The sequence below is a fragment of the Lygodium microphyllum genome, chromosome 22, assembly GCF_053477565.2.
Source record: "Lygodium microphyllum isolate KBCC chromosome 22, Lygodium_microphyllum_v1.1.10, whole genome shotgun sequence".
Taxonomy (NCBI): Eukaryota; Viridiplantae; Streptophyta; class Polypodiopsida; order Schizaeales; family Lygodiaceae; genus Lygodium; species Lygodium microphyllum.
Window position 1 is genome coordinate 60,536,260 of NC_141156.1, and position 72,089 is coordinate 60,608,348.

The following is a 72,089-nucleotide window of genomic DNA, read 5'->3' on the forward strand; positions in this document are numbered from 1 at the left end:
TGTAAACTTTAGAATAGATTTATTAGATAGTAGTTAGAAATTATTGTGCTAGAATCATGGCACTCAAGTTTTAAAAAAATAAAGAAGCCAAAATTGATGCTTTTTCAATGTATTTTAAGCACAAAAAGACCATACATAATCCACAAGTATATGCATGGAGAATATGCTCACATACATGGGTTGAGATTGTACTCAGTCTTGTGTTATGCACTCTTTTCTATTTTACATCTTATGTGCAATTTGTGCTCTCTTTCCATTTCTAGTTAATGACCATTGTATCTTTTGCATTAACTGCATACTTTATTGCCTTCTATTTTACTAACTTCTAACTAAATAGCATATTTTAAGGTTTATTTAAAAATATTATTATACTTAAAATAAATAATATGCATAACTGTATCTCATACTTTGCACATTACAACACATTAGTTTCATGCTATCTATCTATAAAGCACAATGTGACCAATGTCACACGTAGCCTTAGGTATAACAAGTCACTATCATATAGCAAATAGATTTAATCCAAAAAAATTTAATAAATATAAAATCATCTTATTTTCATAGAAATTATCAAACACTATGTGAAAAAGTATTTTTTGGTCTTTTCATGAAATTAATTCTACATTTTTGAGTGGTTGGTACTATGACGAAGAACATTCTACCAAAGCAATGCTTTACTCATCAAATAGTTACCAGTAGCACACTTGATTGGTCTTTTTCCAAAAAACTTCTTCGTAAAAATAGTAGTCAAAACTGCTCCACCAAGATAAAATAGTTTTTCCAGAAAATTTTGGCGATCAAATTCAAAACTTTGAGAAAACTTACGAGACTAATTTACTAGTCCTTTTGGTTTATTGCACTTTGAATACATGTCATAGGATATGAGCAATGCAATCATCCTTGTCTTACACGATAGGATTTTGATGTTCTTGCTCTTAAAGAGCTTTCGTAACTTCAATCAAATTATATTGGAGAATATCAATTTTTTTTTGTAGAGATATCTTGGGAAGAGGAGATTCCATATTAACTTTGTCTATATCGAAAGGTCTTATCTTTGAAAATAAATCCTTGCATAGAAACAAATTTTCAAAGAGTATAGAATGTTATGTATAAACATGCTCTCTAAACAATATAAGGATTGCAAAAAAACTACAAATTTCCTACATGTGAATTAGGGCTTGTTGCTAATCTCATTTGGTTTAGAAGGGCTATTGCACAAGAAAAGTGGCTTGATAAGGTTTCTTTTAGTACTTTCAAAGTAAGTTTGCATGGTAGGGAAATTATTTAGTATTCCCAACTCCTCCCCCCTTCCTCTCCCCCCTCTCCATCTTTCATTTTAATAAAATGGTTGCTTCTTGAAAAAAAACCTAAGCTTTATTTAGTAAGCTTTACTAAAGCTTGAAGTTGTATCAAGTGCCCTTTCTAAACAGAAAAAGAAAAGAGCAAAATTAGTGCAATCTCGACTTTGTGGCTGATGAAGTTGGCGAATCTTGAGGTGGTGGTTGGTGGTTTTGGACTCAACAAAATGGCATCTCTAGATCACTACCCTCTAATCTTCCGCTTCTTCTCTCTAGCCCAAAACTCCTCTTCTTTCCAAAATCATTTCATGTTAGTTCTAATGGATGGAAAGATATCAATCCCTTTCACATTGAAATTGAAAAAGAGAATAAGATAACTAATAATGCCAAACCTTTGTAACTCGAACCACTGTGTAGAGCTTTTATCTTGCAGATAAAAGGTTGATGCATGATGATGAAGCTATTGTTATTTGCAAAGATAGATGAATGTCTCATCAATGATGTTGACATGTAGAACAATCACCTCGCTCTAATACCAATGCTGTAGTCCTTTATCATACAATAAACTTAATCACAATAAAATTAAAAAGACAAATAATTAAGAGAAAAAAGAGACAAAGAGTATAGGGCACAAGCACTGCATACAATCTCCCCCATGCATGGGTGAGTACCTCCCCCATATATACATTTATGGATTTTTCTTGGTTTTTTAAATTTAAAATACAATAAAAAGACATCCTTGTTGGATTTTTTACTTTCTTTAATTGAACATCATGTTTTTTACCTAATGATTTCTAGCTCCTATCTAATGAACCTATTCTAAGGTTTACAGAAAGAATAATCTAACTCTTTAGGCCTTGTGTGAAGGTTATAACCAAATAAACAATTTACATGTGGATGCATATAATAATTTCACACTAGAAATCACCCAAAATTTGCAATACTAAAACACTTAAAAATATTAATCCTTGTTCATTAAGATGTGCTCTATCCAAAATAATAATTCCACATGATGTAATCTAATAATCTACTCACCATAACACAAAACACATTAACTCCATGCGATCTATCTAATAAGCACAATGCAATCAATATTGTGTGCAATACCTCACATAACAAGTCATGAATCATATGGCAAATAAACAAATGAAAATCCATAAAAATAAGTAAATAAAATTAATCTTATTTTTGTAGCAATTATCATAACATTCCATGAGTATCATGTGGTACATCATTGCTATGATGTATTATTTATGTTCAATTCATGAATTGGCCAAAACAATGTTGGATTTTGACATATGGATACATCCCCTATGGTTTTAACAATGATTATGTATGGATTGCAACTAGTTTAAGTGACCAAAATTTTAGACATATAGAGGGCATGAATAGGGTTAACCAATAAGTGCACATGTTATTCAACTATAATGCAAACATACATTTCCAATAGTAAGGAATGCCTTCATGTCACACTATAATACAATCATATATTCGCAAGGATTTGAGAGAAAGGTCTATCTTGTGAGGACATAAATTTTTAACTTAATGGTCTCTAGATACTTAAGTTATGCACATGTGAGATACACATACAAGATTAAGTTATATGTATGTCACAATAACAAACAATTCTAACCTTTGCAATGGTGAACTTTGGTAGATTTCAAGGATTTATATTGTAGGCTAGGGTTTAGGAAAAGTTACAATACTTTTTAAGTTCAAATAAGTTAGGATTTAGATTTTAGGTTGGGCAACCTTCAATGTTATTTTAATGAGGGTAGGGCCAAAGTGCTAAGCAGCTCACTTTTGCATATGCAGGCCCCAATAAAAATAAAAGTTTACTAAATGTCAAGTTTGGATCAATTTTTGGCTACATGCAAGTGTATCTTCTATGTTGTGCTGCTTTTTCTCCCATTTTGGACTATTTGGGGTAGATTTGAGAATGTAAAACATTGTGAGTAGGAAGACCATTGTTGAAGCTTCAAGATAGCAAGATAACCTGATTTGGAGAATATTTTGTACTGCAAACAACAAAAACCCCTAAAAACGAGGTTATTGACAATTGATGGTGCAAAAATTAGGGTTTTAAACAACAACAAAACCCTAAAAACTAGTAAGTGGCATGATTTGGTCCCTCTAAATAGGAGGGAATTATTGTTACAACACTTTCTTGGCATCAGAGATGGAAAGTTTCTCTCTCCTTTGTTGTCCTTCTCCATCATTTCAACAAATTTGAAGATATTAAAGTCTGTTTTGCTAAACTCAAACCTAATTATTGCTCTAATTAGGGTTTATTAGCTATCTAGAGAAGTGTACCATTGAATCTCGACCATTCTCAATTTGATTCAATTGCTTGCAGGTGGACAGCATTTTTTATGTTGTCAAAACCCTAACTTACAAGAAAAATTAGGGTTTTTTGAGCACCTGTGTACCCATTAAAGAAAAGCTCAAATATCAAAGAAGCTTTTACAGCAAATTTCATAGAGATTGTACATCCACATTGAAGTTGACCTACATGCAAGCGTTCACAATTCCACATGTGCCTTAATTGTATTAGAATCACAGGGGCGAATTGGATCCTAATGCCACTAATCATCGGTGACAAACCAAAGTATTAGAATTTGTGTACTACAAATATCAGTGTACTACAAATTCATAGCAATACAAGTTAAATAAGTACCACAAGGGGTACCAATTTAGGGGCTAATTGGGTGTTGACTATCCAAGATTAATGTGGTAATTTATTTATTTCAGATTTGTGCATTTATTTGCTTCTTGTAATAAAGTGTTAAATCTAGTTATCTACCACCCTATCCAAGAAGAGAGGCTAGTTTACAACATCATCTCAGCTCCAATTGGTGCTTACAACACTCAAAATCTCTCTTCGGTGGACATCGCTCTCCGACTACTCCCTCAGTCCACTCCCATGATAGTCATCGGATGTTGGACAGCTCTACCATTGAACACTCTATATACTTCCATCCATTATTCATTCATTTTCATTCATTCACTTATCTTCTTTCTTGTGTTTTGTGTTTCTAAGTTTGTGTCTTTCTGTGTATTTCAGTTGAGGTCGTACTCTTCATGTTTTCTTTTGCAAACTCTACCATATCTCCACAATGCCTATGTTGATCTCTTCAAGATGCACTTAAATAGGGGCTCATTTAACAATCCCCCACTGTTCCAATTCAATGTGTCTTTCTTAAAATTTGAAGTTCTTGTGAAGCAGCTGAAGGCAAGGTGGACATTGGCTAGTGCAGGTCATAGCAGTCTACTAATGAGATGGAAGAAGAACATTAATGACATTACTGAGATTGTGAAACATGCAAAGCTTCTGCTGGGAGGGGAGAGTTGACTGTCAAATGCCAAGATGCTTTCTTCTTCTAGCTCTTAATGAGCATCCTCATGATCTAGTTTTACTACCAGCTACTCAGAGGAACTAAGCATTTCCTTGAGGATCAAGTATACCAAAAAGCTGAAGTTGTGAAGGTGCAGCTAAAAGGTAAGCGGTTCTTGCTAGGAGATGCCCCTACACAGCAGGTAGCTTGTTTCTGCTATAGAAATTAAGATATGCAGATTATGGATGATGTCGAAATCCTCAAGGCCTCCTCATATCACATATATATCTAGGTAACAAGCCAGTGCAAGCTGAGGATTATCAAGAGAAAATGAAAGACTTGCTAGAGGTTGTGTACTCAATGATAAGTAAGGAGCAAACCTTACTCCAAAAAGGCCTTTCTCCAAATAGTTGCAATTTTTTGTTTTCAAAGTGAAAAAGGATAAAGGACTAGGCATTGATGGCAAGTGTCCAGTTCCCCCAAGATCTAAATCATGGGTTGGTGAAGCTGTTCCAAAGTCACTCAATAGATTAAAAATGGCTAATTGAGGCCATTAAAAATGCTCAGTGTTGCCTTAAAGTAATCACTAAAGCAATGGCCAAGAGAATCAGATTCATCTTGGGAAGAATTGTACACTTGCAACAGCATGGCTTTATTCGAGGAAGATATATGATGCAGGAGGCTTAGCCAAAAATGGGTAAGAGCAGCAAGTTTTGAAGATACCATCTCAATCAGAAGCTCATGCTCTTTGGAGACTAAGGATCCCTGAATTAGGAATCCTTGACTCCAAAAAGAGAGTTGGCTCCAATCACAAAGGCAGATATAATGGCTGCATCTACCATTAGCATAATTTGTAGTGCTATAAACAATATTGTTTATACTAATTTATTTGTCCTGCATTTTTGTAAAAACCTTCACTATATGCTGCCTCTCCTCAGAGCTCACCAACCGTTCTGCATAAGCATGTCACCTAATGCTGAAAGCCATAGGCCAGATAAGTGTTTCTTCTCATCAGATAGTTACTCTTGCAAATTTCACGTCAATCACCTTAATGTACTAATGGGTTATATTTTGATAGAATGCTGTTGTCATTTTAATCTCAGATATGACATTTCTGTCAGTGTAACCTAACTACTGGTCTCACGGGCCTTAACAGCCTTTGAAGAAGCTTCATTGATAAATACAACTTTGCTTCATCAAAGTCTGTCTCAAACCTCAGGCCTTTTAAAGAAATCTAACCTCTGTCATACACGCATGCGTGCACACTCATGAACACAAGATCTAGCACACTATGAAGGACACATTTGGCTGAATTTATGAGTACACAATCTTCTCTATCTGTGGGGGCTTGTATATATTTGAAGTCTGATTACATAGGCTGAAATCACAAGGGCTCAAGTATGTGGCACTTGGAAAAGGAAGAAAGTGTATAGAATCTATTACCTGGGCCTCTTGAACCAGGATATACACCTGAATATTTTGAATTATTTTTTGGGACTATCATGGAGATGCTGACGCAGGCGGCTTGTTCTCCTGCTCGAATCGGCCCAACCTTGGCTTGTGATGTTAGTGGCTGCTTTGAAGGAGCTGCCATGTTCTTCCTCTTCCTGTGAAAATGGCACCTGAGATGCCAAAGGCAAATGCTGTGGTAGACCACCTCTGTTTCTTATGTCACTTTCCATCCTTTTGGAGGTTCTCCTTTCTACCTCTGAAATATGCTGCTGTGGCCTACCAACACCCCTGCTTTTCATAACATCCTCAGCCCTCCTCCCTACATCTGCTTTCTCTTGCTGCTGTGCTTTGCTGCCTGCCCTGTTTCCCCCCGGCATCCTTGCTGCAATTAGTCCTCTTGAGCTCCTCCTACCCTTAAAATTGCCCATGTGGTTTCTGGCTGGATTCTCTGCCTCAATTTTACTCAGGGTTTTCTCACGAGTAGTTTTGGAGTTTGTACCTGACTCATCATCCGTCAGTTTCTCCATCCTCCTCAAAAGCTTGCTCTTGGAAGCTTTTAGCTCATCCAAGACCTCATTGTCAGATTGCATCTCGGCAGGTTCATCCTCCTCTATAGACTTGTCCTTTACTTGCAATTGGGCCAACTCAACACTAGATGTTCTTTCAACAGAAGTAATAGGGGTGCCTCCATTAGGACTGTAATGCTTCTGATGCTTCCCTCTCATCCGGTGGAATGGATTCCCTGCTACCCTGCATTCTGAAGGATTAACACCAAGCCTCTTATCACTATTAGGTTTGTTCTGCAAAGGCATTTTAGGTGCAAAGCTCAGAAGTATTGCAGCAGCCATACTGTCACTATCTGATGCATTATCAGCAATCTCTCTCTCACTATCCACATGCATATCATTAAATGTTTCCTGCTCTGCAGGAGGCAACGGATTCAACTTCATTTCAGCAGGTTGTGTGTCTTCACACGGTATTGGACTTGAACCTTTTCTACCACTTTTATACAACCCACTACCTTCTAAAATATTCAAAGTATCAGCTGCTTCTGACATAGTGTCCCTCAGCATGTGTGCAGATGTTTGTGTTTCGACACCAGTCAAGCCATGTTCATCAAATTTCAGAACAAATCCCGATGAAAAATTCTTAGCTTGGGCATCCTTTCCAGAGCTTGCAGAAGCTTGTTCTACACCCAACTGGCTAGCCCCAATAGAATCTGTCTCAGATTTTGCTCGGTCAAGTTGCAGATTCTTCTTTGCATCATCAGACATCTTTTGTACTTGTTTATCTTCAGACCGAGTGCATGCACCAGATCTGCTCACATTCATTGGTAGGTCACTCTCGACTGCAATAGTCATATTGTTTTCACTCCTTTCCGTATATCCCTGTCCTGACACAGCATCAGAAGTGTCTATTTTCTTTGCTGGTTCATTTTCAACCTGCACATCTACTGCAGAAGGCCAGCATTTTGAGTCACCATTAGTCACACACATTGACACGCATGCATTAGAAGGGCTCCCCAAATCTTTGAACATTTGACTTGATGTCTCCCTTTGCAATAGCTCACATTTCTCAGGGAGATTGTGCTGAGTATCTAACTCTATATATTTTTGTAGGGCCAGATTGTTCTCTTGATTTGCCAGATCAAGCCCATTCATGCCTTCTTTAACGTGTAAAACCTCTAGATGAATTTTTTTTGATGCACCATCTTTTTTTTCCAACCAATAAGCATCTTGGATGTGCTCCTGATTTTGGTCAATTGTGGTGTCAACCTGATGTATAGGAGGATGACATTTAAATTTGATGGGCAGTGGAGATGCATTATGAACCTGAGAATTTATGTCCAGCACACTTTCTTTTGCCTCAACATCATGCTTACTATCACTGCTGAGAAGAGCCATTTGAGCAGACTGTTGATTTGCAAAGAGGCAGTCTCGATCTTCCAAGGATGGCCTATCCTCCAGTAGCCCACTAGAGGTTGAAGTCACTTGCACATCAGTAGAAAGTGCTCTTTTCTGTGGAGGGATGCTTGGAGATTCTCCAAGATGCAAGGTCTGTTCCTTTATATCAATTAACTTGCTACTTTCATCCTGTCCTGTGCTCCCTGTGAAAGATGATGTTTTCCCTTGATGGAGTTTTTCATCAGGGTCTCTTTCTGGTTTCAACTCAAGACCATTCCCATCATTTTTCAAAATAAGCTTCGGGGGCTTCTTGAAAGGTGGTTTCTGAGGAACAAAAGGATTGGCGGAATAAACATGTCCAATGCCTAGCATGTTCCAAGAGCCAGACAGTTCAACCTGGCCACTATGCAACCCTTCTGTTTGAAAACCTAATCTTGTTGCATCCATAGCTTTAACCCCATAGATACCCTGCGGCATATGAAAAGTACCATGCATAGTACCACTTGATTGCAACCAGGTAGCCTGGTTTGGTGGGGGAAAATTTACAGATTGAGGGATCTGCTGCTGCTGGTAGTATGAAAGTTGTGTAGATGAATTCTCCGGATACCACAAATGTTTTCCTGAATCTTGGCACTGTTGTAGAACACTACTTTGTGGAAACCAAAGGTGTCTATCTGTATCTTGGTTCTGCCCTTTTCCAACTTTTGTACTAATCAATGGAATAGCATGACCCCCAGAAACTTTATTGTCCGACCCTGCTGGCAAAGGAGTGTTACAAAAATGGCTTGCATGTGCATACATTGTAGCTGGGAACCAGTTCGTGTTTCCAAGACTTTCTGATACATGAAAGGGCTTCTCTGGTTGAGTTGTTGCAGCAGCTAAATCCAGAGATTTCTCTCCCAATGTATCTTTCATCCAATCATTGATCATATTTGACGTGTTCCTAGATGACTGGCCATTGTTTGGAACACAATTGGAAATAAACCCTTGATGAAGTTGTTGGGGGTCATTAACAGGTGACTTGGACAAAATCGGTTGCACAATAGTATTGCGTCTTTGTTGGACTGATGCTTCAGCTGCTAGTACACTGAAACTAGTTTCTGCATTCTGCAAACAATACTTGTTAGTGCAGCTTTGCACATTCCTTTTGTTTCTAGGTTGCATCATTTTCAACCACTTGCTCATCACACTTATTGAGAAGCTAGAATACCACAAGGCTCCAATCTAAAGATCTTGTACATTAATGGATTCCAGCCTACATGAAAAGAGTAATTTCACAAGTATTTGCGAGGATGCATGGGCTATTTTCTAACACATAGGACTAGACACACAAATTAAATCACCTGGCCTGTTTGTACAAACAGAAAACACGCATCCAAAAGAGACATCTAGTAATCAAGACAGTGCTGCTGCAGCACATAGGTTGGATTAAAAAGGATACAAAGAAATAGAAATGGAGCACTATTCCATACTATGTGCCTAAAGTAAGCAGCAATACAACACAATGAGCAAACCCAAGGGGAAATATATTAACAGAACAAATTGAGTTGAACATTGGACTGGTGCACAGACTTGATGTTATTTTTTCGAGAAAGGCTAGAAAGTTTGAAAGGTGCCTCAAGGGTCTACCCAAGGTTTGAACTCACGCACCCATGTACACACTCAAACCACTTAAGCTACAACCCTGTTGACAAGACTTAATGTTATGCTCAGAAAAGGCATTGAATCCTAGGAGATGGGCAATCATGATAAACACACACGTCCCCTGTTCACTCCCTCTTCATTACACGTTCAAGTAAGAAGCAGTAAATAGTAAAACCTAGCAGGAGTTTGTAAGACAAAAACATAATACCTTTCATCACATTTGATCAAAAATAGAAGAACTGAAAGCAAACAATGTGGACAATAAAGATACAGAAGCAGGCAGTAAGGTGGGAAAGCCCATCCCTCTCACAGGAACAAGACAACTATCTCCCCATCAGTGTCTCAATCAAGATGCTGGTCAGCTTTCTATCAAAATTTGCAACAATGCAAAAAACCACAGAATCCAACTCCAGGTAGCAGAGAATCCAAAATTCAGCCCCTGGACAGCTTGTAAAAGATTTCAATCATGGCAAGCTTGCCTATCAAAGATGATGCCCAAAACAGCCTCAACTTGTAAGAATGAATTGAGGGAACAGACACATCTGACAGAAATCTATGCTCCAGGAAACTTTTCAAGCAAAGGAATCAAGAAATTTCCAGGATGATGGTAATGGCAGCTGATGATCATGAGACATTAGAAAGCTTCATCCTGGTTATGAAAAGGCTGACAAGGATGAAATCTATAAAACAAGACAATGGTTCCAGCCCGAAGATGGATAATGGTTGCCTTTTGCTGTCCTTAAACAGAAGTGCAAGCCCCTGCTTTATTTTCCAGCATTTGAGTTTGCATTTGGCTTTTCATCCATTTCATTTTTGTTATTAGGATTTCCAGCATTTTGCAACAGCTTTTCTGAAAGAACCAGGATCAAACAATGTCAAATTTCAAAAGTTCACATTTCTGGAATCATGGGTAAAATTTGCCACATAGTATACTTCAAGATAAAAAGTGATATATATAGAGAGAGAGGGAGATGAACCTCTACAAAAGGCCAATGTGGCCTACAAGATGACCCTAAGTACATCCATGTCTATTTCATCACATCAGTAAAGTGAGTATAACAATAAAATAAGTGGCCTATGAGATAATGCTGAAAATAAGTGTACAATGAGACAATGCTAAGAGTATATGCATGTCTAATGTCATCTTACCAGTAGAATGAAAGAAAAGTCCTCACTCTAGTTACTTAAATAAGAAACCTCAAAACACACAAAATGTTTCATTTCATTCACAGAATGGAGTCATGAAACGAAATTTTTCTATGTCAAACAGAAATTGTTTCTAAAGGGTTTCTTAAAGAATGGTTTTTTTCACACGCTCCTTGTGCGCACCATCACCTTCTCCTCCTTGTGCATCTCCTCCTCCTCCATCTATTCCTGCTCCACGTCTCCCTCCTCCACACAATGTCTTTCTCTTCTTCTCCTCCTCCACACTCTCCTCCTCCTCCACCACCTACTCCTCTACCTTGGTCCTCCACCTCCTTTAGTGACAAATGCCTTCCCACAAGGATTCCACTCTTGAACATCAATTTTCACTTTTATTTTGCATTATATATTATACATGTGTTGTGGCCCTGTACATTGTGATTTGTGAATTGTGAATGCTAATTTCCAAATGAGTAAGTGAAATGAATATTTTTGTATTAAGTTTTTAACTTTTGACTCAAGAACCAAGTGGAATGAAAATTTTCACGTTATGGATAATATTGTTCAAAACTTTGAGGTAGCCAACCATACTAAACACGAAACAAACCCCCCCAAAATACAAATAGGATGAAACGTTTCTGGTGACTATGGTGGAGACTCTAGAAAGCTGAAATCTCTATACTGTAGAATGTCTCGAGGCTGTAGCTGATCTCAAGATCTATCCATGATGCCAGCTTGAAAGAGGTGGTACACAAATGATGGCTAAACCTTGAAAGAGGTGGTAGATAGATATAGCCAACCGTACTAAACATGAAACAAAACCTCAAAATACGAAACAGGATGAAACATTTCTGGTGACTATGGTGGAGACTCTAGAAAGCTGCCATCTCTATATTGTAGAATGTCTCTAGGCTGTAGCTGATCTCAATATCTATCCATGATGCCAGCTTGAAAGAGATGGTAGATAGATATATGTAAGTCTAAGCCATCACAAGTGCTAGATTGTATTTAAGCCCACATTAGTAGTAGATGTATCTAAGCCTTAATGTTGGCAGACTAATATGTTAGCCACGAATGGTAGAAGATTATCTTAGCTTGGAAAGGTGGAAAACATGAAAAGTACACAGATGATGAATAGACGATATCTTTTAGCACATGCATTTAAGTTGTCTAATATTAAGCACTAAGTAAACTGCATATCGTTGTTGCTAATTTAGTTGAAACTTTATTTTGGTAAGTGTTTAAATATCACATTGTATTTATTGCTTGATTTTACATATTGGGAAAATCTGTCCAATTTTATATCGTCACAAGTAATGTCAAGTTTTCCAGCTTTTTTGTGATATCTTCGAACCCTTGGCAAATGCAGAAATTGAAATAAAGCAAATGGCCGATGGTTTCCCCATATTTCTAGCTTACAAATTTTAGCAATTATTACTTGTAGAGATCCAGTAAACATGTGGATTGTTACGATTTTACATTTCTTTATTTTGAAGAATATGAAAACGTAAAATCATGATCTGAAAAAGAAGTAATTCTCTAGTATATATTACAAGATTGTACATCATCACACAATTTTTCAAGGCTAGAGAATGCTCAAACTGCCTCAACCCATGCACTAGATTTGTTTTCTACCGTGGAATTGGAGTTTTACCCACCCCCCGCCCCCCCCCCCCCCCCCCCCCCAAAACCTTTTGTACACAGCAATTCGCACCCAATATGAATTTCCATCATAGTCGTGGATCAAAAGATAGCAAAACAATCACAAAGATTGGGGTTTATCTTACATCCTATTGGCACGTTTGGTGTGTTATGCTTTAGTTGTTTGTTAGAGATATGCTTTGACAAGTGGTACTTTTGCACTCCACAATGTGCCCCTCTTGGTTGGCAACCTTGATGGTAGAGTATACCAATCTTTGATTGTTGCACATGTGGACCACTATCTTGTTGTAGCGAAGTAGATAGTGGGAAGGCACCTTGCAAAAGAGGGGAATCTAGATTGTTTGTGATATCATGTTAGCAGGTTATAGAAAAGAAGAATATATCTTGTAAGGGGTCTGACCATTATAAGTCAATGTGGTGTTCTAGTATATGGACTGTTGTGGGATGATTATCTCTTTTCCTTTGTGTTGTAAAGGTTGTCAAATAATTGTTTCTTCTCCCTTTTTCTTTGTAAAGGTTGTTGAATGAATGAATAATTAGATGTACAAGAGGCCATTTGGCTGGCATGCAAAGCAAGCCACATGGTCACTAGCTCAAAAACAAAACTTGTTGAAGCACCTAAGCGCTAAAGTGACCTGCATCATCATGCACAAACAGTTATTTGTGTCATGCAAATAACATCTAGTGATGGAGCAACCATATTACCCATGACAACCCCCACTTATATCATAGAAGCCATGTGTCACAATAATAAGCCTCCATTGCAACCAATAGACCATGACTTCTAGGGCCATAGTCAAAGATAAGAGCATTTTCAGTATGCTAGATGTGCCAAAGCCCAATTGTAAACAAGACATGAAACAAATGAGTTAGTCTAAGGTAACCTTCCCAAGACCCATGCTTGACTAGTAGTTATGTGAAATGTCACTAAAGTCCAATCCAACCCTAGGCATGAAATCCCATGTTTTTCTAGCAGCTAGATAGGAAAAAAAACATAAAATGTAATTTACACATATGTGGTGCAAAATATTGCACCTAGCACCATGTCACCTAGAGGGAGGTCTCCAATAAGATTAAAAACCCTCCAAACAAAAAGCTTACCTTGATATAGGATCATTGACCTCCATAACCACTACATTCTGCCACAGATGCTCAAGCTAAAGGAGGGCTTGATTCTATCTTGAAGTTTCTAGAAGTTACTTGAAGAAGGTTTTCAAGATTCTAGAGGATTGCTTGTGTCATCACTTGCACCATCGCTTATGTAAGCACTTATGTCAGCAGTGTTTATGCCATCACTAATGACTTACACTAGTGCTATCCTAGAAGCTTCCCTCTTAACCACCTTAGGCATACATGTGAATGGGGGTTCCTCACTTTCAAAAAGCACTTGTAATGCTCATAATAGTTTGGCAAGACTACCATCCCTCAATCTTGCCTAGCCTGAATGGGGTTTATGATGGAACCACCTTGCAAAGCATTCAACAAACAAACCCAAGAGCTCCATGAGAGCAATGAGCAATTACAGGTAGAGCAACATCAAGCTCTAGGTCTAGTCCTGCAAGACTGGCAACGATGGGCTTGCATTAGGGACAAGGCTCAACTATCAGTAATCTCTCACAACACCATTGAAAGGAGCCAAAGGTCAGTCTAAGTAAGAAATTTGATAGCACTAGATCGAAGTTCAAGGGTTTCTTGCAATAGGTGTGATCGTTCATCTCTGTATGCAGCCAGACCATTATCCAAATGCAGCTTTCCAAGTCATGCTTATTGGCATTCTCCTTTTAGATACAACCCTTTCCCAGTTTGCTGCTTTGCTTGAAAAGGAGTCCCCACTACTTTGAGGCCTTTGTACAAGAAATCTACCTTCGAGGAAATTGATAGAGCAAGGGTAGCTAAGACTAAGCTTAGAAACTTACAATGAGGATCAGGACCAGCTTCAACATATACATCTGAATTTCAATAGCTTACTTGTGATCTAACTTGGCATGAGGATTACTTTATTAGCCAATTTCACTGGGGACTGAAAGATGGTGGAAGATCTTATGCTAACAATCCCAAAGGTGCATACATTGTGAGTTTATTGCCCAAACAATTGGATGTGATAATTGACTATCGGGAGGTGAGAAGAAAAGCATAGTGGGACATCTTTGAGTTCTAGTACAATGAAGACATTTGATAATATATCAGCTCAAGAAGATCTAGTATTCAAGGTTGAGCCTATACACATTGATTTGACCTTATTCAAGCCTCTCTCAACACAAGAAAAACAAAGGAGACACATCAATGGGTTATGCATGTATTGTGGAGAGTTTGGCATATTGCTCAATGTTGCCCTAACAAAAGAAAGATGAGGGTACAAGGCAGTACAACTTAATCATCTTCAAGAAACATCAACTCTAGCCCCAATAGAGACCATGCAACTAGGCAGAACTCAAGAAAACCTCAATAGAGATCTCTTCTTGCCTACTGATCCTACACCACACTTTATGATACCAACAAAGATTAGCATCTTGGATTGTCATGTGAATATGGAAGCACTACTTGGTATCTCCATCTGATTTCTTAGTACCCTAAACATTAATAAGTGTAGTGCTTCTCTAAAGTCTAGCTCAACCTTGATCCTGCATAGCTGGCATATATGATGTCCTTTATGCCTTTTCTTGCAAAAAAATATGTGACTAATTATATTATTTAGAAGAAAAATATAATGAAGTACAAATGCTCAACAATTTAGCTCGAGCTGTCAACAAATCAACATCCACTCATATACAGCCCCTCAGGGCAGTCCAGGGGGGATGTGGGATAGAAGCCATGGTGTAGGAGTATACCACCACTTGAGAGTGGCCATCTTGTGAAGTGAAGATCATGCCATGGCCACCCCAAGTGTGAAGAAATTGCTGCCAAAACTCCCATTGGTTTCAAGAGTCTCATTGCAGCTACTCCCAATGGCCACAGAACGAGTGGATTATGGATGACCAAAGCTCTACCAAGGTGGCATATGCCAAGAGGCTCTCACTGCTGAAAATCATCTAGTAGCATGCTTTCCAAATGAGCCACCTTGTAAGGCTCCCGATGAGCTCCCATACTTTTGATCATGATGTAGTAGGCTTCAGTACCTAGTGACTAGCAAAAAGCCTCTCGGCCTACCACAACTCATGAACCAGCTTTGATGATGATCTACCCTACACCTCTGCCTCATATAGTGACTGGTGGCCTTGGCTGACTGACTGTTAGTCAAGAACCCCCCATGAGATACACCCTGGGCTAGGCACCACTACTCAACGGAGAAAATGGTAAGTGGCAAGCACCTCTCCATACCAACTGCGCTACCTCCTATGACCATAGACAATGCTTCAGAGTCTCTAGGTGCTGAAATAGGTAGCATTGGCAAACTCCATCCTCCTGCATCTAGGCCAACCAACTATCAATTTCCAAAAGCCCATGAACCACAAGCCATAGGAAGTAGGATACTCTCCTCAGCCACCAACTATCCCATAGGTGTCACTAGAAGGCTTTGTAAAGCATTCAAAATGCTATGCTCTACCCAATGCCCACTACATGATGGGACCCAATCCATGTCAACTTGCATTGAGATGTGTCCTATCCATATGGGCTATGTAAGCAAAGAAGCTCACTCACTTCTGGGCGATTGCTGAAGCAGGCTAAAGTCAATCTTTTGGAACACGACCCACCTCATCCAAAGGCCCCACTGCTAGACGTTTGACTATGCTACATGTGGATCCGATTGCCATGACTTCCCTTGGAGGCTTGTGACTATGATTGTCCTCTAAGGGATGTGGAGGAAGGCAAGATCCTACCCACCTCTATACAGAGCTAACAGGTGACTCTCTTGCACGAAAAAAGAAAGTGTCTTTTAATGGTGGTTTGGGAATCATGGTGTGTGTGTGTTGGGGGGTTTGTTGTGGTGGTGGTGGTCGTCGTGGTGCGTGGGCCTTTGACTCTGCCCACAACCTGTACTAAGGTTTCCATAGGTGACAATTGTGTTGTCCACCATGTCCTGGATGCATAGAAGGGGCTGGCCAATCCTGGGGAATCACTGCATCAATCTTTTGCCTCCTCGCCTCTGCTCCTTTCCAACAACTCAGCACACGCTAAAGTACTTCCCAAGTCCACACCCCTATAGATGTCTCTCCACACCTTGACGGAGCAGGCAAAGCCAACCTCCCAACCAGCCCACTAGATGCTACTTCACTCCCTGAGCTGCATCCTCTATCACAATCTCAAACCTCTAGATTCCAGATGACATGTTATCTATCAATCTCCTCCTAGCAGATTGGGGCCCTCTACTTTAAGGCCTTCTGCAAACCTTGCCAAACTCATACCACACTGCAAAGAAAGGATAATCTAGGTCAAGTGGTTGATGTTTTGGTGAACATCCACCTCATAGACGGTTCCTACTCCCCACCAAGTGGGGTCTACATTCCTGGAAACCTCCTGGAGGGGAAGTTTCCACATTTGGCCACCTAGAGTGAGCCGATTGACCACTATAGCTTGCCCAGTAAGCCCTTATTCTAGAACTTTGAATCAATGAGCCCCAAGCCCCCCTTTGAATGGTGTCAGATGCTGGTCTACCAAGCCACCTTAGTGCAAGAGTCCATGGACCTGTGCAACCCAGACCATAGGAAATTCTGGACTAAGAGGCATAATTGAGCAACACATAATAGCAAGAAGCACCAAGAAGAAGCTATATACTAGGTTGTCGCTAGTAGGACCTGGTTGACCACTAGAGCCATGCCTACAAGGGAAAGGCAGGCGATGCCCTAATGGAAAGTAAAGCAAATTTGTAGAAAAACCATTTATAAAACCTTAAAAGTGGGAAGCAAATAAGCTATGATAAATTGGCCAGGCTGATCAGGTAGATGCTTGCAACAGTCAGAGTCAGACCATTTAAATATCAATGCACATTATTATACTCGTTTTCCTTCCTGACAGTACATAGAACAACCGCTTTGAGGAAGACAGTTCTGCAGATAATCAGTGATAAACAGAACATTAAAAAACAATTACAAACAAGAAGCCAAACAGACATAGAAAAAGGAACAAAGTGAAAGTGTGAGGATAACTTAACAAGAGCAAAGTCCCAGTATTTTACACAATGCTTAACTGTACACTAGTTTTGCCTCATAAGGTAAAGAGACTTTAACATGTTGTAGAAAAGCTATTTGACAAACTTGAGAATCCTCCTGCTCAAATTTGAAATCAAGCTGTTGATGCGTGATTACAAGCAGGTCATGTTAAATCAGGACTTCATCATTGAACTAAAATTTAAATATGTACCTGATAAAGCAAAGAAGACCTTGCGGCATCACCTTGAGGTGCCTTGGTGACTGAGTAATCTTGAGGCAGTGAAAGTGTCATTGTCTTTGTTCCTGTACTCACAATGTTAATGTTCTGCAACATAATGTTATTTTCGCCCATTATCTCTGTTGGGGCAGAATCAACTTCTTTCACAGAGAAGTTTGGCAACTCAAAACTAGGGCTTGTGGGAGAAGCAATAAGATAGTCTTCCCTTGACTTTGTTACCAGCAGCGACACCTTGCGTGACTCTTTATGTGGCAAGATAGACACTCTATCGCCTTTCCCATTTACAGTTGATTCCATTGCAGTGCCATTCAATCTCTCTAAGCTCTCCATGTCATCATCCGTGTCATCTTCAGGAAGCTGTTCAAGATCTATGTTCCTTCTCTTCATTGGGCTCCTTGGATTTTCTTCAGGATGTTTTTTCCTGACTTTATTGCATTTATCTTCACTAGACTCTACATGCATCTTCTCACACAATGAGTTCACATGTACAGTTGAAGCCTTGTTATTCTGCCATATATTTCTCCTTTTCCTTTGCTGTTCTGTCACTTCAGCCACATCAGATTCAAGCTGAGATGGTCTTACAAGTAATTCAGAAGCATTACTTCTTGCCTTCTGCATCAGCAGTTTCTGCACTTCGTACAGCTTGTGAAGATCATGAACCTAGCACACAAATACAAATGAAAGATTTCAAGTGTCCTGCACATTTACTATTTTCACCTAACAATTGGCCTGAGTTCAAAGAGAGTAAACATGATCAGGGCTATGTCATGACCCATAAGAATATCAAGGCTCCCTCTCCTCTACCCACATTTCTTCCTCCCTCTCTCCATCACATATACTCATCCATATCATCTAGTTTTTCACACTTACTCATGTTGTAGTGTGCTATTTTGCCTGTTAGTGTGTCACCTATGACATATCTAGCTGTCTGCAATTAGTCATAGAGGATAGCCAATAGTGGGCTGGCCAGTGAAATAGTGAATTCCAAAGATTAGTAGCCGGCTAGCCTGCCACTGGTACAATAAGCACTGATTTAATACATCATCTGTCTTCTTGGAAAGAAGGGTTCATCTGATTATTGGAAATCTTTAAAAAAAACACAAGCAGATGCAAACCATCACTGAGTCAGGGTACAATGACACTTAGGGTCTCTCTTTAAACTAGAAGGGAACATGTTGATAGCCCCACCAGAGTAGGAATCTGTCCCAAGAGGACTGCTTCCATCCCCAAAACTCTGGAAACTCACACAGAAAATCTGTCAAGTGATGAGACAGGCAACAATTGCCCACTTGCTCTCTGAGCTGCTCCTTGAGCCCCTAGTAGTCTGGAATACCAAGTTCTACCTCTGTTAACACCTTGGATTGTCAATGAGGGCCTAAGCTTTAAAGAAGTGAACAAACTGAACCCCAAGAGATGCAACTGCAACCCAAACTTGGGGAAAACCAACATAAATATGCTCCTGAAATCACCTGGTCTACCTTACAACTCTGTAAACAGTGTTAAAGGACTTGTCTCCATCGATTCATCATGACAGTAGTACTCATAAAAATTCACCGGTACGCTAATAGTAGGTGAGTGATAGAGCAACAAGCAGCACTCCGCATATTTGGGCAAGTAAACTACATGTGATCTTGAGAGCTCCTGCCATTCCCAATCACTATCAAAGAAACTCCAAGGACCCCAGTGCTCCACCCCTCTCTGTACCAGAAAGATGTTCCATACAGTGTATGAGATATGAAGACCAGTTGATGCTGCAACATACACAACTAAAGAGAAGTCCAATGAGTAAACACTCAAGAGCCATAATTTCTAAATTTTTTGAAGGCTGGTCATATACGCAATGACAAAATTGCCCCACTAGAGTGGAGTGCCACGTTCTTGACAACATTCCATCGCTTGGGAATGCTACAAGCTTGGAGTGTGGTAGGGAAAGGGACAAGAACATTCCATGGTTTGTTCCCTGTCCCATTCCATTAGGGAACAACATTCTTGTTAGCATAGTACATACCATGGGTTGTATAGGTAAGTTACTTGGTTGCATTTCATTTTGAGTGGGTGTGCGCACTTTCAGCCTAGCCAACCAGCATTTATGGTTGCATTAATGACTGGCTGACCTGATGATTATTTTTCTTCTTTGTAGCCTACTTATAAGCCATCTCTTGTGAAGACATAGCCTAACACAGACACAAATAACACCATATGACAATGCACAGACTGATAGAAGAACACAATTAGGGTTGGGGTAACTTGAGACAAAGAACACAATGAATAAATGAAGTGATATGACTACTGAATATACAATGCTCATGCAACAAACACACTATGTAGTAAATGAATACTATACCTCAAACTCCTGTATCTCAAGGATCAGGGCAAGGATAATGAGCTAGAGAGTGTGTCGTACTCCGAACAGATCTCGAGTCGCAACAAGGCAACCTCCCGACGTCGAACACCAGCAAATGCAACCAAGGAACGCTAGATCTAATGTAGACAACAATGCAAGAGAGAGAAAGACTAAAAACGCAGGTGAGGAGAGAGAAATACTAAAAATGCTGGCTGCAGCAAACGCAAGCTGCAAGAGAGAGAAAGACTAAAAACGCAGGAAAAACCAGCAGCAGCACAATCAGCATACTGAAATCAGCTCCGAATAATGTGTGGTAGGTTGGAAAGAGGCACCAGACTGTTGTAGATAGCAATGGCAAGCTTGGACCGTGATGTCCTCCGCGTTCGGGGTGTGGACAACAAGCTAAAATACCTGAAATTTACAAAACGAAATTAAGGCTGAATGAAGAGCAGCATACCTATTTATAAAAAGTTTGGGCCCTCCCAAGTGGGTTTGTGCTTGTGGGATATAAATACTCTCTAGGAAGGCATTTCTTTTTAAATGAACACAGTTTCTTTCTTAATTAAGAGTGTTTTGGGACTGTTTAAGTGGAGCTAATGCATGTGCTTTCTGTAGGGGAGATTTTCTCTTCCAGCAAGTGGGGCTTCCATCATGGCTCTATGTTCTTGGTATTTTTGTCTCTTTCTCCATAATGGTTCTTTGTGGGGTTGGTGGTTTTATGGTGACTTGGACATTGAACACTTTTGTACAGAGACCTATGTCGTCCTGCATTCACTTGGCAACTCATGAGAGTACATGCAAGTCATATGCTTCAATTATAATGGACAAGTGTAGCTCAAAGAGACATCACTTATCTGAATCCCCTGGTATTGATTTCGATGCATATCACCTGCGCTGATTATCATTTCTTTTGTGTGTGTTGGCTTTGCTTTTTAGGTATTATCTATACATAGTCACAAAACTCATTGTTTATTTATATACACATTTATAAATCCATGTCACTTCATGAGGATAAAAATCAATTGTAGAACTCAGGATTGTACTAAAGTGTGGCACACGCATCTAGTACTCATGGCAACCTACTCAATAACAGCAAATATTTTGCAACATCGAGTAGCATAGTACCTTGTCCGAGTCTACTGGCAACATGTAGCTCCTCCTTAGTGAGAATTTTATCAACCAGAGAGTTCTCTTGGCTAGTTCCGGCTAAGTCCATACTTTGAATGGCAATCAGTACTCGAAAGGAAGTTGGCGCCACATAGGTTGGGTCTCTTTGAGACTGCCATTTGGCAAATCGCTTCTCTAAGACTCTCATAATCTGGGCTCCAAATTTGGCCATTGTAATGCGGTTTTCAAACCAACATTTTTCAAATTGACTTTGACCCTCTGATTATCGCTTTAGTTGCTCTATCTCTAAGAGATTTGGTTAGTAAAGCGCATCGTTGAATGTCACAGTTAAGCATAGTTCGTCGGCCTCCTCGTCACAAACGAGTTGCATGCTTTCATGTAAGAGCTTGTCATAGTGCTCTTTAAGATATTCTTGCTCTTCCCAAGATAGCGGATATGGCAAGAATTCCTCAAGTTGCTCCCTAGGGAGTGTACCCATGTCTGGAAGGACGTAGAAGTGCAAATAATTTGAGTTTAGCATTCAACTCAGTCAAGCACTCTACGACACTTCTATGTTCAATGAGGGCTTGCTCGGTTGCTATCTCATGCAAGGTTCTGGGAGTTTCCCTAGGCTTTATCATAGCTGAGGGTTCAAGCCTAGATGAGCAAGATTGGTCAATGCTAGGATTGCTTATGTCCTCAGGGTTTTCATGTTTCTCCTCCTAAGGCTTTGCTGCTATTATGTCATGGTTTCCCTCGGATGTGACTGGTATAGTTTTGTCAACCTGTTGTGACAGTGTTGTATCCACTCTTGATTCGTCGATGTAAGTTTTATTGTCGGCGAATTGAGCGTTGCAAGCAACTGTTGATGGTAATGGTTACTTTGATATATCAAAACACACAGATGTGTCTAAGGTTTCACCGTTGTTAGGAGAGATGGCAATGGATTCATTCGTGGGTGGACTCAATGCTTTATCCCTCAGCTCTTCAGCACTCTTGGTCTCAATCTTCTTGGCATCTACAACTACTTGCAGCTACCGTTGTTTTCGTTGTTTTCTCCTCTTTTTCTTAGGCAATCGAGGTGTATCCCTTGAACACTCGAGACCTTGAACTAGATCAGCCGTTGATGTACTTGGTTGGGCCTCAGCATTCTCTTTCTCTAGTGTGTCCTCATAGGACATAGCTATGGCCTGTTAAACAACCTCGCTAGGTTGTGAGGGTACAACTATCTCTCTTTTTGGAGAGTCTAGCTCTTCAACGAATTCCCCTCCCTTTAGCTCCCCATCCGATTGCATTGGCAGTTACTCCTGGTCGGGCATTTGCTCTAGACTCTTGTCCTTACCCATTGAAACATGCCTCCATTGCTTCTTATCAGAGCGGGTGTTGTGTTTAGAGCTTTTTTTCTCTTGCTCTCTGCAGGTTTGGGTAACTCTGGTGTAGAACCAAGAGATGGTTTAGGATTTTGGTTATGTAGGCTTAGACGGAACCAGCTGAAGAAGTCAAGGTTGTATAGACGGGAAGCATAGAGATCTAGGATTGTAGGGTCTTGAGTGAGGCAAAAGACATATGCAGCACTAACATCAAGAACCATGCTCCCTACTCCTAGCCTACTAGCCACGTGAAGATCTTCTTCTAGAAGTAGTTTATCGTGCAAGGGATGTTTTTGGACAGTGGCAGAAAACTCTACTTCATGGACCGCTGCCAACACTCATAATGAGGTTGGGGCGACGTACGTGGGATCATGTATTGATGTCCAAAGGGCTTTCCTTTGCTCAATAAGTGTCATTAGTCGGTGGCCAATTTTGACTGTCAAACTTTGATTGGAGTACCATTTTTGCACAAAGTCACCTTGTCCTTTCCCTTTTCATTTGATTGCTTCGAGCTCTTCCTTGTTTGTCACACATTGAGCAATATAGAGTGAGGGTATCAAGTACAATTCTCTAGTTGTGGCTTTTGGGATGTCCTTTATAACTTCTTCAATGACAACTACATAGCAGGAGCAAACATGTTGTTGCTCATCCCAAGTTAGGGTTCGGCTATGAGCTGAGTGCTCTAGTGTTGACTTTCCAATATCCACATAAACGTACGCATGTATGATGGCTATCAACTTGTGATCAAGCTCCATCATGCACTTCATCTCTGGTTCATTGGTCAAATGCGTCATCTCCTTGGCCAAATCTTCAAGAGATTTCTCCTCAAGCCTAGGCTTTAGGTGCTTCAGAAGTGCTGGAGGTGTCAAGGATGTTGGTTGCGACATCTCTTTTGCAAGTAAATTGCTAAGGACATGTTCCGCAAGGGGCATCATCACGGCCAAAGGCTGTGATTGCTGTGATTCCTGATTGGAAGTAGTAGCGGCTAGTTCAGTGGACTTGCTACTGTTGGTAGACTGCAATGTCAAGTCCTTAGGCAAATCGGAAGTGATCGTGTCTTTTGTTGCCCTTTGAGCATTCAATTGTGCAGATCGAGTATCAATTGAACTAGTCATAGTGAATTGCACAGGCATATCCTTAGGCTGAGAGCTAAGGATGGTATCATGACCCACATCTTGGACATTTGGAAGATCAAATAAAGATAGAGATTGGGATTGAGCGGCTACACTTGACGACTGTTGTTGTGCTTCCTGTGTCTATCTAGGGAAAGAGGGTGTAGGAGATTTGAGACTCCTGGGTGGACTTGGCACTAGCTGGAAGATTTGCTCATTGCTGTTTGATGATTCTACCATTTGCTTTGTTAAGCAATTAGCCTTATCATGAGCAACGTTACGCCTGTAGTGCTCATTATCTTCTTGGGAAGTCAAAGGCTCCTTGGGCACTAGTGGTCTTTGTGCACGCTCAACGGTTACATCCGATATCCACTTGTTAAGTACGCTAGACTGAGGATCTACCTTTCGAACAATCATATTTGGTTTCTTGATTTCAATCATAAGGGGCTCAGTCACCCCAACCTTGTTAAGTGAAGACTTGGATTTTCGTTTAGATTTCCTCCTGTGCTTCTTTGCTTTTGATATAATCTAGCCTTCAACTAACAGAGGTGGTTTAGCAGGGGGTTTTGGCACCCAAATCCATCGGTTATCTATGTAATACCCTTGAGCACGTAGCAACGCTTTGGATATCCGTCGCGGCGTTGTGCTAGCTCTCCATCGATACCTTCGTTTATAAGGCTTAGGCTTCTTTTGTGGTCTTCTATGATATTTGTAAGTCCAAATTCTATCATTGGTATTGTCTTCTGACCTTCTTGTTTCAAACATGGCCTCGCTCGCTGGTTCTCTTTGTTCAAGATGCGCTTGTATCAACTCTTTCAACAAGTCCTTGCTCTTGTTACTAGGCTTGCCTAGTATGTCAAAATACTCCTTGTCTTTCCCTCGAGGTTTAATGAGATCACCCTTGCTAAATGTTGTGATTATCCTCACACCTGGTAGTGTCAATTGTAGCCTTTGTGCTACATAATCGGCCTCACACTTCGTCGCCCTTTTGAAGGGTCTTCCTAGGAGGGTTTCCTTTCCACAATTAGCACTATTTGGGAAAACCTGGAATAGGATAGGCAAGCTTTCAATCTCAATAGTTACAAGGATTTTGCACTTCCCTATAAGTGCTTGTGGGTGTCCCCCGTAAGGACTAAGAGTTGCATTAGTCGGTGTGAGCTCTAGTTGGCCTAGTAGGGTCCATGCTTCACAGGTTAAGATATTAAAATCAGCTCCTTCATTGATGAGAGCATCAACACATTGCTCTCCTTTTGCGGTGAGTTTGACCCCAAGATAAGCAGACGGTACTATGTCTTCATCTTCCGGATCTTGGCTTATAAATTTAAGCCTTCTGATACATGCCTTTGAGTCCCCAACTACACAACCAGATATGGATTCTCCACTGATGTCTTAGGTCGTCTATGCAGTGCCGTTCAAGGTACATCTATTGTCAAGACTGTCATCTCTAGTCATCCTCGCAATTATAGCTTGATGTTGCATTCCGCTTTGACTAGATGCAGTCCGAATGCAACCTATACATGTTTTTTGTGGTGTGGGCCTTTTGCCCTTGTTGGCTAAATTGGCCCATTGAGGTTCTAGGGTCTCTATTTATCCTTGTTCGGGTATGGGCTTTCGGTTTGTTGTTTTGCAAGTGAGAGTCTATGCTTGTGCAAAGTCATTACTATAATAGGATCTAATTTGGAGGACCTATCACGGCACGCATTTTCTCTCCAACCTACTTGGGGGAGGTGCGAAGGGGGCAGAGTCCCCTCTACGGGATCCAGGGGAGGCAATCCCCCCGGCCTACAAGGCCATTACACTAAACACCATGCGTGGTTTAAAGAACCATTTATAGCTAAGTTTTGAACTACTTGCTCTAGATTTCAGCCCAGTGATAGATCTATGATGTGCTTTCAGCTCTATACAGTCTTTGGGTCGGATTTAGGGGTTAGATATGTCAAATTTATATTCTGTTCACTTGTCCGATTTTGGCAGTTTTCTGTTTGGTTCTCAAGGGTCTGATTCTCAGAAGTCGGATTATTAGAATTGGACGTCCGATTTTGGGTTGGTCCGATCGAATGGTCCGAGTCCGAGTGGTCTGATTTTGGTTGGTCCGATTATGGGTTGGTCCAATTTTTGAGTATCTGACTTTTGTACGTCCGATTTTGGAAAACAAACGTCCTATTTGACAGGTGTCCGATTTTGGAGTGTTCGATTCTGGATGGTCCAATTTTTGTGTGTTTAATTTTTGTGCGTTCGATTCTGAGAGTCCGATTTTGGAAATCGTACGCCCAATTATAAAGTGTCCGATTTTCGAAATTGGACACGGTGTGTCCGATCGGATAGGATGGTTTGATGTGAGTCCGAAAATCGAACCGTCCGATTCTGGGAATCAAATCGTTCGAGTTGGTTTCTAGGAATCGGACTCTGGTAACAATGTCCGATTCTTACGGACGAGTTTTCAACGATGACGAAAATCACTCATTTCTAACGATTTTGGTTATGAGGGGTCGCACAAACTTTCAGAATGTAAAACAAGACCCTAATGAAGGATTGTGTAAACCTGGAATAGGGTACAAACTCCAAAACACAAATTGGCAAACAAATCAAATCCTCTTGCCTTGTTATGACAGCAGAAATTCTAATGTTTGTTTTTCCTTTTTTTTCTTTGTTTTTTTCTACCCTAATGCATCCAAATCACAAAGCAAACACCTATACTACTCCAACTTACCTTTCCAAATCCAAAAAACCAAAAACTTACTTGCTAAGGAGATCGAATACCTCTTCAACCTCCCTCACTTCCTACCTATCTACCTTAAGTACTGGTTCGGGAAAAACCCTACTTCTATGCTCGATTCGAAGTGCGCAAGCACCCAAGGCTTAAACCCGTTGGTTCCGGCAACGAAACAAAAATGTAGAGGCGAGCTGAAACTTAGCCGCCAAGATTCACGAACCGCTTATTGTTCAAGCGTTCCAAGCCGAGCACTAATGGCTACCTCTCACATAGCCAACGTGCTCCTCTCTATGAGTGTAGTGAGCTTACCTCCATGCCCGACTGAGTTGCCTCCTCTCTCGAGCACTCCGGTAGCTCTACGATCCAAGTGCAAGCTTCAAGCAAGCTTGATCCTCAAGCTCCACGCTCCAAGCTCCATTGCTGCGAGCAAGACAAGAGAAGAGAAGAGAAGAAAAGAAGAGAGGAGAAGATGGAGAGCTTCTCCACCAAAGTCCCTCACCCTCACACACTCACTCCCTCACACTCTCACACTCCCTCTCTCAAGCACAAGCTCAAGCAAGCAAAAAAAAGAAAATAAAAAGAAGAAGAGGAGAAGAGCTACTTTTGGCCACAAACAAGAATGAGCTTCTCATTCACTTTTCAACTTTATATACAAACCCTAAATCCCTTTTGGGCGGTCATCCCCTTATACCCTTTTTTACATGGTTGGCCGTGGCCTAGGCCATTTTTTCCATTGTCCTCCTATCTTCCTAGCTTCTTTCCTACCACCCATCTACCTTTACAATTCGCACGAGCGGGTGAGAGCCCGACACTCTTAAAATAAATCATGATGCACCTTGCACTCTTTTACAAAAGTATTAACTTGCGCTTTTTCTTGTGCATCTTTCTCCTTGATTTAGGACTTTTCTGCATTTCTTGTGTTTTCATATTTTTCTTAGTGCGCCTTCGTCTTCCATTTCACTTTTACCTTGGCCTTGTCTTCTACTTTAGAATAGATACAACTGGACCAAAGCAGACTCATATTGCACTTGGTTCAAAGAGAATGGGAAACAAGAGAGATGCATCGCTCGACCTCTCTGCCCGTAGAGCATAGTCTCATTCCGATCCCCTAAAACGGTATGAATCAGGATTCTAACCAACATTGTTTAAGGTCATCATCCGACTTTTCCTAACATTTCTCGTTAACATTTCCTTTTAGGAAAGCTCTCGGCTAACCGAGACCACCCTTCCGTAGAATAGATCCATTGGTCACATCCACCACGCTTCCCTCGGGGGTTGTTTTAGTTATCTAATTACCTACCACATTATCTTTGACACATAAAAGCAGCTTCCTTAATTAACCCGTTAATCATAGGTTCCTTTACGTAACTTAGGGCACAAACACGAAGACAAAATAACAAGATCAAACACTTCCTTAACTTATCTTCAGATTAATGTTTGTCTCCCGCCCATACAGGAGAATTAAGTGTCCCTTTCAGCCTCTGCAGAAATAATCCTTCCATATCCCGGAATACATCAAGTATCATGCCCGAAGGCTATCCAAGCAATTTACAGGATTGCTACTCCAAGTTCCGCCCGTAGACTAGTACACGGGCCTCGAGATCCCATCTCAAGTCACATCGGCCTCTTGTGCGGGATCCGGAGGCAAGGAATTTACGGCCAGAGCCTCCCCTAGCATCCAAGCGTCCTCCCGCTCCAAGTAGCACCCACGGAGAGACCTCTCGTGGCAGGTTAGGTCCATATACCCAGCACGGCTAACAACCCCCTTGGATAGGGCCAGGCAGACAGTCGGAGATAACTGATCCTGCCTCTCCCTCCAGGCTTTTAACCTGAAACATTAAGTGTTTTGCCTTGAATTAGTTCCTTGAGCAAAGAAGTTCAAACAATGTACCTAAGTGTACTATCACGATCATCTCAAAGGTCATTTGTACGAACAACTGCTAAGGTGTGGTTTCTTTTTCCCGAATGCTCCCAACATTCAATCCTGGATCGTTCACGACTTTTTTGGCGAGATTCCAATAATCTCAAACAAGATCATGCAAGCAAATGTTCTTGGTAGGTTAACTTATTATAACTTGCTCTTTCCCTTGGGTTTTACCTTATGGCATCTTAACCCTAACTCAAAGCATTAACTGGTCAACCAAGGCAACGGACAAGCCTTATTCGCAACCCAACTAAGAGTCTTTTATTCTTCCAGTTCTTTACATCATCTCCCTCTAACCAAGTTTAGTTAATACACTTGGCAACGCAAGACTTTTCATCTAGTCCTTCAGGATACAATCTAGATGCATGCGTCCCTTCCATCTCTCTTAGTGCGGTACTATGCAGAATTTTCTGATCAAACTCATCTTACTCGCACTTGGGATTCTTAATGCATTAATACAGTCCGCAATCTTTAATTCTTTTCACATTTAGTCAATGAGTAATTAACCCTAATGTGCAGGTACTTGTATGGCCTAAGTTTCCTTGCATCAGTGCAAATGCATCCTGTGAATAGAAACTATCATTTCATGTGTTTAGTTTAATCACAGATGCAAATCGTGATTTTTATTGGTTAATTTAAGCATTGCTCTACACGAAGGTCTATCATTTTATGTAAAAATTTATGAAAACCATATCATTTCATATGCGTCAATCCATGCAGAATCCATTCTATTTGTCTACTTGACTCCCATGCAATCATCCCGTATTTGCAATATTTCGTACAACAATATTTCATGTACTAGGCTAGTCAATATTTCATGCACTTGACTTTTCATAATCATGCACTTTTAAGTATGGAAGAAAACTATGAACAATAAGCAATAAGAATAGTGGGAGGGTTAGAGGACACCATTTTCGAGGGGATTTCTTGATGGCCGCGAACGAGTCTTCGTGTTTGGCCTTCTAATTTCTCTTCGAGTTCTCTTCTTTCTCACCTTCTTCTTCTTCTTCTCCTCTCTCTCCCTCTTCCTCTCCTTCTTCTTCTTCTTCTTCTCCTTCTTCTTCTCTTCTTCTCCATCTCTCTCTTCTCTCCCTCTCTATCTCTTCTCTCCTTCTTTCTGTCCCTTCCTCTTCTTCTTCTTCTTCTTCTTCTTCTTCTCTCTCTCCCTCTTCTTCTCCTTCTTTCTTCTTCTCTCTCTCACTCTTCTTCTTCTCCTCCGGAGGGGGGGGGAGATGTTACAGCTGAAATGCTCAAGGAATCCTTTGCTGCTCCATAGACTATGTAAATCTCATATGTCAAGCTATTATGATGCTGATGATCTTCCGTCTCTAGTAGCCTACCACTTTGTCTACAAGGAGTTTGAAGTAGATATAAACACCAAATGTGCGGAAAACCAGATAGCCATACTGCCAAGATGATAATTCCAATAGCCATACTGCCGAGATGTTGATTCTCATGACCTGAGATTTACCCTAACTAAACATTATGCAAAGGTTTACCCTAAAGTAGACACTGTGGAACCAATTATCAAGTGATAAATCTCTCCAGACTCAAAGCATCTTAAATACCTCCACCAAGGTATAGGTGAACCTCCCAAGATAAAAAGCGATGGGGGATTCTAATCCAATGTCTCTCACTCTCCGACAAGTGGTTCCAACACCTAAGACAATTTGGTGGAACGTCTTTCAAATCAGTTATGAGAGCAGGATGCAGAAACAGCCAAGACCATTGTGCACCAGACTACCAGCCATTTCTTGTGACAAGGCCATTTCTAATGAAAATTTTCAGGCTGATCACCAGAAGAGGAAGACTTAGACTGATCAAGCTTCCACTTTGTTCCCTTTGATTGTAATAGGATTATATTGAAAGGGGTTTACAGGTATGTTGTTTCCTCACCTTTCTATTTCCTAGACTCTGAGTCATTACTATTGCAAGAGAATTGGTCATTGGCTAAAATAATAGCAGATGGCTACCTTAGGCATGATCATGGAAAGGTCGCCCTAGCTATATGCTAGACAGAAGTAAAAAGATGTTACCTAACTATCAGCAGCTTTAGACAGCACATGAGGCATTGGAACTCCCATGCCTAGGCCCTAAGGTCACCCCAGCTATTCACTAGCCACAAGCAAACACATGTATCCTGGCTATCAGCAGCTTTAGACAGCACATGAGGCAGGATTGGAACTCATGAGTTGCAACCTACTTTATCTGGATGTCTCTTATAGGGATGTGTGATTGCATGCATGCAGAGTTGCTGATAAATTGCAAGAAATATAATTTTAAACCATAAGCACTGACTAGTCAAAGATGGTAACATTTGTGATTATATCTTCACTTACTACGCAGCTTTTGAAAATCAACAATTGAGGTTTCTTTAAAAATTAAGACACCTAGCACTTAGCCTAAGAAACAACTCTAAAACAGTCATTGAGAAATATTTGACCCATTCAACGAGCACTCATAACAAACCTGCTCTTTGAAAATTCTCTCATGTTGCAGCATTATGTTCCGTACAGTCGCTCTATTTAAGACTGTAAAATGATTCTTCAACATTTCACTATTAATCAGCATTTGTTTTTGTTCAATTGTCTGAGGATTGAAGTTGTGCATATTCTGAGCTCTTGAGCCAGCCATGGGTAGTCAGTGCTAACAAAATGCCCTATGACACAAGAGAGAAGTGTCATAATATAAAAGTGTAAAAGGCATCACACAACCTTGTTCGGTTTAACTTTAAGAAAACCTTCAGAGAGAGAACTTAATTAAAAACAAAGCACTTGATGATGCAGTATGTGAGGGCGTTGTTATACTCTCTCTCTCTCTCTCTCTCTCTCTCTCTCTCTCTCTCTCTCTCCCCTTGGGCAGCTTTTTGGGCCTGAGAAGCTGTGCTGAGAAAGTAAATTAAAGACCTTAATTACTATGAAATTATCGTGAAAATTAGCCAAATTTAACTCCACGAAAACAGCCCCAAAAAGGATTATTTAAAAGAAAATTTTATTTTAGTGGTGGTAGAACAAATGCCCAGTAATCTCTTGTAAAAGGACATGCCTTGAGCATTCTCACTTCATCCTGATCATTCCAACTTAAGTGCCAACTTGCTTCAGTCATCACCGTCATCAATCTGCTCCAAACAGCCTTGAGCTGCTGCGACATCATCAATTCCAGCCTCTGGAGACTCTCAGCCTGTGTTTCCAGCCGGCATGGTGTCTCAGCCTGCCATAGCCAGCCTCAAGAACCCACAACTGCAGCGTCTTCATCATCCGCCACCTGCTGCCCACTTGCAACAGATTCTCAGCCCTCCATGAAGCACCAAAGGCTGCATGTGCTGCTGCCAGCCTGCGACATCAGCTACCACATCATCCTAGCCTCCATGTTGGCAGTCCCTGCTGCTGACTGGAGCCCTGGAGACCTACGTTCATTCAGACTACTGTAGTGGACTGTGTTCTGGTCCCATCTCAGCTACCAATGCAACATCATCATCATCGGTGTACTGCTGCTGCTGCCTACAAGATCCACAGAGGTACAACACAATCTCAAAGCTGTTCTTAGTGTCTCCAACACCTCTTGGAGACACAGAGGCTTCGGGCCCCATTGTATCATTCTCATTGCTATGCACCCTCTTCTTCATTGAGCATTCATCAAATTGTGTTTATTGTGTGTCATACGTTTTGTGTTTCTCTGTATTTGCCCGAGCATTTCCTTACAGTCATGTATTGTGATGCCCTTGGATTTTGCTCTCTATCCTGAACTGGTGTGTGAATGTGCAAATTTCCCCAATGGCACGTCTGAGGCTATGTGACAGGTGTGTCTCCAGGTAGGCTGGGCATGTGATAAAGCCTCCTCCAAGAGGTGCACAAAGTGCATCTGGCATTGAATCATCTTTGTAAATGCCTAGTGTGCAGGAACCACCTAGGTGCACTCACAATGTCAATCCTAATTTCTCAGTTCAATGCAAGACAGCTAGCCTTCAACTGGTAGCAACCAACATTACAGTACATGAGTGCCAACTTCTGTCAAGTGAGGGTATCTCTGCTATGATATAAAGGAAAATGACAGCCTAGAAGAGAGCCTTATGACCACTGGTATGGCACATAGTTTACTTTTGATGATCTTGTGGGGGCTGACAGCTGACTCTGGATCATACATGCTATTATCACAAGGTCTATCCATGAACTGCCAACAAACACAGAAATCTCTCTCTAGTCCATCATACCTTGCTAGTGGCACTCCCCTCATATGGCACAGGTTGGGTCACTGAATCTCTGCTCCATAGAAAGTGTCAATGTCACCAAAATATCAAAAAGCCATAGCTGGGAGTGTGGCTCCTGCAATTGGTAGATGGGTGCATTGTCCCTCGAATGCCCTAGATGCTACAAATCTCATGCCAACCTGGCCTCTTCTACCTCTCGCATAGAGCACCGTGGTGCTTTCAAGGTCACATCCAAAATGCTTACCTTCCAACAGACTGTATGCTGTCTCTAACAAAGGTGAACTGCTGCTCTGATCTGATTATCCATGCATATGCAATATTGAATACCAGGACCTTGATCTTTTCCAGACTCACCGCTGTAAACCGTAAGGAGAGTCTCAGATGCACAATATCATCAGTATATAACAATATGGATATCAAGAGTTCAACAAGGCTTGCCCCAAGGACCCCAATTCTATGTAATCTGCACTCTTGTCAATGTGAAGGCCAAATAGTGTAGGTGATGGTGGGCACCCCTCTTTCATCCCAATAGTGCTGGTCATACTGTCTAATAGCTCTTTTGGTGGATATCAAGAGTTCAACAAGGCTTGCCCCAAGGACCCCAAATCTATGTAATCTGCACTCTAGTCGATGTGAAGGCCAAATAGTGTAGGTGATGGTGGGCACCCCTCTTTCATCCAATAGTGTTGGTCATACTGTCTAATAGCTCTTTTGGTGCATGGACCCTTCCTGTCATTGATTCATACAAAGCATATAGCCCATATTGTTAGAGATCATAGCCTGTTTTGGAGGGCAGCTGCACAGTCGGACTGTGCAGTCGGACTGCCACGTGGCAGTCCGACTGGTTGCAGCCCAGTCGGCTGCATTTAATGCAGCCGACTTACTTCCAGGCTGCGCCCTATTTCTGGCGCCCCAGTTCGTGGCAGATTTCGACTATTTATAGTCGACACTTTCAGCAGTCTACACATTCTTCTCTGACGCAGATTACAGACCGGTGACGCGCAGTCTCTGTCTCTGTTCACAGATTTCAGACAGCAGACAGTGCAGACTGCAGCAGACTTCGAGGTGGACAGCAGGTTGCATCGTCGAGGTGGAGACACGCAGTCCAGCGCACTGCATCATTGTATATCTTTGTATTCAGCATTCTTTATACAGCAGATCTTCATCGTCCACTGTCTCTCTCTCTCCCTTCTCTCTCTGCGTTCTCTCTCTCTCAGTCCTACGCTTCCGCACCGCTGCACTCTGACATGGTATCAGAGCAGTTTATAAGGGCTGGTTGAGCGCAGAATCAACCTAAAGAGGAGTTTCCATCGCGACACAAATTTGCGTTTTTTGCGTTTAAGGGCAGACAGGAGGGCTGCGCCTTGGAACAAGACTAAAACGAGTGTGGGCGCACAGGAAAGGAGTACAGGTGGTGGATTTGCTGCTGTTTACTGCTGTGTGACGCGGAGGAAGTTTGAGTTTTCAGCCTACAATTGCAGGTTTTGTTTTTTTTCATTGCCTCCGGCGGGTGAAGAAGCTCCAGGACGCGGAAGAGCCTTAGCAGGCTGAGTTTTCCCAGTCAAAGGGGACTGCTTTTGCGTTTGAGAAGGCATTGCAGTTGAAGATGTCTACAAAGATGGACTTGGAGTTCCAGGCGATTATGGACCGGAAGGTGCCTGTCTTACCGGCTCTTCCTACAGATCAGAAGCTCGACGGCGACAACTACCGCATTTGGCGCGTCATGATGTTGGCCATCCTTGAGTCCTATGATTTGGCGGAGTTGGTACAGGAGGAGATTGACCGGCCCTCGGTAAGAGATGAGTCCAAACTCTCTTCCGATGCTCGTGCGGAGTTGGCCAGGGCCCAGTCTCATTGGGACAAACTGAATGCCAGGATTCGATCCTTTCTCTTTCTATCATGCACTACAGCCGTGATCGTTCACATCGAGCACTTGACGGTGGCTCATGAGATATGGCTGGAGCTTGATCAAATGTGCAATCGGATGACCCTAATGAAGAGGGTTTCTTTGGAGGTACAGATGCGGACCTTGTCCGTAAATAAGTCTTCTTCGCTACGGGAACACATTAACAAGCTAAGGCAGCTACAGATGCAGGTTCAGAATGCGGAGAAGCCGATTTCCTCCGAAGACATGGCGATCACACTATTGTCCCAGTTGCCGCCACGATTCGGTACATTTTACTCTGCCCTTATTGCTTCGGGGTGAGAGTCTACTCTTCGGTGGGAAGAGTTGGTTCCTATGGTCTTGGACCAAGAGGAACAGTTAAAGGGACAGAATGCTTCCAAGTCGGAGGCGCTGACAGGTCAAGCCTCTCAGAAGAAGGGGAAGGACCAAAAGAAGAAGAAGGGGGATAACAAGTCCAAGAAGGACAAGGAGAAGGACAAGGACAAAGACTCCACATGCCATATTTGTGGAAAGACTGGCCATTGGAAGAAGGATTGCCCTGACAAAGACACGAAGGACACCAAGAAAAAGGACACTAAGGATTCTGGAGCGGTGGCTGCACCCTCATCAGCTGCATTTCTTCATCTAGCTATCATTGAGGACGCTTCACCGAATGCTTCTGATACTGCGATGACGGCTCCCCAGGCTCGAGAGTGGATTGTTGATAGTGGTGCCTCACGGCACATGACTCCTTCCTCAGATGGTGTTGCCCAGCTACGACTCTCGCGTGGGCAGATTCTCATTGGAGACAGCTCTTCAGTTTCTATTGCAGGTCGGGATAAGATGCAGCTTATTCCGGATGGACGAGGTGGTACCCATACCTCAGAGGTTTTGCATGTACTAGGATTAGGGTACCATCTCCTTTCAGTTCATAAGATTTGCTCCCTTGGTCTTTTGGTGGAGTTTGACAGTTCTACGGTGTGAGTCCTTGATCGTGTATCGAGGAAGGTTCTCTCATCTCGATATGAGGAGAACAGCATTTACAAACTGAAGTCTTCCACTGCCCTCTCTACTCTTCTTCTTACCTCACAGTCACAGTCTGAGTTATGGCATGCTCGGTTTGGTCACCTGAACTATGACTATCTTCGGAGGGCGTCACGTGGACAGCTTGTTCGCGGGTTGCCAGATATAGTGGTGAGCCAGCAGCCATGTGTCTCCTGCATTCGGGGGAAGCAGCATAGAGATGCCATTCCCCACACAGCTTCGTGGTGGTCTACTTCACCGATGGAGCTAGTATCTACGGATCTTTGTGGCCCTATGAGGAATGAGTCCCTGCGTGGGAGCTCATACTTCATGCTGATCGTGGATGACTATAGCAGGATGACTTGGGCCTACTTTTTGGCACTAAAGTCAGAAGCTTTCTCGCACTTCAAGGATTGGCTTCTCTTTGAGGAGAACCGATCAGGCCGGAAGTTGAAGACCTTGCGATCCGACAAGGGAGGTGAATTTGTGTCTAATGAGTTTGCTCGGTTTTGTGCAGATAGAGGAATTCACCAGGAGTTTGCCAATACCAATACTCCTCAAGAAAATGGTATTCTTGAACGGAAGAACCGCAGTGTGATCGAGATGGCGCGCACCATGATGGAGCACCGACAAACCCCTCAGGTTCTGTGGGCCGAGGCTGTGGCTACTGCAATCCACATCCTTAATCGATCCCCTACTTCGGCCGTGGAAGGGATGACTCCATTTGAGGCTTTGGGGCGAAGCCAGATGTTTCTTACTTTCGAGTCTTTGGGTGTGATGCCTATGTTCACATTCCCAAGGCTCACCAGGGATTGCAACAGACCCGACAAAGATTGAGAAGATTGCCGCTTTGATAGCACCAACAAACATCAAGCAATTGAGATGATTTCTTGGCCATGTGGGCTACTACAGAAGATTTATTGCACATTTTGCAACCAAGGCAGCCCCTCTGCACAAGCTCCTAAGGAAAGATGTAGATTTTCTTTGGATTGATGACTGTGAAGAAGCCTTTAATACCCTAAAACAGTGCCTTATCCAAGCACCTATTTTACAACCTCCTGACTGGACGAAGGAGTTCCATGTGCACACAGATGCATCAGTTGAAGGGCTAGGTGCTATTCTATGTCAAAAGGGCCCCTCTAAATTAGATCAACCAATATATTATGCAAGTAGAAATTATGTAAATGCCTATACATATATGCTAGAGGTACTAAGCAAAGTGAGCCATCAATCTCAATGAAGAATCTGTAGATTGTGAATATTGTTGAGCAAAATGGAGATAATTTTTGGCTTTGGTTCTTCAGATGGGAAAGTCTACAGGTTGAAGAAGGCCTTGTATGGCCTCAAGCAGGCCCCGCGTGCATGGAACGAGAAGATTGATTCGTTCCTCCAGTCTCAGTTGGGATATCGGCGGTCCCAGGCCGATCCGCAGCTGTATATTCACACTTCCGAGGATGGTTGTGTGTTGTTTGTCTTATATGTTGATGATTTGATTATCACAGGTGATGATGCACAGCAGGTCCAGGAGACAAAGTCAGCTTTACATCGGACGTTCGAGATGACGGATCTGGGTCTACTCCATTTCTTTTTGGGCCATGAGATTTATCAGTCTCAGAGGGGGATCTTTATCTCTCAACAGAGATATGTACAGGAGCTCTTGGTGTCTTTTGAGATGGAAGATTGTCGGGCCCTCTCTACTCCTATGGATCCGAACTAGAAGGCCACTTCCCATTCAGCTTCTCCTTTGGCGGATGCGTCCCGCTATCGACACTTGATTGGGTCTTTGATTTGGCTTCTCAACACCAAGGTTGATCTATGTTTTGCTGTTGGGCTCTTGGCAGGGTTCATGAGTGAACCTAAGACGGTGCATTGGCAGGCTGCTCAGCGGATACTTTGGTATCTAAGGGGGACGTGTCTGATTTGGGGATTCATTACCCCGCAGGGACAGATGGGTCAGATCTTGTACTTGCAGGTTGGAGCGACTCGGATTGGGCCGGTGACATGGATCACAGGCGCTCTACTACAGGTTACTGCTTTACTTTGGGTGCAGGAGTTATTTCATGGAGTAGCAAGAAGCAGCCCACGGTAGCCCTTTCGTCTACTGAGGCGGAGTATCGGGCCGCGTCTTCCACCACATGCGAGGTTGTGTGGCTTCGGAGATTGTTGGAGGAGCTTGGGTGCCCCCAGACTCGTCCTACATTACTGCGATGTGACAATGAAAGTTGCATTGCCTCGGCACGGAACCCTGTTTTTCATGCCCGGACGAAGCACATTGAGATTCAGTACCACTTCATCCGAGAAAAGCTTCTGGATGAGACCATCACTGTGGAGTATTGCAAGACGGAGGGCAATCTTGCGGATTTGTTTACGAAGGCGCTTCCTCAGGCTCTACTTCGGCAACATTCCAGATCCCTCAAGCTTTTGCCCTGTCCAGACTCTGAGAGGGGGTGTTAGAGATCATAGCCTGTTTTGGAGGGCAGCTGCACAGTCGGACTGTGCAGTCGGACTGCCACGTGGCAGTCCGACTGGTTGCAGCCCAGTCGGCAGCCGACTTACTTCCAGGCTGCACCCTATTTCTGGTGCCCCAGTTCGTGGCAGATTTCGACTATTTATAGTCGACACTTTCAGCAGTCTACACATTCTTCTCTGACGCAGATTACAGACCAGTGACGCGCAGTCTCTATCTCTGTTCACAGATTTCAGACAGCAGACAGTGCAGACTGCAGCAGACTTCGAGGTGGACAGCAGGTTGCATCGTCGAGGTGGAGACACACAGTCCAGCGCACTGCATCATTGTATATCTTTGTATTCAGCATTCTTTATACAGCAGATCTTCATCGTCCACTGTCTCTTTCTCTCCCTTCTCTCTCGGCGTTCTCTCTCTCTCAGTCCTACGCTTCCGCACCGCTGCACTCTGACACATATATCATCTAGCACCCCAATGTCAAGCCTTACAGTCTCCTCAGAAGTCTGGCCCATGGTACAATGTTGCAGACTTTGCAGAAATCTGCAAAAGAATAGTAAGTTCTCTCCCCATGTGCTTGTCCCTCCTCCATGGTCACTCCAAGAGTAAGTATATGGTATAGTGTGGTAAACCCTTTCTGGAAACCAGACTGTCTTGCAGCTCTCTACTATTATCTCTCTGCCCAACAACTCAACTCATGCTCAATAACAGAACCATAGATTTAGGCCAAACAATGGTCAACCAGTGATTGCTGAGAATCATGGGCACTCTGCTCTTTGTGGCCTGGTAGAATTTGTGCAAGGGGAAGGAGGTAGTCCACAAAGATCTGTCAACGATGTCCAAAACAACAAGTAGAAGCCATTCCACCAATGGCATAGCCTATGGTTGAACCATGAAGCTGTGCCATGTGGTTTCACGTCAGTGAGTCACTGCAATCATCAATGAGAATACCTGTAATTCATATATCCATGGCAATTTTCCTTTCCAAACAAACCCCTAATGCAATCATTTCACATCTTGGCCATATCACATAGCATGCCAGCCATTCTAGGACCATAGATCCTTTCTTATTTCAAGTCTCGACACCTCTGCCCTATAATAAATGGTCTCTTAAACACGACCTTGCAGTTTCCTCCGATTTGGATGTTTGTATGTAGAAACTTGAAGCATAGAGTTATCTGAACACTATACAACTTGACATATTCAAAAGCCCGTTCCTTAAACTGTGATTGGTTGATGAAAGCACTATTTCTCAGCAAGCTGTATTTGAAGTTTCGCTACCACGGAATCCCACTACTGCAAAGGACAATTACAAAATTGCACTTAATGTTTCCCTTTCAGCAGACAAAAGCAGAGAGTAAATCCAAGCACAGGATCCAAGAGGATGTCTGGGTCTTTCTGGGTGTTTTTATACACACAGTCTTTTTCCTTCGGTCGGTTCTTCTCACCCATTGCTATTGAAACGCTAGAGATGGCCAAACTACTTCAGTGAGGCACCTACATTTTGCGACTTGGGCTACAAGAACTCAGCCCAAAAGTTTGGGGGGGTTCACTATGTTGAAAGCTTCCGACTATCAACTTAGTTGAAGAAATGGTTGGATTAAACTGGCACTGGGCTCCTGGAGCATGATATCTATGTCCTGCACTCATACTCATCAAGATATCTCGCCCTGTATGCCATCTGCCAACAATGCAACAGCTTCTCAATCCACATTCTACCTTTCTACAATCTACCTTGCTTCTTTTGCTCATTGTCTTTCCATATTTCCTTGCTTGGTTTATCGTGGATATATGAAATTGATTGATATTAAGATTTAAAACTGCTGAGAAAGCAAATGAGTTGAGTCAGACACAATGGGTTCACACTAAAAGAATGCTTCTGAAAATTAAAAAGACACCAAAAATCAAGTGTGTTGTTTGTATAGAGCATATTATTGAATTGCAAGTGATGAATTATGATTTTTTGAGCCGGATAAACATTGTGTGCAATGTTTTGACAGCAGCAGTTCATGGAACATTAACATGAACCTTTATGCACGTCTATTATTCCTTGATCTGTATGCACCTGCAGAGTGTGCAAAAGTATCTGATGCTTGAACTGCAACTAAATTGTTATATTGGGCACCTTTTACTTTCAAGTACCTCCGGACCATTGCTCAGTTTCATCATGAGCATCTCACAGACAGTTGTATATTTGATGAATTTATCTTGAAGTTTATTTTTGCAAGTCCTCCTTTTTTCACAAATCATACTACCTATGCTTTACAAGGAAGGAATGGATGGAGCAACCTCATGTAAAAAGAGTTGCTAGACTGATGAGTGCAAATTCAACACCGAGCAACTCTGGATTTTTAAGTGTGTCTTTCTGCACAGAAAGGCCCAAGCCTTCACTTTTGCTAAGGTCAAATAATAATTTCTGATTTGCTAAGATCGGATAATAATTGCTGATTTGACTAACCAATGGATGTTGGTTATAAAACTCAGGGTGATGCATAAACCGGAAGCAACTAACTAAAGGCGTGATCTTCTCCTTTCAAGAAACATGTAACTTGAAATTGTGAAAGCAAAGATGTACTAAAAGAAGATGTTAAAATAAGCATTCAGTAACCTGACATTACTACAGCAAGTTTTTTCGCTTCTATAGAAGGAGTGTGTGAGTGCAGCATGCATCAAGTCGGTGGAGAGTGCATTGGAGAACATACCCCAAGTGAATAGATCAACGCTGATGGCAGCCGTACAGAATGAGTACCAGGATCTTCGAATGATAAACATGACAGATCTTCTGTTTTTCTTCAGTATACCTGGTGATACTACCAGGGAGGCAGGAAATTTGCTCAAAGTCTGCTGAAATTTCCTCAGCTTTCCTTGCTGTTATGATTTACCTGCCTTCATTGCTACTGTAACTTCCCTGTCGTGCTTTGCTGTCATAATCTTCTCCTATTAGCCCAGAATACCTGATTGACCCACAAAAGGTCTTGAGAAACTCATCAGGTGGTTTGTCTATCAGCCCAGAATACCTGATTGACCCACAAAAGGTCTTGAGAAACTCATCAGGTGGTTTGTCTACTCAGTGAGCACACAACAAAGGAGACACATTCTGAACAACAAAGGAGACATCTTCTGCACAAATGGTGCCAAAAACAGAATTTGGTTCTCTCAATTCCCCTTCTTGTAACCCTATCCTGGATTGTGTGAAACCCAAGTTCTCCTGAGTTGCCTTGTCTGCATCTTTATTGATGAACCTCAAGCAAGCCTGCTTTGCTCGAGTGGAAACAGGTAAGAAGCCAATCCGGCCTGATTGAGCTAGGTATGCCCATAGCAAGGCGACATGATTTTACTAGCTCGGTTGATTAAGGGCTGTGAGAATAGATGTGGCCATGGAAAGGTGGCATGGGAGGGAAGGGAGGCGGGCATGGCAGGAGAAAATTTCCGTTTGGTTTGATAAAGATGTCAGGAAAGAACATCACACACACCCACACACAAAACACAGACACATTCAGACACAGACAGACAGACAGAGAGAGAGGATAAGGCCAAGACAGGTGAAAAAGCTAAGGGGAAGAGCATCATCATGGCTTTGCAAAGATCTGCGTGAGATGGGTTGCTAGCCTTACTGTAGATTCGTAGAACCTAAGGCAGCATTTTTTTGTTTTTTTGCCCACTTCTGAATTTGTGCCACTTAAAAATATGAGGAATGATTTGGTGGGCGATTCAATGGGGAAAGGCAAATCAAAATCCAGAGTCCGGGGAAGTTGGCGCTGTAGAAGGAAGAAGTGCCCCTTGTCGTGATTTTGTTTTCTTGTGCTGATTTCTTTATTCATTAGAAAAATGTGCCACCAACAAAGATCTGCAGCCAAGGGATGGGGGACCATGCTAGCCCAAAAGATTCCTTTTCCATTAATATATTGGTTCACCATCATTGTTTGATTAATTAAGTCCAAGTTTATGAAGAGTTATACAATCATGGAACATAAACAATGTCTCTTGGAGGGTATACTGAAGTAGAGAATCTTGCTTAGATTAAACAAGACCCACAACATTGTTGCCCTCAATTGCCCGAAGGACTTTGCGATGTCGCCATATGGCTCAGCTTTGATTGGGTGGCAAGTTGCAACCTTGCTAAACAAAATAAGTTAGATTAGTGTATAAATCCCCTTTTCTTTCTTTAAGTTACATTAGCATATAAATCCTCCTTTCTTACTTTTCTTGCTTTTCAAATGTTGTCATTTCCAAACCGATGGGAACTTCTATTATGATCACCTCAAGGGATAGTTCTCGTTTAAGGCATAGGCATGTGTTGGTTAATATGGAACTTATCTCCCATAATGGAATGTATTGAAACTACCAAAAAGATTCACACATGAGTTAGTTGCGAGGAAGTGGAGAAATCAACACTTTATTAAGTGATGAACCTAATTGGATTTGTTATATCATTAAAGTCTCCACCCCAACATGGGTTAAAGAACTCGTTCTGTCCTAGCATTAGGCCTATTTGTTAGACACAAAATGATTTTGTATTGATTGAATATGAGGGCTTAATCGAAAGGGCACCCAAACCCTTGACCAGGACAAGTGTTCCCATTACAGCCTCCATCTTGATGACCAACCAAGTGGATCCATAATTACTTTTTACATCATACAAGGTGCATTCATCATAATCAGTGAAAATGGAACATGTGACCTCGGTCTTAACATACCATTTCACTACCAACTAAACTAGTGGTTCTTGGCACCTGCATTAGACCTATTTATTACACCACTATCATGTTTTATTCTAACCTAATGGTCCATGCATCATTTAGCCCATTTGTTGTCCCCCAAAATTTATTGTTGACTTTACACATAACCTTACATTTGTTGTCCCCCAAAATTTATTATTGATTTTACACATAAGCTTAGAAAATATCAAGTAGAACAAGAGAACAACAAAGTATCGAACTTGATGAGCTTCGTAAGCCTATGAACTACGCAACATGTGATTAAGAGGCCCAATCTCGACAACACTAGCTAGGCAGACTAGTGCATATAAAAGTAAAACCTACAAAAGTTAAAGTTGAGGGTTTTTGTATTGATCTTAGAAATGTTTTGCCTTAAGAATTTCACTACCAAACGGATGCTTATGTACTCTAGTTTCTAATGTAAATTTTCTAACTAAAGAACAATAATGATAGTTTACTAGGGAAAAGTTGGCAAGTAGAATGTAGATCCTAGTTGTCTAATTAGATTACCCTTAACATTCAAAAGCCAAGAAAGAAGTTACAACAAATTAGATCACCTTTAACTAAGCAGATATAAAAATCTTAAATCTTACATGCTTCCACACCACTTTATCTTGATGAAATGCAAGGTTCTACATGTTATTTTTCATTTGTTTGGTTATAAAAAGACAAATTGACCCTAGATTTTAAATTAAGGAGTCTTTCTTCAAAATCTTCAAAGCTCTTTTCAAAATTAACAATTTACATGACCCTAAATATTTGTGGTACACTATGCACATGACGACTTGTGGACCATATTATAGAGGATCTCACTGACAACTAATAATGTGGCATGGCCTTTTTCATTAACTCATCAAGATAGGGTTACAAAGAAAATTCATCTAGGAAGGTTAGTATGACAAGTGATTTGGACAGATGAGCGGGAGTGAGTGACCTAGGGTTATGTTCGTCTCCTAGTTTGATTCTAATATTTTTTACATTTAGAAAACGAGCCTAAATCAGCTATTTTCTAGTGTGAAACACATGCATGTGATAGCTTACGAGTCTCTCATCACTTATTACTTGAGGTTTACTTGTTTCCTCACGTGTTCCTCTATGCATGTGATAGCTTACGAGTCTCTCATCACTTACTACTTGAGGTTTACTTGTTTCCTCCTATGTTCCTCTCTATGTGTGCGGTGTATGAGGAAGAGTTGTACCTATCTTTGAGTTGTAACTATCTTTTTGTTAAACACAAATTTTCCATATTTTAACAATAAGAAAAGAGTATAAGTCACTTGATAGTAAATCATACTCAGTGTTGACAGAAAATGAAGCTGCAAAACCCTTTAAGTCAAAATTTTGAAAGGATTTTTGTTTAATTTGAAGTCAAAACTTCAAAAGGGTTTATGAATCAAGTTAAACATATTGCCATTTTTATAACTAAAAATTGTGTGTGAAGTTTGGGGATTTAAACCTTATTCTTTGAATTGCGAAGTTTTTTGTGAAATTTTTGCAATTCGTTTCACATCAGACCTCGGTTTTTCATGAACATCAAGAAATTTGCACCCGGTTTTGGTGGGTCCAAAGGTTAAACTAGGGTTCAGGAAAACTTATTTAAGGAAGAGGAAGCAAAACCTTTTATTAATCATTGTCATAGAAGAAACTAGTGTCTACTGAGACGGTATTTCATACATAAATTTTAAAAAACATAGCTGAATTTTGAGACATTTGAACGAGACTTATTTCGGTCTTCCTAAAATGTGAGAAGTTGAACAAGTTCGAGGTTGAAGCGAACGCGCCCGTCTCCGCGTCTTTCTTTTACGGGACGGGAACCATGGGTTAAATTTCTGAGGGATGAGACCTTAGAAGAGGATGGATGTGGATTAAATTTAAAAATTCATAATGGGGTTGAGATATTTCTCATGTAGAAAATCGTGAGCGGGCCACGTCACGTCAGAAGATCCTTGGGGAGGCTGCGCGGCCGCGTGCGATTGGTGGAAAAGAAGGGAGATTCACGTGACGAATCCATTTGGAGGGAGCGACGTGGCCGCGCCGGATTAGTCGGTACAGCTCAGATCTATAACTCCGCTGTGATTGGAGGATCGCCCGGCGGGCCGGGCCCACAGAGAATCGATTGCCGCCCTATCGTTGGTGCAGGGCCCCACGCGCGCACAAAGGCTGAAAGGCTTTCCCCAATTTATTAAATAGCGCATTATGCGTCCTACCACCCACTCACCGCTCATATATATCAGAATTTCATCATTATTTGGGGCAGAAGTCCCCAAAGCTTCTCCTTCTAAGAACCTGTTCCCACTGTGGACATGCCTCGTAGCCAGTTCGCCCCGGCGGGCACTGGTTGTGATCCCATAGAGATCCCTCTCGCATTCACAAGCGCACTTCCAAGGATTACATAATGATTTGGTGCCTGTAGGTGTGCCGGAGCACATTTCCAACTTCCAAGGATTAAATAATTATCTTTGGAGTATTAAAGTTGTGTAACCAATCAACATTCTTGCACGAGTGAAGATGGGAGCTAAGCCTCTTGGACAATGATAGGGTTCCTAGTTCACAATCTGGTGGTGAACCCGAAGGTATGAGAACCTGCAAATCGGGCATCTAGATCGCATCCTAGATGCCATTTGCACGCTAGTGGAGACACGTCCTTAGAGGGTTTTCCACAAGGTTACATCTTGAACCTGACACTCTTCACACCTTTCTTCTTTCCATGATGATGATTTAGATATTGAACATGTCGCCACCTGTGAAGCCCAATGCTTGAACACACTTATTAAGAAGCAAGAATGCTCTTTCCATGCTTGATGCAAAGGAAAAAGCATGATACTCGACTAAGCTTGAGGGAGAGATTACCAACTTTTCTTGGGATAAGGCAACAACATGATTTGGAGATATCATGGACACTAAGAAATCTAATATCTTCTAGAAACTTCCAGAATGTTGATAATGTCATCATCTGGAAGTTTCACCTTAAGCTGCTCAACTCTAGTATAAATAGGTCTTGGCCTATCATCCCTTTAGTCTTACCAAATGCTAGTTATGTGGCTTCTGTGAAGCATGTCCTCTCTAGTTCAGTTCAAGCCATGTATCTCCAGTTCTTGTCTTGTGTTTTTATCTAATCTTGTATCAAGATATTGTCTTAAATCAAGGATCTATCCTTCTTGTATACACCATTGTACCAACCTTATATCAAGAAGTATATTGTTGTAATTTCTCTTCTTGCAATAAAGAAGCAAGTTAATTCCTTGTAAGTTGTGAGGCAACAATCCTTGTCCTTGCCAAGTTCTTGTTTCCATAATAACAAGTTGGCATGACTCCATACTTGATCTTGCCTAGTTGGGATGGATAAGGTGATAATGCTTTCCATCACCACTTTGCAAAATTTTCAATAACAAATTCATTGACTTCGTGAGAGTAATATGTGATCACAAGTGAAGAAACCACAAGCTTTGGGGTTTGCAATCCAAGACCTTCAAAATCAACTCCAAGAACTCTGAGAGGCAAGTCTACATCAAGAAGGCCCTTCGACATCTTGTAGCTGCCCTCCAAGCTATAGGAAGGAGCCAAAGGTTATCCTACCAAAAAAGTTTGATGAAACTATATCAAAGTTTAAAGGCTTTTTGCACAATAGGTGTGGTTGTTCATTTGCATGCATCGTGACCATTGTCCTAATTATGCTTCTCAAGTTGAACTTATCGACACACTCCTCTTAGCTATAGCATTCTCTTGGTTTGTACCTTGAAAAGGAATCCCCTCTACTTCATGATTTCAAAGTTTTTGTTTGAGAATTCTTAGCCACCTTTGGAGATACCAATAGAGCTAGAGTTCTTGATACCAAAATAAAAAGTCTAAGACAAAGTCTAGACTAATACCAGTTTATGTATTCAAATTTCAACAACTCACCTATGATTTGACTTGGCATGATGACAATTTTATTAGCTGATTTCATTGGGGATTGAATGATGATATGACATATCTCCTATTGATCATTTCAAATGTTCACACATTAAGTGATTTTATTTCTCAACAATAGAATGTGATAATTAGCTGTTTGAGAGACTCTAGAAAAGTGACATGGGGCTTCGTTAAGTCTAGATACCTTGACAGTGAGGAAAAACATGAAACAAATGCTAAGCCTATGTAGATTGATTGGTCTCGATTCAAGCCATTGTCAACTTGAGAGAAGTAGTGATGACATGCTCTTAGCTTATGTTTATATTGTGGAGGTGTTGGGTATATTGCTCAATGTTGTCCTAATAAGCAGCTGCAAGTACAAAGCTCTACAATGCCCTCATTTTTAGGAAACATGGATGCCCAACCCTTAGTGGGACTGTGTGGCTAAACAAAAATCAAGAGTTCTTGGAAGGTCCCCCTTGTTTGCTAATGCTACTTCAAATTTTATGTTGTTAGTAAGAGTTTATGCACCATAATGGTAACTAGATGTTAAAGAGCTTTTGGACTCTAGATCCTTTGCATATTTTAAGGATGAGAAGTTTGCAAGGTGGCATGGTACCACAATCATGGAGAAATCTAGCCCAGTTCCTATGGAAGTCATAGGTGGCCATCATCTTGCTTTAGGAGACGTCAAGTATGAAACTCATGTCCTAAAACTATTATCAAGAGACTTTTTAACAAACATAGCATTCAATATCCTATGTTACATAAGCAATCCAAGCATCATTAGTCTATCTTGGCTCAAGCTAAACAATCCCAAAATCAATTGAAGAACTCACGCACAATTTTCTAAAAAAGTGAAATTAAGACCATGGGGAAAACATATTCATGAGAGTAGCCAAGAAAATTCCTAGTTTTGTGGGATATGCATTGCTAGCTAAGCCATCAATTGATAAAGGTATGCAATATTTCCACTCCAATATCATGATTATCAAGATGTTTTTGAGAATAAACATATAGAGATAATTCTTGAGCACTGACCTTATGATTGTGCCATTAAGTTGCAAGATAGAGCTCAACCATAGTTTTGGTCCAATCTATAAGTTATCTCAAGATGAATTGCTAGACATAGTTACAAAACTATATTGATAAAAATCTGGTTAAGGGTTTCATATATGATACTAGAAGTCATTAGTAGGAGCTCCAATAATATTTATCAAGAAGGGTGGCTCTCTTCATATGTGTGTCGACTACAAATGACTCAACAAAACAACCATAAAGTATTAATACCAACTTCCCTTGATCCTGGAACTCCTAAAGCGACTCAAAAGAGCAAATCTATTTACAAATATTAATCTTCGTGGAGCTTATAAGCTTATAAGAATAAGAGAATATGATTGGTGAAAGATAGCTTTTTGCATAAGGTATGGCCACTTTGATATGCCATTTAGTTTCATAAATGTTCAAATGACTGTCACTTTTATTAATGGACTTTATCATTAGTCTACCTACTTCAAATCAATTTGATTCCATTTTGGTGGTGTTTGATAGATTTACCAAGAGGGAATAGTTTATCCTTATCCAAACATGATTACTAGAGAAGGCATGGCCCAACTTTTCCTTGAATATATCTATCGTTATAATGGGTTCCTAGGTGCCATTATTTCAAATCAAGGACCATAGGTTGTGTCAAGTTTTTGGAGAAGTCTCTTCAAGTATTATCACGATAATTGGGTGGATTTACTTCCCTTGGCCAGATTCGCCTACAACAAAGCTAGTCATATCACTACTAGGTAAACTCCATTCTTTGCCAACTATGAAAGACACCCTAATATGGACATTTATACAGGTTACCTAGTGTGAAGAATCTAATAGTTATGAATCCACTTGAACCCTTGTCAAAGATCCATAAGGAGTTAATGTCACATATTCAACAAGCCCAAGAAAGATATAAAGACATGTCCGATCAACAATATATGCGACGTCTAACTTATGACATTGGATATCAAATGATTTGGCTTTTACAGCATGATTTATGCTCTTCTCACCCTTCCCAGAAGCTAGATTATCAAAGGCTTATCCATTCAAGATCATTAGGGCCAAGTGAATCTAATTATCATATCTAATTACCACAATCTATGAGAATTCACCCAATATTCCATGTCTCTATCTTGGAGCCTGGCCATACATCCTCAATAATGGGCAAGAACCCACAACAACCACCACAGGCTAAGATCAAAGGACACCTAGAGTATGAAGTCCAGACTATCCTTGATTTTGGAATCTCTTATATAAGGTTTGAATACCTTGTACATTGGAGGGGCTATGATCTAGTAAGTGAACATGGGAGCTAGCCTCCAACCATTGTTGAGCACATGCTAAAGTAAAGGAGTTTCATCAATGACATCCATTGAAGCCAAGAGTCTTGCCTAGAAACCCCACCATTCCTTATGGAGCTCATCGCTAAAGGAAGAGGCAATAGCATGGACACCAAGAAATCTAGTATCTTCTACAAACTTCTAGAAGATTTGAGAAAGTTCTCAAAAAGTTTTAGAAGACTCCTCAAAAGATTTTAGAGCATTAGTGCTTACATACACTGCTTATGTCATCATGCTACATCAACACTTACATTAGCACTACTTATGCCATCACTTATATCAAGAATGCTTATAAGCCATTGATGGTGCCATCATATAGAAGCTTCCCCTTAGCCTCCTTAACTCTAGTATAAATAGGGGTCTTGGGCTAGGCCTTCAATCTTGACAACGCTAATTGTCAGGCTCCTATGAGGTAAGTCCTCTCTAATTCTAGTTCAAAGTGATGTATCCCCAATTCTTGTCTTATATTGAGAATATAGCCTTGTTGTATATACCAGTGTATTGATCTTGCATTAAGAAGTATTTTTTTGTAATTCATATTCTTGCAATAAAGAATCAAGTTCTTCTTCTTCTTTTTCTTCTTCTTGAAGTTAATTCCTTGTAAGTTATGAGGTGATAATGCTTGCACTTGCCAAGTTCTTGTCACACTCATAACATGAGGGGATGTTTGAGGGATAGGATACAAAGGGTCTTGGAGAATGTTTTTAGGATACTACACTACCCACCTTAATCATGGTCCTTGAGACGTGAGAATGCTTTTAGGATACTACACTGCCCACCTCAATCATTATCCTTGAGATGTGACATGACTATACTAGAGCTCTATACGATGAATTAAGACAACCACACCTAATGACACCATGTCAAATTGAGTGGCCACATTGCCTCCACATGGACCTTTATCATCCACATTATAAGAATCATTTATCACTTATGGCACACTAGAATAGCCAAGGAGGGTGCCCACATACTCGTGTTGACTTTCTCACAAGATCTTTACTCGAATTTTTGTCTTTGCAGTAACCAATCTATAGAAAGCTTTAGCATTGATTAAATATAACCTAGTGATATGCTTTTATATGGGCTTTCATGTCTTGTTTCCCAATTTTTCCTTACAAGCATTGTTGCATACAAATGAGTCCGTTTGGTTACATATGCTTTGGATTTAACTCCCTTTAAGCCACAATATGATGAAATGTTAAAATGATGAGTTCCATATAAGTTGTGCCACTTTTCAAGCAACATCCAACTTAGTTGGTAACACATAAAAAAGCAAAGTCTATGTTTGAGATTTTTCCATGAATAGAGTGCTCTTTTATTGCTTAGACTACATTTTTTGATTCACCTCAATTTTCCAATGATTACAATTTAATGGAAAATTCTACATGTTTGTTAGAAATTGATGATGGTCTCCCAACTAGAGCAAGCTTTGGTCAAATAACCAATGAGACATGTTAATGGACAATAATTTCTATTTACAACTCAAAAGGGGAAATTCCATATCTATTTATAAAATGAATTCTTGGGTTTACATTGTGAATGGACCTCTAATGATGCTCTAGACATGGTATCACACCATCACCTTAGAATGTGTTTTCTACTCTTACCATGTGAATAAAACCTTAGATATAACAAGCATAATAAGTTTAATCTCATTCCCAAATAATTTTGACAACATCAAAGTGTCAATTTGTGAACGAGTTCCTAACCTATTCAATAATTGCATCATGGTGAGAAGCTGTAAACAATTATAATTGTCATGGTATGACTTAGCCATCATGATGGCAAGAAACACATAATGATAATTCAGGAAACTTAGCCTAATGTTTGAAGTTTGATCTCTGGATTTTGTGCAACTAAAAGGCCTACACAAAAAAAAGACAAATCCTTAAAGTTATTGTTGTGAAGTATTATTTAAAAGATGACTAGATCCATGAAATAACCAATGGGACATGTTAATTGACAATAGTCTAAAATTGTTAAGGGGACACTTTAATGGACAATCTATTAAATGAGAAATGTTTTTCGAGCTTAAAAAGAGGTATTAATGTGACAACTTAAAGAATAAATTGGAAACTTGCATTGACTAGTCGGTTATCATCAAAAGGACCTTATCAGTGCATTTGCACAAGTAAAAGAGATAGAAATCTAAATTGAGAGGAGAGAAAGAGGCGGTGTCATCCTTATGACAATCCTTATGACCTTATCAGTGCATTTGCACAAGTAAAAGAGATAGAAATCTAAATTGAGAGGAGAGAAAGAGGTGGTTGAGACAACTTATGGATCTTCATGTTGACAATAAATACCACCAAACTTTTCAAGCATATGAGATCTCAAAAACATGTGATTCATGGTGCCACTAAAGTCTCAAGTAAATAGTAAATGATCTCACATCACCTCATGAAGTGACTTTGTATCAAAATATGACTCTTTGCAATTTAGTTCATAAAGGAGACAAAGCATACCTACCCCACACCTCTCAATTTCCCTGTCCATGATGACATCGGTTAGTTGCCTTGAAATGCATCTTAATTCTTTCTTATGATTGGCCATTAGAGGTGCTTGTTAATTATTGAAGCTTCAACTTGATATGTGGCTAGACAATGCATGCATTTTTCATGATAGGAATAGAATAACTTTAGAGCATTATGCACTTATATCTAAAGTTCCTAAATAAGGGGCCATCACTTTCTTCCTTCAAAAAGTTACCACCACATATATTTTAATAGCTCATGTTCAAGAGAGTGGAGGATGAAAGGATATAAAGTAGTTGATTGAAGTGAAGATAAAAGTTTCCTAAGGTATATTCACTCTCAAGCTTCGGTGAAATGTATAGTTTGTAATCTAGGTATCTAGACTTCACAATAAAAATTTACTCTTGAAAATGAAAGTCTCAAGCTTTCTCCACTCAATGAGGATTAGGACTCATAACACTTAAATACTTGCAAATTGGAAAATAATCATGTCCATTAGGTTCAAATATTCATGAGTAACTTGCTCAATCTTTAATAGTGTTAAATTTGATTAGTACACTATATCTTGCATTCTTTATAGGATGAAACTAGAGAATTTAAGCTCAAAGCATACTTCTATGCATGCTTATAAGCAAATAAGAGTGTCATGAAAGATGCTCTAAAATCAAAATAGAGTCAATATTCATCTTTTTTTCAACTAGCATGGTGATACATGTGCATACATGTAGACACAAACACACATATATCTACTTATATATGCACACATATAGTATATATACACATCTAACACATTTCATATGTGCATGTACATGCACATACACGTGCATACATACAACCACACAAACACATGCATGCATGCACACATGCATGCACATGCATGAGTGTGTGTGCACATGCGTGCATGCACAGGCACATGCGCACGTGCACACACACCCACTTACACACAAGCACGCACAAGCACCTTTATATATATTCATGTGTGTATACCAATGTGTGTGCTAGGGGGGGGGGGGGGGGGGGGTCACTCAAAAAAGAAAGAAAGTATATCACATGGGTTCAAAAGAAGGGATTTTAAAAGTACATTTTTTACATATAGAAGGTGCCATAAAAAGGGGCTATTCATATTTTGAATAGAAAAGAGGTGTGTTCTATTTAGGGAAAAGGCATAGACAAGGGTATTTTCAAATACGCTTTGAATGCACATGATATATAGGGTTTATATGTAATGACCCCTCCCCCCCTCACACAAATAGACATACACATATGTGTAATGGCATAAATGAATAAATAAATATACATATATGCATATAACATGTTGTATATGTACATGTGTGTGTCCACACACACACACACACACACACACACACACACACACCCACACACACACACACACGCACACGCACACGCACACGCACACGCACACGCACACGCACACGCACACGCACACGCACACGCACACGCACACGCACACGCACGCACACCTTTTGCCTAGGCATGTGTGCATGCATCATGATTGTGCCCATATGGCATTCCAAAGTTGTGTAGCATATTAGCTTCCTTATCACCTTGTAGAGATAAATTTCAATATGAGGTGCATTAATCAATGGCATGTGAGAGCTATCATCCCTATGCAATAGAATGGCAATACTTCCAACTAGTAGAAGCTAAAACTCCTTTACAATTTGTATTAAGTGGTTTACAAGTCATTGGACAAAGTGGTGTACTATGAATCATGGATTGAGTCATAGATGGCATTGAACAACTAAAGGAATGGTCAGTTTAAGAGAAATATTTGCAACCATCAGCATGAGTGGATTGGGCACTTAATGGTGGCTTTATTGTCTCATTGGAAATAAGTGTGTGGAAGGGAAAATGCAATCTCTTGATGGAGATAGATGCCCCTTTTAGCACAAAACTTAGCCACTACTAAGAAAAGTGTGAGCATATGCTAGTGGAATATTTAGCCATTAAATGCTTGCAAAAGACATTGTGGGTGTGAGTATGGGTGCATATATGTAGTGGGTACTTGTTTTGCATATTGTGAAGTCTGGAGCCTTTCTTTTGGATGTTACCACCTTCCCATACATGTTTTGCCAACTCATAATCTCAACAAATCCAAATAAAGCTCAAATCTTTTATTTGAAAACTATCATTTCAAAGTAGATACACATCAATGTAGGATTCTTTCTAATATCTCATGCCCAATCCACAATTTCTTATGCATGTTAGTTGGGTGTAAAATTCCCACAATATATTGTTCTATTAGAAAGGCGCACAATAACAAAGGCTTTTGTACCATCCATAGCCTTAGGTTCTTCTTTTGAGAAAGTTTGTTTGTATAAATTCATGTTGACTCTTCACTACTATTTAACTTTCTAATGTCCCCCAATGAACTATAATAACTTCTTCCCTTTCTCTCTAAAAGAAAACCAAGGGGTTATACCCAAAAGGTCTATAGATTTATTGAAAACACTTCTTACATTAAAAGTTTAGGAAAGTTATATTGAAATCCTAGTTAAATATCAGGTTGAGCATACAAAATGAAGTACACATAGTTGGCAAGTTCAGAGCAATCTAAATGGCATTTTGGATGCATGGGTTACAAAAAGGTCATTTTTTTCATACATGCACAAGGCTCTATAGAATCATTGAACCAATTTCTTAGTAAAAATCAACATAATTATTGTGAGTCAAAAATGAACATGTTGTTACAAGTTGCATTCAAAGTGGTAAAAAGCACACATACAAAAACTTTTCATGTAAAATACATTTTGCTCACACACACACACACACACACACACACACACACACACACACACACACACACACACACACACACACACACACACACACACACACACACACACACACACACACACACACACACACACACACACACACACACACACACACACACACACACACACACACACACACACACACACACACACACACACACACACACACACACAGAGAGAGAGAGAGAGAGAGAGAGAGAGAGAGGTACATGTATACATACACAATTATAAATGTAATGATGAATACATGTAGTACATCAGCTATATCATGGAAAAAGCTAAGTAATTATATTGTCCAAAAGGATTAAGCCACACACATTCAATCTCTTTCCAAGCACTTTGAAGTTTAGTGACTTTTTTCCACAAAGGGCACATAAGCTAGAAATATCTCTTAAGATTCTTGGAACATTGCTACTCATAATCCCTATGTTGAAAGCATTTCTAGTATGGATCAAGCCATTTCTTAGAGACCACATACTCTTTATAACATAGGCTCCAACTAAACTCCATATCTTGCATGACCCTTCATTCATATCCCCATATCACTAAAAGAATACGCTTCCATGAGACAATGCTACGAAAGCCTAGGTGGCCCATTATCTTCATTAGCTTCTTTCAAACTCATTTAACTTCGTCATAATACAATAAAATATGTTTAATAGTCTCATCCTTCTTATATAAGAGGTAGAACGATGAGACCTAGATGTGCTTTCTCAATCCATATTTTGTAGCCAACTTATTATTTATAGTTCTCCTTTTAAAAACATCTTACTACTCTAGGTCATAGCCCCACTCCCAAAAGAAAATACATAGCCACTAATGGACTTTCTATCATATACATTGCTTGCCTAATCTACATCAGTATAACCAAATAGTTGCACCATCATTGAGTTAGCCTCATGAAAGATATCATAGTCTAATGTGGCCTTAATGTACCACAAGGTATGTCTCACATTGTCCAAATGAGTCTTACAATGCACCTACATAAATCCACTCTCTAGGCCAATTGTGTAGTTACAATCTAGCCATGTAATAGTAGTGAAGATTGACCACTGTCTTCCTGTATATTGTTAGATCCTCCAATATCTCATCCACATCAACACTTAGTTTCACATTTTGATCCGATAGCACTAAGATTGGCTTACAATCAACCATACAATACTTCATCAACATATCCAAGATGTACTACTTTTGTGAGAGCCATATTCACTTAGATGTTCATATCACCTCATTGCCATGAAAGTACTTCAGCTCTCCCAAATCTTTCATGTCAATTTTTTGCTTGAGAAGACTCTTCCCATGCTCCACCTCTTGCACATTATCACCCCCAACTATCAAATCATCCACATACAAGGTAATCACAACAATGCCCCTATCACTTTGACAGCCATAAAGCGAGCGATCTGCATTTCCAACATGGAAACCAATAGAGAGGAGATAATGTGCTATCTTGTCATGCCATGCCATCTTTTCCATTAGAGCAAATGTCTCATCATAATCAATCCCATAATTTTGTGCATTACCTGTGGCAACCACTCTTGCCTTATACTTGCTAATACTAGCATTTGCATTATGTTTTCCCCTAGGTAGTAGCACCAAATCCCACGTTTGATTTACATCCAATGTAGCCATTTCTTCATCCATGGCTTTCTCTCAGTGCACATGACTAATAGTTTCCTCAAAATAGGTGGGCTCAACTGATTTTATAACCTTTGCCATATACGCATAATGGAGAGTAGTGTTGCCGCCATGAAGTGCTGCTACTTGCTGCCAAAGAGTTGCCACTGTCATCGCAGGTTGCTCCCGCCCCCCTGCCGTCATCATCATCATCATCATCACCATCACCATCATCATCATCATCATTATCATCATCGTCATCACCTCCCTCATCGTCATCTTCACAATCATCTCCCCATCCACGTCATCTCCCTGTTCTTCCAGAACCTTGGAAGCTTCTATTGAAGCTTCCCTAGGCCTAGTTCACCCCGTGCCTCCAGTTTTTTTTTAAATCGTGTCTTGCAAGGCCTGTGTCCTGCGCGGAAGAGGAGATCTCGGATAGAGTGACTTCCAAACGCGTAAGTGAACCAAGGGAGAGTTGCTGAGATGAAATTTACTGCATCAATGGCTCCTAAGAAAAAGGCGAGAGGAGCACACATGGGAGCTTCCACCCAAAGTACGAGAGTGGACAACACCCTGGTATCGAATGCCCAGGTTCTAAAAATTAACCCCACATGGAAAGGATGCATTAAGCATGTTTTAATTCTGATTGGGAAGTTTAAATGCATTGGGAAATTTATATACCCATTCGATCTACAAAGTTTAGTTGCATGTCGAGTATTTGCAATTGCTTGCACTTCCGTGGTCAAGGGTAGTTGCAATTCTGAACGTATAATGCATAAGTAAAAAGAAGGAATTGTGCAAAGGCATCCTTGTTGCATCGCGCAAAGGATAGGGCACATAACACATAATGCACTTATGTAATAATTCCCTAGTTGTGACTTATGTATAAGATAATGTAGATGCCCATTAAATTATGTCCAAATAGTCGCAATGCATGGAAAGGATTTATGAACCTTGCAAATTGCATGCGATGATAGTTACATTCTAGGTTGGGTTAAGTGATAAAGGAAGGATTAAATCAATGATGGACTCATGGCATTCACTCATGCATGGAGCTCTTTTATCAAAGTTTGAATTTGGGAAAGAATGCATCTTCATTAAAATGCTAAAGCTTGAATTTGATGCATCAATCTTAGGGTTTATAAGAGTTAGCTCTGAATTGTCAAGATTGTGGGAGAGAAGGAAGGAGTCTCACTTGAAGCTTTCTTGCTTGCACAATGGGGGAAGACACACAAGGGTGGAGGCTGAAAACAGTTTTCCTCTTCTTAGTTGTGTAAGCCAAAAGAACTCAAGTACAAAGAAATAGAAGAACCCTATATATGGGTCTCAAACCAAACTCAACTAACTAAGGTGGCATACTAACTAAGCCACGAACTAGAGTAGATAAGGATAGCTATCATGTAGCTATTATTCATGGGCGGTGTACCAACCACATCTGCAATTGACAAGTCGGTGACATAAATACACAACGGTCACCCTGGCGTATCACGAGTGGAGCTCGATATCTCAACACTCCCCCTCGAGCTGAATCCCAATTCCTGCACACCAAGCAGGTCTCTGAACTTGCGCAGCTTCTCTGCGCCCAATGCCTTCGTGAATATGTCAGCTACCTGATCCTCTGTGCTGACATAAACTAGATCAATAAGACCTAGTAAAACCCTCTCTCGCACATAGTGATAATGCACCTCAATGTGCTTTGTTCTAGCATGATAGACTGGGTTATTTGCCAAGTGTATACTACTCATGTTTTCACAATAAATGATAACTGGTCCATCTGTAGACTGATGCATATCATAAAGTAGCTTATGCAACCAAGCTACCTCACATGCAGCCATTGCTGCACCCCTGTACTTGGCCTCTGTGCTCGACAAGGCAACTGTAGGCTGTTTCTTGCTGCTCCAAGTGACTGCAGCACTCCCAAAAGAGAACACATATCCACTGGTAGATCGTCTATCAGAAATACTACCAGCCCAATCAGCATCAGTGTATCCATGCAACTGTATCTGAACCCCAGTCTCATAAAATAGTCCATACTGCAATGTGGACTTCACATACCTGAGTATGCGTCTAGCCGCATCCAAATGTGGTTTCCTTGGAGCCTGCATAAACTGACTTACCAATCCAACAGCATAGCTCAAATCTGGCCTGGTAATAGTCATATAAATCAAACTTCCTACTATGCGTCTGTACATAGTAGGGCCTTCTAGAAGCTCACCTGCATCTGTGCTCAGCTTCACATTTTGCTCCAAAGGAACTGAAATAGGCTTACAGCCTGTCATCCCATATTTGGACAGCATGTCCAATCCATACTGCCTCTACAAGAGCTGTATCCCACTTGGTGATCTAATCACGTCAATGCCCAAGAAATAACGCAGCTCTCCCAAATCCTTCATCTCAAACTTCTACTTCAATAGCATTTTCACATGAAGGATATCTTCATCACTGTCACCTGTCATAATCAAATCATCAACATAAATGACAAGTAGCATAATGCCTTTCTCTGTTTTTCTCACATAAAGTGAGAAATCTGCCTTGGAAATCTGAAAGCCAATAGTGACAAGATACTGTCCTATCTTGTCAGACCATGCTCTAGGTGCTTGCTTCAAGCCATACAAGGCTTTCTTCAACCTGCAAACAAACTCAGGATGAACAGCATGCACATAACCTGGTGGCTGCTCCATATAGACCTCTTCTTGCAAATCACCATGCAAGAAGGCATTCTTTACATCCATCTGATGTAAAGACGATCCCTTTGATGCAGCCATAGCAATGACTGCTCTTACAGTTGCCATCCTTGCAACTGGACTGAATGTTTCTTCATAGTCAATGCCATATGTTTGTGCATACCCCTTGACTACTAATCTTGCCTTGTATCTGTTCACAGAAACATCTGCATTGTGCTTCACCTTATAAACCCACTTACAGCCAATTGCATTCTTACCTTTAGGCAAAGGTACTAACTCCCATGTAGCATTTGCTTCCAAGGCATCCATTTCTTCATCCATGGTTTTCTCTCATTTTTCTTTTCCCATGGCTTGCTCAAAAGATGTGGGTTCTAGTTCCTGTATCACTTTGACCATATATGCATAGTGAATGGCTGTAAATCCGTCATATTTCAGCCTATCCACAGGATACCTAGCTCTGGTAGACCTGCGCAAAGTAGGTTCACTCCCAGGTGCTCTCAAAACATCCCTGGTCTTCCTTACTCCAGGTGTAACAATAGAAGGAATACCCAACTCATCATCAATGCTCTGTTCTGAGCCACTGGATTCACCATCCACATAAGAATGACCTGCATTCACATCAAACATGGACTGATCAACCTTCTCTTTTCCTTTTCGTGATACCTGCATACCACTATCTGCATTACTTTGAGAAGATTCTCCTGATCTCAATCTGCCTGTCCATGGTGAAGAATGTGAACCACTACTAGAGGACGCTCCAGGTCCACTAATATTTTGTGACTGCTGCTGTGAATTTTGTGCAGCATTACCATTTTGTACATCTACATCATCAATCACATTTACTGGTTTATACCAGCTACTCATCTCATAAAAAACAACATCTTTGCTCACTGTAAACTTACGAGTAGAAGGGTTATAGCATCTATACCCTTTTTGCTGCAGAGAGTAACCAATAAAGATGCACTTCTCAGCTTTTGGATCCAACTTGGATCTCAACTCATCTGGCACATGTACATAGGCAATGCAACCAAAAATTTTCAAATGAGAAATATCTGGTTTCCTACCAGTATACCTCTCCTCTGGAGTCATTCCATGTATTGTTGCAGTGGGAGTCCTGTTCATTATGTAGACTGCTATAGCAACTGCTTCAGCCCAATAAAAATCTGGCAAGTCTTTTTCATTGAGCATGGCACGAGATACCTCTCCAATATGCCTGTTTTTTCTTTCTGCAATTCCATTTTGTTGTGGGGTATAACTGCATGAATATTGCTGCTTTATGCCATGCTCCTGCAAGAACTTTGCAAACTCATTTGAGAGGTACTCTCCCCCTCCATCTGACCTTAGGCATTTTATTTGCAGACCTGTTTCTTTTTCAGCTATAGCTTTAAGGGTTTTGAAATGCCCAAAAACTTCACTTTTCTTTTTCATAAAATACACCCAAACTTTTCTGCTATAGTCATCAATAAAAGTGACAAAATAGTGACAACCTCCAAGAGATGCAGCTTTAGTAGTCCACACATCAGAGTGGATTAATTCCAATGGCTTCTCACTATCTTGAACATGTCTAGGAAATGGTTTCCTTGCCTATTTTCCAAACTGACAGGCTTCACATACCTTATGCATTTCTGCAACCTTGAATTTTGGCAATCCTGCAACAATATTTTGGGCCTGCATTGATTTAAGTCGCTGTACATTAATATGACCAATGCGTTTATGCCATATATCAATATCTGCAACTACACCGGTCCCATGTGCAAACATTGCTGCACTCAATTCAGACATGTCTGCATCCAACGTAAACATTCTGCCCTTCTTCTTTCCTTTTGCTATCAAGCGACCTTTATTTTTCATATCCTCAACAAAGCATCCATGAGGATTAAATCTGACATGCAAGCCCTGCTCAACCATTTGACCGACAGAAACCAGATTCTTGGTGATATTCGGGACATGAAATACATCGGACAGGTATTTCTTTTTCCCATCCTGCATATACAAGGGAATTTTTCCAATCTGCACAATAGGATGTGCAGTATCATCACTAGTCTCCACAAATCCTGGTTTTTCCATTTTCCTTGCATCCTCCATCCATTCTACATGACCTGTCATGTGGTTTGATGCACCTGAGTCAACATACCATATATCATTGCTTTCTTCTGCACTTGTCACAGAATTATTCATGTGTTGCACCATGAACAAATACTCATTTCTGTCATCACCCTGTCTGCTAGAAGATGCATAATTCTCTTGTTGCAGTTTTCCATTCATGATGTCATTCTGCTTTTTATAGCAGTCTTTAGCCATATGACCCATTTTACCACAGTAGTAGCATTCAACATTACTGTTTGCATTTTGACCTCTTTGCCATCCACCACGACCTCTTTGGCTCCCCCTGCCTCTAGAGTTACCACGTCCTCCTCCATAGGACTGGTTTTCTTGAGTTTGCTGCATATTCTGATTTCTGCCATGGCCTCCAAATCGGCCTCCTCTACCTCTGCCTCTACCTCTTCCAGCATTTGAGTAGAAGACAGCTTCTTTTGAAGTTCCTCCTGAAGAAGATGCACCACCATTTCTTTGCTCCTCAGAAATTAGAAGAGCAATCAGCTCCTCAAAATCAGGAAATCTTTCACGAACTGAAATGGATGTCCGAAACTGTGCATAATCCTTTCCTAGACCATTTAAGGTCACAGAAACTAAATCATCATCTTCCACTGGCGACCCGATGGAAGCAAGTGCATCTGCAATCTTCTTCACTTTCATGTGATAGTCATTGATGCTCATATTTTCTCTTTGCACATTATGCAACTCTTGCTTGAGCTGCATTTTCCTGGCTTGCGTATTTGTGCTATACATTTTTGACAAAGTATCCCATGCCTCCTTTGGCGTACTTGCATCCTGAATATGCACAATCATAGAGTCTGAAATGCTGATAGACAGCCAGTACATAACTTTCCTGGCTCTCTCATGCCATGTTTTAAATGCCTGCATTTGCTGTTGATTGGGAACATCAGGAAGAACTGGTTCTTCTTCATTTCCTGCAACAAATTCCCAATATCCTTTTCCCATAAGGAAATTCGTCATTCTAAACTTCCATACTTGAAAGTTGTTCTTGTCAAGCTTTTCAGTGACAATCTGTGAAAGAGAATCAGATGCCATTACAAAACACTGCAAAAAATTCTGTGACTGCAAAAAACACAGCTTCACCCTCACAAGGGAAAATTTGCAAAACTGGCGAAAGTGGTATTTGACCACACAGTCACTTCCTAGTGACGATTTTGCATCAATCAGGCAATATGGATGATTCTGTAACTCCCAATGTCTCTGCGCACAAGCATACGATGCAGTTTCTACAGTAACTTTTCACCGACCTGTAGAACAGTGGCTGCACAGCATAAAAATGGGCCTTTTTCTGAGTGCGTGCAGAGAACTTCCGCCTCCAAAACAGGCCCCGAAATGGCCTCAAATAAAAAAAACAAGGTCGCTAAGGGCTAAAGCCCTTGCCCGCAGCATATACTGCCCTCTTGCTTCACCGCGAAGGGCGTCTCAACCTGAGACAATACACTCTTGTACTTTCCGGCTGTGCTACCTACAGAGATCTGCTCCCAAAACAGAAAATGAAAGCAACACTGCTCCTCTTACCAGAACACCGCGAGCTTGGCTTGCTTTCTTGAGCTCCTTACCATGAACAAGGCTCTGATACCATGTCAAGATTGTGGGAGAGAAGGAAGGAGTCTCGCTTGAAGCTTTCTTGCTTGCACAATGGGGGAAGACACACAAGGGTGGAGGCAGAAAACATTTTTCCTCTTCTTAGTTGTGTAAGCCAAAAGAACTCAAGTACAAAGAAATAGAAGAACCCTATATATGGGTCTCAAACCAAACTCAACTAACTAAGGTGGCATACTAACTGAGCCACGAACTAGAGTAGATAAGGATAGCTATCATGTAGCTATTATTCATGGGCGGTGTACCAACCGCATCTGCAACTGACAAGTCGGTGACATAAATACACAACGGTCACCCTGGCGTATCACGAGTGGAGCTCGATATCTCAACATGAATGTCAATCGTTATAGTATAGGGCAAGGGAAAGAAAGATCACTGTAGATCCTTTAGTCGCATAAAGGCAAAAAGGTCAATGGTCTTGAAATTGCATGGAATGATACATCTCACTCGTCTTGCAGTTACTTACACCTTTTAGAAAGTATTTGCATCTTTAAAAGGAAAGATCATCTTTAATCGTGGGTTGGTTAGATCAACTAAGTAATTCGCATATAATTGAGTAGCTTACATGAGAATCATAAAGGTATGATTAGTTAGCATATGACGATCACCTCAAAGTGCTAGCTAGGGTTAAGCTATGATAAAATTCTGCCTAGTATCACACTTGGGATGCCGATTTAATACTTCGAATCTTAAAGGTCCTACCCACATCCACGAAATGTTAGGATTATTTAATCGCCGTGCAAGAATGATCTAGGGTTCTCACCCTAAGGATCAGTTGACCAAATGCTAGAGTCCCACAAGGAATTTAGGGACCCTAGCACCAAAACGTTTATCGGCCTAGTAGGGTTAGGGTTTTGGATTGAGTCAATAGGACTCCCAAACCCTACATCTTGATCAAAGGTATTCTTGACCAAGGAATAACGTGTGATGAGAAAATAATCCCACAAGTTAGGTGCTGACACCTATCTCGTGCAACAAGCTGCAACGTCGTATGGTCTTGTGTCTAAATCACGAAATAGTATTGCCACTCCTTAGACCAAGTTTGGTGAGTTCTAAGTACAAGTCTAATTTTCTAGAGGATGAGTAGTCATCCTGCTACATCACTCTTCCTTGGTCTTATCTGCCAAGCTAGGGGAGTTATGAATTTGCCAAGAAAGCAGTTGACCAAGCAAGTTAGGGCGACGAGGTTGCCCAGGATTTATTGACCTTAATATAAGGAAACCTAAGGTATTGACAATTTGGGTCAACAGGGTATAAATCCTAACCCAAGGAAAGAGGGTAAACAAGCAACTCAGCTTACGAAACCCTTGGGATCTTGCCAAGCCGCGATTGATCCAGGACCAAATGTTGGAAGGATCCAGGAGAAGGAATCACACCTTAGCAGTTGGCCGTACAAACGACCACTGGAATGCTCGTGATTGTACACTTAGTTGCACTATTTGTACTTCTTTGCTCAAGGAACTAATTCAGGAAAAACAACTATTGCTTTAGGTTAAAAGCCTGGAGGGAGAGGCAGTACCAGTTACCTTCAACTATCTGCTTGACCCTATCCAAGGGGGTTGTTAGCTGTGCGGGGTACGTGGACCGAACCCGCCATGAGAGGTCTCTTCGTGGGTGCTACATGGAGCAGGAGGACTCTTGGGTGCCAGGGGAGGCTCTGGCTGTAAATCCCTTGCCTTTGGATCCTACACAAGAGGCCGACGTGACTCGAGATGGGATCTCGAGGCTCGCATACTAGTCAACGGGCGGAACTTGGAATAGCGATCCCTGAGGATTTCTGGAATAGCCTTCAGGCAGGTTATTTGATGTATTCCAAAGACTGATAAATAGAGATCAAATGTTGAAAAAGGAACTTGCTTGACATTGTTTTTCTGTGTCAGTGCTTAAGTTACGTGAAGGAACTAGTGTTTAATTGGTTAATTAAGAAAGTTGTTTTTTCTTGTCAAACTAAATGTGGTGGGTAATTAGATAACTAAAGCAACTCGAGGAAAGTGCGGTGGATGTGACCCTGGGTTCGTCTTACGGAAGGGTGGTTTCGGTTGGTCGAGAACGTTTCTCAAAGGAATTCACAGCGAGGTAACAATGACCTAGAATCTATAGAGCTAGAGTCCCGATTTATGCTATTTTAGGGGAACGGAATGGGACTATGCCTTACGGGCAGAGTCCCAATTTATGCTGTTTTAGGGGAACGGAATGGGACTATGCCTTACGGGCAAAGAGGTCGAGCTTCGCATCCCTCTCGTTTCCCATTCTCCTTGAACCAAGTGCAGTATAAATCCGCTTTGACCTTGATGTTTCTGCGCAAAGTAGTTCGTCTAGGGCTCGACGCTAGCTACCTCCTAGGAACTTGACCATTAGGAAAACCCTGATTCAGGTTAGTCCTAAGTGGGAACGGCCAGAATGCTACCGCATCGTGGCAGACTCGGGAAGACCTAGATCGCAAACCTCGTGACATTCCTTGTGAGTGTCGAGCAGCGCTTTCTAGACTCTCTTCCCGATGGGCTGCTAAGATGTGTCCTACAAGTGGACAAGGGGACACGTTACAATTTTGGACTTCTTTTCTTTTTCCTTGTATTGTATCTCTAATCTCCTATACCACCATTGTAGTAATTGCCTCATAGAATCGGAATCATTGATGCCACCTCCATGATCACTTGCCTTTTGAAAAGCATGGCAAGCTTGCTAGTGAGATCATTTCATGTCTTCAATTGACCATACCCCAAACTTTCTTGATTTACAAAGTATGGACCATGTGCTTCAAGTATATGCTACACAAGAAGAGAGATTAGAAACACAAACTAATTGGAAATGATTATATATATTTTTAGTGGTGAGAATATTGACCATGTAGTGTGTTATGCTATTTGTAGTCCATGCCTCCACCATGGACTTATGAAATTTAGCAACTGTCTATTTAAATGTATTGGCATCACCATCCCTAAACCTCAACTTTTGTAAGAGAGCTACTAATCTATCTAGGTGTATCCACACTTCTACCTTTGCAATCCCCATTTGTCCTTCCTCATCTTGAGGTGGAGATATAAACTTCCTAGCCTTGGGTCCGCCAAAGCATGGTTTATAAGGGATATTTACACTCTTGCCCAATTTTTTCTCATCCTTTTTTATTTCTACTTAGCCCTCGTGCAATCCAACTTCAGAGATGACTTATTCTACCTTCTTGCATGTAGCATTAGCTTCTGACACACAAGCTACATCTTGTATGCAAAGCATATATGTTCATATACTAGCTTCTTAGTTATTCTAACCAAACAATGCAATGTGCAAAAGTGAACCCTTGTTAGTGGTATTTCCAACTAGCACTCCATTTCTCATGACTTTCTGATCACGTGTCGGAGCACCTTCTTGTTCTGCCTTGGCAAGCCATTCTTTATTTCCATCTTTCCATTTATTCCTAGTTTGCATGCAATATATATATGGAAATTTTACATTCACTGCATTTGATAAACCAAACATACACTTCAATGTTTTTAAATCACCTGTAATATGCCATTCAACTTGATAGTCCCCAAACCCCTCAATGTGTAAAATTGCTCCATGATTTTGTTGTTGAAGAATATTGGGTATATTAGTGAGGTTTAAAAAAACTTTAAGTACTTAATGGTCCTTCTTTGGTACTTTAAATGCTGCAAGCCACCATATTTTATTCTCTAATTGCGGCACACTGAAGTATAAAGGATGATTTTCATCGATGTTGGGATCCAATGCTCGATTCATAAGTTCTATACTCACACATTCAAGTCTTTGCCCCTTAATAATCTCAATCTCATCAAGTTTGAGGAAAAACTTAAGCTTGCCTCTACATTCTTCCATAGACATATTGTAGAACTTGACCATAGCAATATGAACCCTACATATATTCAATACAAAGTTATTGGATGCATTCAATACAAAGGAAACTTCTTTGGAACCATACTTCAATATGTGTGTGTGTTCTAGATGCGTTGGCTCACCAATTGGTTCTAAAACTTTCTCATTTAGTTGTTTTCGAGCTTCTTCACGTGAAATGGTTTTGGTAGGGGCATTACTCGCTTAGTTTTGAAGTCTTACTTAAAACCTATATCCAAATGTTGATAGAGCATATTTTATGACTTAGAACTCATTCCCACCTTGTCACATAATTCCTAAGCATTTGTAGTAGTAAACAAGTTGCTCACATACCTAATATGTTCACTTGTGACCATCTACAATATCCCTAAATTTATGATTTTCCAATGTATTTTTGACCATATACTTGCTTAGGACTTTGGAAATAGTATCATTCTCTGCATGAGGGAACATATTTCTCATTATAGGAGATTAAGCATATATTCGTCTATGATATTGTCCACTTCCTTTGATTAATTGGTGAATTGATTTAACTAATCAGATGCACCGATGTGCTTCATTGGTTTTTAAAGTGGGTATAATCTCCAAAGCTTTTGTGAGCTTTCTCTTTATGTTTCGATTATCCTTCTCCAAGTCTATAACTTTAGGTTGTAACTCCATATTCTGCACATGTGTAACATGCATAACATCTTCAATGACAAATATTTCTTGTTGTAGGCTCTAGTTTTTTCTATCCTTCTCAGCCAATAATCTACCATTTTCCATCAAAGACTGTATATTCCCTTGTAAACTTGTCTGCATATTTGTCAAGGCTTGATGAACCCCTACTAATCATTGTGTGACAAGTTTACATGTGTATCCATATAACCCTTCATTGCCTTCACAAACAAACTTTACAAATGATGTAAGCCCTTCAAATTATGGTGGCCTTTGATTGACTAGATTGGGTGGATAAATGCACCCATCAACCCAAAGGTCCATATTTTTTTTCCTTGCATTTCTTTATTGTTGCATCATGCATCTTATTGCATCATTGATTTCCACAATTCTTTTGAACATTGGTGTATATTTATCCTCTAATTGAAAGTGAATATCTCTCTTTCTCTTAGTACTTCCTGCACTTGCATTCTGTAAAGAAAAATGTATGCCAATTTTAAGTTGCATTAACATTAAAATCACACAATTACACCCCTTTGATTCACTATATTTGTGTTAATTTTTACCCAGTTGGATATTATCTCTTTCTCTTGATTTCAATCATGATAGACCCTAATCAATCCCTAATCAGCCTATAATCTTAGCTTTTAATCTACCTCTAATTAGCATCAAATCTTATCTTCTGTTCTATCAAAAAATTTCTCTCTCTCTCAACAAGATTTGATCAAAGATATTTAAAAACATTTATATAGAAGCTTGGCTAGTGGAAAACAATAAGATCATTTTATTTTCTGCCCTAATTTACTCTCTGTCACTCTATCACTTATTTTCTTATTTCAACTCATATAGTCCTGTCTCTTTCTCCCCCCTTCTCTCTCTCTCTCTCTAAATTGATGCTTAAGGATTAAACAACAGCTGTGAAGAATAATAACATCATAGAGACTAAAAAAATAAAGATACCTCCATTATCACTTGATTGCTTGTAGTATAGATTGTTGAAGAGAAATATATCTTATAGCATGGTACTAAAGAGGGAGATTGCTTGTAGCAGGGTAGATAGTTGTTGTAGATAGAGATTATTTGATTTCAGAAAATGGTATCAAAACCACTCCTCAATGTTGCTTTAGAAGAATTCGTATGCAAAAAACCATATTCTAGAGGAAAGAAGAAGAGTACACAAAATTTGGGACAAAACTAGAGCTTTGAGAGGGAATGGAAAAATGCCCAGAAATAGAAAAAATATATTTTTGTTTCCTCACTTAATTAGTCCCCACAGAAAATTGTACTATCCTACTGCTCAAGGATCCTCACACTCTCATCGTTGGTCAATAGTTTTAGCAACCCATTGCAATGCATCTAGGAGACTTCATCCTTCTTGATACAATGTATAAGATATCTTATAGCCGCTAGTACTAAAGAGGGAGATTGCTTGTAGTAGGGCAAAGAGTCTTGTAGATAGAAATTATTTGATTTCAACAAATGGTATCAAAACCACTCCTCAATGTTGCTTCAAAAGAATTCGTATGCAAGAAACCATATAATATTATGAGCCATATTAGTCATTAATGTCAATGTGTATAGTATGGATGGTCTAAAAGTATTAGATTTTTGGACAAGACTAGAATATTTTAGATATTATTTATTGTAAATATCTTAAAAATATATGAAATTTTCTAGAACAAGATATCATATAAAAAAAGAAGGTGCTTTTTTAAGCTAGTTTTGGAAATTTAATGAAAAATAAAGGATTGGCAAAATCGCAGTGTTGCGATTGCAGTCTACAGACAGAAAACAACACTTCTAATAGGGAGAAGAAGGAGTGATATGAAATATTTCTAATCAAGTGTGTTGGGGTTTTACCCCCCCTTTCAGAGCCAACAAAACCATCAGATTTGTGATTTGAGCATCATATTGCATTCTAGAAGTTCAGATAGCTGATTTTGCCAATATCCCCTCCACAAAGAGCTCTTCTTCTCAGCCACAACCTTATTTCCTAATTCACTATAAATAAGAGGCATCGGAAGCAGTTAGAAAAGCATAAGGAGACCACGAGAGGCTGCAAGAGAGAGGTAGAGAGAGGGAGATAGAAGAATACCCCTCCAAGAGGCTGCAAGAAGGAGCTTGAGAGAGAGGGAAAGAGAGAGAGAGGAGTTACCCCAAGAGGTTGTGAAGGAGAGAGAAGGCTCAATTCCCCCTATCTTGGTCTTCGACTAAGCCATCTTCTCTTACATTCTCCTATCTCAAATTTATTCCGCCTTCCCTATCTCTCGAACATGCTTGTGGACGATGGCTCCAAAGCGACAAAGTGGAAAAACCATGGGAACCACCGCAACTAGTCAAGCAACGGGTATTGCTAGAGATACGGAGTGCCTAAGGTTGCTGGAGTTGCCACTACCAACGGAACATCGGGTGTGGCTAACGCAAGCATGAGCAAATACAAAATTCCCAATGTCGTCATGCTACCAAAATAGGTTATTATTTCACAACATAAAATAATTACATAAAATATTAGCTTTCATATTTTTCACTCATATGAATTGAAAACTTCATCTAGAAAGCATACTAGTACAAGAATAAACGATTACTTGCTATGAATTGTAGCCAAATTAATTGAGATTTTAAATTGTAGAATCATGCTAGATATAATTGCCAGAGGTTATTGTACATATGTCTTTATGTGCATTCGATATAGTTATGGTTGAATGCGACAAGGTTAAGTGTTGACTAACGCTTGCTATGAAAAGTGAATGTCTATTTAAGAGTCCTATAAGTCATCTCGTTGAGTTATCGGCACAATATATTTCTTTAAGGAATTTTGCTTATATTGGGTAAGATAGCCCAAATAGAAAATTCATGCATTGCTTAACATGTTGTAAGAGATGTACTCGATACTTCTTTATGGGGAGGAGAATCCTTATTAGAATGTAAGGTTACCTTAGGATAAGGTGTATTGTAATGTCCCCATTACTTAGTTTATTTTAATTAACAATGTGCGTATACATTTCAAAGAAAATTGATTTATGTTTCACATTTAAAAATTTTTATGAAACTGGCTCTTCTTATGAAGATAATTGTTATCATTAATAAGGTATTATATACTAGTTCATGGAAAAAAGACTTGGAAAATCCTCCCAAGACTAGCTTATTAAAACTATGTTTGTAGTATAGAACAACAAAAAGAACTAGCCTAGTAGATAGTCACTTGGCAGTTAAGTGCACTTGGATGATGACACTGCCGGGATGGGTAACCTCTCAGGAAGATTTTCCTACAAGCTAGTGGGAGATTCTCATGCGCAGCCAATGGCTCCTATAAAACCTTCGTAGCCCATTGTTTCCAAGTATGCCAAGGTCTATGCCTTCATCGCCGCCTTAGTCATGCACCTTGGAGTGACGCCTCCTCTTTATCATCGATGACGTAATAAAAAATGCTAAAAAGCAAATGTTCTCTTTTTTACCCCCTGGTTACTATATAAACAAGGTAGAGCGTCACGTCAGGAAGACACACATACACACAATTATCCATGCATATATCTCTCTACTGCTATTGACACGACGAAGCTCTGCTGCAATTACGTGAGCCTCTCTTTCTCTCTCTCTCTTCACCCCTACACGGAAGCACTGTCTGAACCCATCAAGCTTGTTCCATGGCTCCCAAGAGATGTCGAGATGTTGAGCGAGGTCACGCTCAAAAAGCTCCCCACATGAGGAAGTGGTTGCTACTGTTGCTGAGGGAACTCAACACAATGTTGAAGCACAAGCGAAAGTTAACCCCAAACCCATTCAAACTGAAGAACCAACCATCCAACAACAAATCGACGTCGTGGCTATAAACCATAATCACGATGGATGGCCAAACGAAGATAATTAGGTTAGTACACAAGAAAATGATCACGATTAGTTAGAACTTACTTAAACTTGTAAAAACATGTTAGTATTATCAAATCCTTTTTAGGAAGAAATAGCGAAAATTGACGAAGGGGATAGATTCTATGCATCGCATTGACAACTGTGTTAAATGTCTTATGGTTATGATTGCTTTTGGATTTGTGAATGATGAGTTATGGCTCTTGTGATTCCAGGCTTGCATAGACAGACAAATTGTGGATTATGGTGGTTTAGGACGTTGGGGTCCCCAACCTAATACTCAACACTTTGCAGAGTGTGGAAAAACTCACATATGGGTGGGGGTTCTATGCTCCCGAGGGAGGTAGTTGTTTTTTATTTTGATCACTTGAGCACCTGAGAGGGCAAAGGGCCGAGAGGTAATTGCCCTTGTTATGTAGGACGACTTCGGAGGCTTATGGAAGCTTAGAGAGGCTCTAAGCCAGTAAATTCCTTATTGACCGTAGATGGAGTGTGATCACATATAGCCCAATCCCGAGGGATTGGAAGGTCCTATCCAAGACTGGACGGTGTCTTTCTGCAAAAAGACGGTTTTGTATCACTCTGAAAGTGATAATGGAATAAAGTATCTAATTTTTGAGTTGTTTGTTATGTGCTAAAGATTGAGTTTAACGAACCCAATTTAACGGAGTAATAAAAGAAGCTAATTTTATATGTCCAAATAGTGTGGTAGTATGATTTGCTAATTAGAAAACTAAGCAAACCCATCGAGGAAAGTGGGAGGCTTTGATCCTGATGATTGGATGCCTATGTATGGGTGGGACCCGATAAGCCGGGTAACTTTCCAACATTAGATAGAGTTGATTAAATCGCGACCCTCCCAATATTGAAAGGATTAGTTACCAGGTTTAACACCATTTTAAGGGGCCGGAGCTGAGATTTTACCTTATGGGTAGGGGATCGAGTTACACTCTCCCCCATCTCTCACTCTCTTTGAACCAAGTGCGGTGTTAACCTCACTCATGCATTTGATTGATTACAAAGTGGTCTTTCTTAGGTGGGTGTTAGATTGCTGTTAGGGGTGACTTGTCCACACTTCCCCTAAAAGAAGTAGAACTGAGATTTCCATGCTCAACTAAGTCCAAGGTTTTCCATGGGGAGATGGGATGGTGATGTCCATGGATATGAATTTTAGTCGACTACTAGAGGACTCCTTCGGGTGGGGAGACATCTCGCATGTACCTCGGCTATGTGAAGTTGTGAGCTGCATGATGGTGTGATTGTCATTGCATCATTTGATATACATTTGAAATGAATGTTTGTGTTTGCTGGAATCTAGAACTCTGATTGAAATTATTGACAAACAAAATAAAAGAAAGGATCATGCTAGGCTACCCCCAAGCTAGCGGTGAGACCCTACTCCAAGGGCGAAAGATTTGTCAGTAGGGATAGTCTTGAGCCAGTAGGAAATGTGAGTGCCAGGGGGGGACTCTGGCTGTAAATCTTGCATTGTTCTTAGAATTTGGCGATCCCCTTTGTGACCCAAGA

General features: G+C 40.6%; 1 protein-coding gene across 2 annotated transcripts; it reads right to left on the reverse strand.

Moving 5' to 3' along the window:
- Positions 1-5,963: 5,963 nt before the first annotated feature.
- Positions 5,964-41,597, reverse strand: LOC148017201 (uncharacterized). Of its 2 annotated transcripts, XM_087662942.1 has the most exons (5): positions 30,803-30,933; positions 20,440-20,518; positions 20,108-20,244; positions 17,737-18,423; positions 5,964-9,096 (listed from the first exon to the last, which is right to left on the reverse strand). In XM_087662942.1, exons 4-5 carry the CDS (start codon positions 18,379-18,381, stop codon positions 6,118-6,120), a joined length of 3,624 nt encoding a protein of 1,207 aa, XP_087519068.1. In that variant the 5' UTR covers positions 18,382-18,423; positions 20,108-20,244; positions 20,440-20,518; positions 30,803-30,933; the 3' UTR covers positions 5,964-6,117. The 2 variants fall into 2 exon arrangements, with proteins under 2 accessions (XP_087519068.1, XP_087519067.1); XM_087662941.1 differs by lacking the exons at positions 20,108-20,244; positions 20,440-20,518 and adding an exon at positions 40,615-41,597 and having other exon boundaries at positions 30,803-30,992.
- Positions 41,598-72,089: the final 30,492 nt, after the last annotated feature.

Bases quoted from the DNA above. Each gene is read 5' to 3' on its own strand.
- LOC148017201 (XM_087662941.1), bottom strand. From the start codon at position 30,967: ATGGCTGGCTCAAGAGCTCAGAATATGCACAACTTCAATCCTCAGACA. The intron at 18,424-30,802 runs GTTTGTTATGAG...TTTGTGTGCTAG, and splicing joins AGAGAATTTTCAAAGAGCAG to GTTCATGATCTTCACAAGCT. The intron at 9,097-17,736 runs GTACATATTTAA...TATTGTTTGCAG, and splicing joins GGTCTTCTTTGCTTTATCAG to AATGCAGAAACTAGTTTCAG.